The 66323-nt window shown below is 49.1% G+C and overlaps 2 protein-coding genes across 5 annotated transcripts; both read right to left on the bottom strand.

Annotated features, from left to right (window-relative positions):
* Positions 1-1161: 1161 nt before the first annotated feature.
* On the bottom strand, positions 1162-17421 carry LOC141990829 (2-hydroxyacylsphingosine 1-beta-galactosyltransferase-like). The gene is made up of 8 exons (XM_074958535.1): positions 17388-17421; positions 15422-15542; positions 10585-10651; positions 7779-8623; positions 3706-3845; positions 3517-3593; positions 2929-3148; positions 1162-1913 (listed from the first exon to the last, which is right to left on the bottom strand). The coding sequence occupies exons 4-8, from the start codon at positions 8613-8615 to the stop codon at positions 1598-1600; spliced, it is 1590 nt and encodes a 529-aa protein (XP_074814636.1). The 5' UTR covers positions 8616-8623; positions 10585-10651; positions 15422-15542; positions 17388-17421; the 3' UTR covers positions 1162-1597.
* Positions 17422-20399: 2978 nt separating this feature from the next.
* NOLC1 (nucleolar and coiled-body phosphoprotein 1) lies at positions 20400-45549 on the bottom strand. Of its 4 annotated transcripts, none has more exons than XM_074958539.1 (14): positions 45382-45549; positions 43839-43894; positions 41239-41369; positions 37245-37369; positions 35774-35930; positions 32834-32934; positions 31901-32054; positions 29704-29871; positions 28940-29029; positions 26634-26774; positions 24980-25573; positions 23958-24073; positions 23481-23561; positions 20400-23175 (listed from the first exon to the last, which is right to left on the bottom strand). In XM_074958539.1, exons 1-14 carry the CDS (start codon positions 45490-45492, stop codon positions 23017-23019), a joined length of 2184 nt encoding a protein of 727 aa, XP_074814640.1. In that variant the 5' UTR covers positions 45493-45549; the 3' UTR covers positions 20400-23016. The 4 variants fall into 4 exon arrangements, with proteins under 4 accessions (XP_074814640.1, XP_074814639.1, XP_074814637.1 ...); XM_074958538.1 differs by having other exon boundaries at positions 20403-23175; positions 32834-32931; positions 37245-37372; XM_074958536.1 differs by having other exon boundaries at positions 20403-23175; positions 37245-37372; positions 45382-45548.
* Positions 45550-66323: the final 20774 nt, after the last annotated feature.

Genomic DNA, 66323 nt, shown 5'->3' on the forward strand with positions numbered 1-66323 from the left:
TAAGGGAGGGGCTAGAATTTGGCCTGTTGAACACAGGGTGATTACTCATTCCTCATAGGAACATGAGCGACATCGGAAGAATGTGAAGCTTGACATTGGAGTCTGAGCCAGCTAAAATCCAAGCTAGCACCAAGTGCCCCTACCCATTCAGCAGCAGGGCCCTGTTCCAATACAGGACACTCAGGAGAGCAATCTAGGTGCTGTCCCACAAATATACTCAGATAAGGGCAGACTGGGAGATGGGCCCAGGAAACACAGTGGAACAACTGGCAGATGGTTTGCCATGGCTGGGGGATAACGAACCAGCTATTGCAAGAGCCGTGACAGCCTTGGCCAAGCTGCCAGCGCAGAAACATTCATGCTCGTTCCAAGGCATCGCCAAGTGCATTTTCCATACAGCTGCAGGTGGATTATAAAACTAGAGCACAGCCTGGGCTTGGCTCCCAATTTCACAGGCACTTGGTCCTTGGCGTCTTCTCCATACCACGCCCTCAGGGTGGGGAGCGGGCAGGCCCAGTCACATCTGAGGCTTGGTTTTCTTTATGAAGCGTATTGTTGCCTTTAAAGAGCGCTGGTTTTAAGGCCGCTGGGCTGGCCCTCGAGCCGTACTGAGCTAGCCGCTCTCTCTCACGATTCTCCTCTCCCCTGCAGACTGGAGCTCCTGCCTCCATCTCTCTGCTCTGCATTCTTCCTCAGTCATCCCCATGTGGAGGGTGCATGACTGTCCCCACAGACCATGAGGCCTCACAAATAGGGGAGGATGGGGGTGTTGCCTGAAAACCCAGCAGAGGAGTGTGTAGCATGGCAGGGAGGGAAGACTTGGCTGAGGAGTGCAGTAGCACGTACAGAGACGTGTGGGGAGGCGGCAGGGGCTTGTACAGCATCAGGCGAGAGCCCCAATCGAGCTGGCTTTGAGTAAGGCCCCACTAAAGCTACAGCTGCCTCTGCCTCGAAGGAGGCGCTCCTCACACAGACCAAACACCACTGCTCAGAGGAAAGAAGACAGTTTATTAAAAAATAAGTTAGCACAAACACAGCCTAGAGCACAGAGCACCAAGGGAAGCAGCCAGAACCTCTGCCCAAGAAATTTAAAACAAAGACTGATTTTTAAACAACCTTTAGGGTGCCCTCCCCTACCCCAAGTCGGCTGCCCCACTGTGCCCAAAGGAGTCCTGAGTTCCCAGGGCCTCGCTAATGGAGCAAGGGAGAAATGGTGACTGCCCCAGACAAAGCGCCACTCCTGCCCCCTATGCCTCACCGCAGACCCTAGCAAGCCAGAAGGGTAACACCAGCATCTAAACCATTGTGAATAAAAAAGGGAGCAACCCCATGTTCCTCCCCGGAAACCTACCCACTTATGCCCCGCCTCAATGCCCCCACAGTCCTGGCCAAATGCATCCACCCATGCCTCAATCCATGTCCCCACCCACGTGTGCTGTACACAGAGGCACACACGGGCCTTTGCACCGCTCTTTCCCCCTCTTCCCAGCCACGACAGCAGCAATCAGACTGACGGACAAGCTTGAGTCTCTGCGTGTGCCTGGGCGGTGTGCGTGCTCGCACTGGAGTCTGTTTCGCGCCCTGAGCACACCGTGCACTACTGCACTTTCTTCCCTTCTGTGAGATGGCCATTCAGACAGTTGCCATTCAGATGCACGGAACTGGCACTCTTTCCACGGTACCACACAATGGCTTTGGACAGAGCATAGGCAGTGCCAGCCAGACAGAGAAGGAAGAGAGCAAGGATATCCAGGCAGAAGTACTCGTAGAAGGAGAGGTCGTAGACGGCTGGGCGAAGGTACGGCGCCCCGTCGTGGCGGAGGATGTACTCCAGCCAGTACACCGTGCGGTTCAGAGCGTGCATAGGCGTGTCTCGGTGCAGGGCCGAGATCTGCTTGGCTGCTTTATTGTAGCTGCAAGACAGGAAGCAAAAAAAGTAAAAAAGGTCACCCACTGTTATTTCACAGTCACTTCTCTGGGTAGAACAGCCCCTTCTGACTCATGACGGGCCCGAAGCCTACAAGGAACCAAGCAGCCTCAATTCCCACCTCTCATGAGCAGGCTCTAGATCTGTTCCCCAGGTTCTTACAATCACCGTCACTGATAGTTTTACTCCTGTTAGCCCTGCAGAGCCGATGCAGCTAAGGCCATGCCAGCCAGAGTCTGTTCTGCCTCACACATCATGAGCGGGGTGAAAATTCTAGCTAAATTCTAGTGATGGGATCTTGGTAACAGGCATCACTGTCAGGGGCTCGAAGGACCCGGCTGGATTCTCACACCCTAGTGGGAGCAGGCAGGTGGCAGAGGCCCTTTTCTGACTCTGGGCCTGATCCCGCATAGTGCCAAGCACCCTGACGTCAACAGCAGTTGAGAGTACGTAGTAATTTAAGGGAGCGGGCCATGTGACAGCACTTCAAACACAGGATCCTGCCAGGTCCTCTCAGGAGCATTCTAGCCAGTATCACCCAGAAGTCACTCGCTGGCCCAAGGATCTTAAAAAGCAGGTGAAGAATTGTATCTTGTACATACAAGCCTTAGCACTGCCTGTGTTTACTGGTCTCTGCATAAAGATAGTTTGGGCATGACCAAGCAGATTGCAAGGTGAGGACTTCGGTGGACCCGATAACATGCTGCTATTGAAAGGGGAAGAGTTTTGACCAGCAGCATCTCAGGGACCATTCCAAGGGAAACCCAAACAAAACCAGATCAGTTTCCCCTTCACCGTAAAGACGGGCAGACCTGTGGTTTTGGCTGCTGCCAGCATCAGTCTTAAAGCTCAGAAGGCACTGGAGTGTCCAGGCAAGTGAGCGACGCACCTGGCGGAACCACTGCTTGAGCCAATTGTTATGGGATCCCAAAAGGAGGATGCATCCAACTGTTCATCTGCTCCCATTTAACCCAACAGCTCCATCACTCAGAGAGCCTCACCTGGGCTTAGAGAGAACGGTGACTATGGCCTGGTAAAGGTCCTCTTCACTTACTCGGCTCCAGTCCATGAGAATCCCCATCCCTTTTGCCTGAACTCTTGTCATGATGTCAAACTGGTCCCCATAGAAAGGGAACCCCACAACTGGCACTCCGTGATAAATTGCCTCAAATATGCCATTCATCCCACAGTGGCTGACGAAGGCTTTCACATTGGGGTGACCTACAGAGAAGCAAGAGATGGTGACCCCCCTGCAGATGCCCCAGTTTGCCCATACAACGGTGACCCCCCTGCAGATGCCCCAGTCTCTCCATACAAACACTTGCTGTACCCGTACAGGTTTGGGAGAAACAGGGCATATCTTTGGGATAGAAGGAGGGTGTGGAACCCTGAAGGACCCCACCATCTTCTGCCATGACAGTGAGCTGGTTAGAACCTGAAGGACCAGAAGTGGCGGAGGTTGGTTGCACTAGACAAGGAAGCGATTGCCTTCTGATCAGAGGTGCTCTGGATGACACACACTACAGTGGCATTTTCTTTGCTCTGGTTGTGAGCAAAACTCTGAATTATGGTATTTCTCTCCGTCTTACCTAGCAGGTCATTCTGGGGCAGCCACTCCATCATCAGCGTATTCTCACCCAGGTTATTTGGCTTCTGACCAAAGTATCTGCCAGAAAAAACAGAGAAGGGAAACCAAGAGAAAACAGACTGAGCTGGAATCACCCCTGGAAGCCCCAATCCCCACCAAACTATATCCTGAGAGAAAGATGCCCCCTCACCTCCACACAACCCTCTGTGGAAGGCGTGCAAATGCCCCAGCCATCTTCTCCACCAAGTTGCTCGGGAGTGCTCGGATCCCAATGCCAAAGGAGACAACGACAACACCGGCATCCGCAGCTTCCACCCAGAGGCGCAGGCCCTGCAGGTGAACATATACGGCTGTGCCTCACAGCCTATCCTCCAGAGGGCTCAGACACCTCACCACCACCATGGGAAAGCCCTCCCTTCAGAGGGGGAAGCGTCACCCATCAGTACCTGTAGAACTTCAGTTTTCATGGACACGATCTGGCTATAAAGAACGCCTTCCCCCACCGAACCCCGCACAAGGTGGTCTCACTGAGCCGGCAAACGGTTCTAGAAAACAGCTGTGTTTTCGGATCATAGCTTTGCCAGGCAAGAGCAAAGTTACCTGGGCTCTGGTCAGCCTCTCTGCCGGTGTTGGAAACTATCAAGAAAGCCAGTTTCATTATACTGCTTTGGAAAGCTCCGAGCAGCAGGAGCGGGGACTGGGGTCACTAACTGGTGAGGAGGACCCCAAAAATACAGGCCCAGGCCCGGATAGGAGTGGAGACGTGTCTTCTTCTAGAAACCAGGCAGGTCTGGAAGGGATGTGAGGTGAACTGGGCACCTTCTCCATCCCAGCATCAGAAAGGACTCACTAGCCAGATGCAGATATGAAAGGAGCCCCTGAAGCAGCATCTAGGGACAGCACCTGACAGAAATCCCAGCAACGCCTCTCTCCCAGCAGCTGGCAGTGGCTGCAGATCTCAAGGTCTCATTAGGATTTTGCGGATGGGAAGCGTCCAACCTTGTCTTTAGTACCTACCGCTGACTAATTGATTTAGTCCTTCAGGCCCAGATCCTCAAAAGCAGCGGCTCTCAAACTTTTGTATTGGCGACCCCTTTCAAATAGCAAGCCTCTGAGTGCGACCCCCCTTATAAATTGAAAACACTTTTAAATCTATTTAACACCATTATAAATGCTGGATGCAAAGTGGGGTTTGGGGTGGAGGCGGACAGCTTGCAACCCCCCATGTAATAACCTCGTGACCCCCTGAGGGGTCCCAACCCCCAGTTTGAGAACCCCAGCTTAAAAGGTATTTAGTCTCCTAGCCTCCACTGATTTTGAGGATCTGGGCCCCAGTTACTAAGTGCAGGCAGTGGGGCTGGAACTACAGGTGCTGCCGCACCCCTGGCTTGACGTTGTAATAACAAACACCAAATACATTATTTTCATCATTGGCACCCCCACTACAAAAATTGTCCCAGCACTCCTGGGTGTAGGTAGGTTTTCCAGGCTGCCAAAAGGCTCTGTGTGCAGACACATATGCACACACTCCTGACTCACTTTAACAAAGGGAATTTAGCCAGCTGGCTCATTATGAAGCTGCAGTAGCAAACATAGGGAACCATTTTTCCCTTATCAGACTGATTTGGACTGATCCCAATTCTTATCTCCACCTCCTTGCCTCCTCAGGTTTCCCATGGCTCTTCTCCTAAATTAGGAGGATTTCAGGGGAAGGTTTTCAAAACTACCTCAAGGTAGGGGATGTCCAATTCCCATCAAACACCTTTGAAAAATCTCACTCTAATCTCCAACGTCCTTAAAACAAATATTGACAAGGCCTTGCCTAAGATGTAAGGGGGAAATTCCCCCCCCTTCCAGTTTTCAAAAAAAAAAGGGGGGGGGTGAGGGAAGATTCGGGGGGGGGGGAACAGCTTCATCATTTGCCCTCAAAAAGGCCTACTGTCAGAGTATGATGTGTCAGCAGGTGAAAAGGTCTATTCCAGAATTGTTCTCATATAGTATCTGACCCTTTAAGACCCCTGACAAGTGCTGGTTGGGTTTTAACCCTTTCTTGACAGCGTGGGTCATTCTGTCAGCAAGAAGGTCAGAGATTAAATTAAATGATTGGAGATTCTCCTGAATGTCAGGAAAGGTTTTCTTCTGGAGGTGCAACTGTCTGTAAAACCTACATTTTTAAAGAAACAGGAAATTCTGGGTATTTAAGAAGTAGCTATAAGTCCTGTAAATAGATAAATTACCCACATTATTATAATAAAAACCCAACATCAGAAGTTCAGGAATTTCATCATTAAAGCTCTCTCTGGAAACGCAGCCAACCTTGTATCAATGCCACCCACTCACCAAGAATATCCTTTAACACAAATACTAATCCACATTTCCAGCACAGACCACAAACTCTCAGCTACCTTAAATACAATAAGGATATAAAGAACCGGAGCTACTGGGATTGCTTCCATACTGGGTCATCAGGGTTTGGGCCCCAGTTCAAAATGGAAATAGCTTAATCTACATGCAGATCTATAAATCATAGAATATCAGGATTGGAAGGGACCTCAGGAGATCATCTAGTCCAACCCCCTGCTCAAAGCAGGACCAATCCCCAATTTTTGCTCCAGATCCCTAAATGGTCCCCTCAAGGATTGAACTCACAACCCTGGGTTTAAGCAGGCCAATGCTCAAACCACTGAGCTATCCCTCCCACCAAATGACCTTCTCTCCCCAGCCCTAGCATCTTACAACCCAGATGCAAACAGCTGAACCAACCATCTCACCTCTTAACCCTTTGAGCACAGCATCTCACAGCCAGTATTCCACTACAGGTCAAGTCCTGCAAGATGCTGGGCATATGGCTGATCCAGAATAGGATGCTTAAGTACACCAGTAATCCCATGCAAGGCAACCGGACAACTCACATTTAAAGGTAAGCATGTGCTTTAGTGCTTTGCTGGATTTGGCTCAGCACCTCGCAGGATTGGCCCCAGGTCTCATCCACCCTCTGATATATACGTGGGGTGTTCCGAACTGTATCTGCAGCCTCCCTATGTTACTCAGGCACTATGAGGAAGGGTGATTACCCACAGGGGCAGAGTCAAGTGGAACCTTTATTCCAAAGTTCTCAATTTAAAAAGAGTGTTGCACCTAACATTCTACCACTCATAATTTCATGGATATTTATCCACAATCTTAACCAAGCCTGTCATCTGAGACTGGCATTTTGTCTCAGTTTCAATCCATTGACTGGGTGTGGGGACCCCCCTGGCAAGCCAGGCCACCTTAGCCTGTTCTCGCTGAACACTTCCAGCACTCCTCCAAGTAGCAGAGCTCCACCAGTGGTAGCAGCTATGGGAGCTCTAGTGTAGACAGGGCTCCTGACGCTCAATTCCAATTGCAGGGAAGTGTCACATCTGTACAACCCCACGGAAGAGAACAGGATTAGCACAGGGGAAACTGAGGAGCAAAGTCTGGCCTTCAGAATCTAGTACTGGTGATGCTACATAGGAACAGCCATACTGGGTCAGACCCATAGCCCACCTAGCCCAGCATCCTGTCTTCCGATGGTGGCTGGTGACAGATGCTTCAGAGGGAATGAACAGAACAGGGAAATTTTGAGTGATCCATCATCTGTCACTGCGTCCCCACTATTTGCGGGGCTGGCAGCTGTGGGAGGGGAGAAACTTCTTTTAACTTGTAAATGGAACAGATTCAATGTGGGATCAGAGCGAGAATGAGCAGGGAGCCTGTGCAATGTTTTTTTTTTTTTTTTTTAGAAAAAGGTCACTTATGGAGGCTGGGAGGATTGAGGGAAAAGGATTAAAAGGAAAACCTGGGGAGGCTTCAAAGACTGGTAAAGCAATAGGACAACAGAGAGGAGACTGCTCAGTTCAGAGCCCAGAAGAAGTCAATATTGGGCTTTTCCCAGGTCGGTATAGGTACTATCATTGCCAGTGCAGAACTCCCCAGCATTGTCGGATGGAGGCAGCATTACAGGTTCCCGACATGGGATGGGGGACCCAAAACTGCATCCCACCTCCCCCTCAACCCCAATACACACACTTGTGAACTGCATAGAGTTACCATACAGGTTTCATGGCCTGTTGCACAATTTGTGAAGCTCACCGGTGCTGATCAGGTTCCTCAAGGGAAGAGACACCTTGGACTGATCTCTGATCACAGCCCGTAGACGCCCTGGCCAGCACCAGAAAAGTTAACCTCAGAACTCTAAAGCCAGCAGCCCCTGTAAGCAGCCCCTCCTCCTGTACTTACCACGGGAAGGGGCTTTTCAGGCTCAGCGAGGATTCCCCCAGTGAAAATGACATGGGGGAGCGTGGGCCTGGGAAAGTCTAACACCACATCGTTGCACAGGAAGAAGAGGCTGGTCCCATAGACAAGCTCCAGCATGGACTTCTGCGGCTCCACCCCATGTTTCTGCATGAGGCGGTCGAACTTGGGCAGGATGACCAGCTTGGTGGCGATGCGAGTGATCATGTAGACTAGGAGATTCCAAGTCCGGCCCACCAGCCCCATCCTGTCCGTCATCAGGGAGTTGAACTCGGGGACATAGGCGACAGGGGAAGTGGCGCCGATCTCAGCTGGGTACCAGAAGCCAGTGGAGATCACCGCGTATTTGATGCCAAGGAGGTGGGCCAGAATGAAGCCACACATCTCGTTGGGGTCTACCAAGAACAAGTCAAAGCCCTCACCCCGGAGCTGCTGCAGGAGGGCTGCATCCCCCAGCACTAGATCACAGTTTTCTAAATACTTTTCCAGGAAGGAGAAGATCTCCAGGGAGGTTTTCTTCCCCTGGAAGACACGCTTTATCTTCTCCTGCACCCAGGCATCCGCACTCTCCATGCTGAAGATCCCCCTGTATGTTTGCACTCGGAGGCCTGGCAGGAAGGGCTCAGATTCCCGACCCTCATGGAGGAGAAGCGTGGCGTTGTGACCCCGGTCGTTCAGTGCCTCTGCCACCCGCATGAAGACCCGGAGGTGGCTGTCAAAGACGATGGTGGGCATCACCAGCACCTTGGCACCATGGCAACAGTCCAGACTGAAAGTGGCCACCATGAGGAGGACAGCAACAGGGTGCGGTGGCAGCCTCATCTCCGTTGCTGCAGAGAGAGAAATGGGCAGTTACTGACCGACTCGTGCTGTAGGTCCTAGACACTTCCTCTGTGGGCTGTGGAGAAGGGAAGGTGCCCTGTGTGGTCACCACCTACTGATGGAGACTTTCCACAGGTAGGGTCACATGTTTAATATGACTCAGGCTTCTCCATGCACTATTTCCCTCTCTTCCTCCTCATCTGTTTCTGTGTTCTGTAGTTTCCCCACAAAGAGGCCCTAAGTGGATTTCCCCTGCCTCTTCCCTCACGGCTACTTTTTAAAGCCTGGGGCTGCTCTGGAAAAGCAGCACTTTCCCTCACAGCAGACCAGCTCCCTGGGTGTGTCTGATAAGTCTTTACTGCAGTTTACACATGGGCAGAGCCAACGCAGCTCGGCGAGGAAGCTGGATTCTACCCCGGCTTATGTACCAACCAGCTTGTTTACAAAGCTCCAGTCCGCGACGTCTTGCTGAAAGGACAGAGGGCTCACAGAGGCTGTGCCGACAGCACAGTCTGGCCTGCAGTTCCTTTATTACCGGTGATGATGCACATGGGGGAAGCGCTCGGCTCGCCCCTCAGATCCCAGGCCGCTACGACTCAACTGAACAAGGCTGAGACCGAACATGCGTTCGGCCCGTTTCCCAGAGAGGAGCTGCACTCGAAGGAGAGAGCACTAAGCAGTGAGAGCCCTGACTGTAGAGAGCAGAGAGGGTGCAAGATTGTGGCCCGACCAGGCCTGCTCACAGGGCGACTGAGCCTTGGCACAGTTTGAATGTCTGAGGAGCCGCGTAGCAGCTTCTCCTGTGGCCCTTGGAACACCAAAAGAGGGGGAGATTGTACAGCTGGCTGGAGGAATGGGAAAGCCAGCTGTGGTAGGAGCAGCAGAAGGGGCCCACAGGGCTTGCCGGGGTGGGAGGACACACAAAGCCGTGGCTGCAATACAGCATTCCCAAGACACCCCCTCCCGCAGGGAACGCCTTCATATTGCTACATAATTCCCAACTGGAAGCAAAGTTCTGCAGAGCGCCACTGCACAGGGGCATCACCACATCACTGGAAACCAGTGTGCCTCAAGACATGGGGCCTTGGCCAAAGCTTACGTTCTGGGAGAGGGAACCCTATCTGGGAATGTTCACAAGCAAGTGACTGTCCTGAGGCAGATCCAGCGCAGAGGCTTGGGAGGAACGTGCCCTCAGACATGTTGCAAACACAATAGAAAAGATGGGATTTTTGATTGTTTAGATTCCTGCCCTCATTCACACCCACCAACCGCCATGGAAATCAGTGGAGCTGCAGGGTCGTGACAGAGCAGAAGTTGGCCGAAGATCTTACCCAGGTCTCACACACTAACTTGATCAACCCCCTCTCTCTCCCCCGCCACCCCAAAAAAAGAGGCAAACAAACAAGCCCCTGCTAAATGCAACCTTCATCCAACTCTGGTGCCACCTAATAAGGCTGCATGCTGAAAGGGGAATGCAGCCCAGAAAGGTGAAGGGGATGTGGGGATGGGAAATTCTCATGCCAATGTTCCCTGGCCAACTTCCGTCAGCAACACAGGACTACAACAGTCCATTTCAGAGAGCCTCAGCAGCTGCTTGCCAGGACCCTTCCCTGGCACCATGCCACACAGATGCAAGTGGTGGGGAATTATCACAACTCCACTCTGGAAAGTGCTTTGAGAGGGGAGGGGAGGGGAGGGGAGACAGCTGTGGTGACCGCACTGGGGAAAATTAAATGTTTGCTTCGAGGAGGGGGAAGGAAAAGGATTAGGTTGGGAATGGAGGAATTGCAGGAGTGGGGCTCCCACGAGGTCCACAGAGCGAGGAAGGTGCAGATACTAAAGGGGAGCTTGGACAGGCACACGGTAAAGCCAGAGGATGGGGGTTGCACCACGGAGCTGTGCAAGGGACTGAAAGGAGACGTTTAGAGAAGTTACAGATGCCCACACCACGTCCTGCTCCCTCGCTTACCTGTGCCTTACTGAACGAAAAGGGCTCTTCTCTCCTGGCAGAGGCCGCTGCAGACTCTGGGGTAGAGCTGCAGAAGAGAGGACAAATGACAGTCAGCAAAATGACAGGGCAGCATCCCCTCACCCAGGAAATGAAGCCACCTGATCCTCAACTCACTGGGCTACAGCATCCCATCCAGAGCCCCGATTTCCCTATGGAACACCAGGAGAAGGAGGATCAGTCAGCCAAGGAGTCATGTCAATTTTGCCAAGCCAGAGCAAGGCTCCTTCCAGCCTGCCACGCGAAAGCACTGGGGATACTTTCTGAGAAGACTCTGCAGACACTGGGGTTGGGGAGGGAGGTTTGGTTAGAGGGGAGGGTGTGTGAACGTGAGCTTGCGGAGCCTGGGCTGGACAAGCATCTTGGAGAACATGCAGGGAGGGCTGGGAGAGAGGGTGAGTTTTCTGAGGGCGTGTATGGGGAGAACAGGTCAGAGGGGGAGTATAACTTGAGGAGGGGACTAGAGCGACGTGAGTTGCCATTTAAATCAAGGAAATGCAAGACATGGTTTTTTAGACACACTGATACTCCTTTGTCTGTCTCGTCTCCTGAGATAGCTCTGTAAGGCAGGGACAAACAGCTTTGTACAGCCCCGAGTACAAGGGAGCCCTGATCTCTGGGGCGACCCAAATAAATAAGCTTTTGGTGCGAATGTCAGAGCAGGGGACTGTTGCTGACCCAGGGCCTTGCTGGTGGTGCTGGCATCCCCTCTTTGGGGGAATCAATCCCTAGCAATGGGGGGAGCAACATCCAGACCCAGGAATCTCCCATCTCTCCACAAGCCCTTCAGCGAGGCATGATGGGATCTACCAGAATCCTCTCCTTCTCCCTGAGTTGGCCCCATATGTTCCCACCTGACGGATACTCTTCCACCCCCCTCACAACTGCCTCAACTCTCCCCTCCCCATGTGCTCAGGATGGGCCTTGGGTTGGGAACTGGCTGCAGCCCACAGTGCGAGTGGGACTAGGCTTAGAGCACAAAACAAGAGGCACGTCTTAGGCCAGGCTTCCCACTAACTGCGTCTATGGAACCCCTTCTATCTGTACTATGCACATCACTGCAGCATCGGAGTGCCTGACAACCAGTCCCCGCAGCTGGGGTCATGGCTGCAGGTACCCACTCCTTAATCCTCACTCTGCAGGCTGGATGGTAAGATTTGACAAGTTCAGTGCTGGGAGCCTGGGGTAGGGGTGTCAGAGGGGAGGGGGGTCTGGTGGGAAAGGGAGCCCAGCCCTTTTTCTGACTGACGAGCTGGGATGCTCTATAGCAAAGGGCCAGGGGGAGGATATAGGAAAGGGTCACGTGCCACTTTCTCCCCAGTTCAGGTCTCTTCTCCCTGTCCAGTCGTGTTCACCCCACACACCCCATTATTTTCCCTCCACTCCTCTCTCCCTGCCCAGCCCTCTCCAGACCTGGATCCCACGCGCACCCGGCCCAGGCAATCCCCTCCCCTCTACAAGACTAAGACACCCCACCAGCTCAGTCCCATCCTTCCCCCTTCCAGCATCCCACTGGCCCTGGAGATGCAAGACTAGAGGGACCATAGCTTGTTCTGCTAATCCAGATTAACCCCACTCCGGCCTGGATTCCGAGCCCGCTGCCTGCAGGGACTTCTGATGGAGCAGCTGCCCGCCCCCTAGGGGCAGCCAGGTGTATCGCAGCCATTGGAGCTGCAAGGAGTCCCCTACTGGCAGTAGATGGTACTGCACTCTGCACACTAGAACCATTACAGTAGACCTGGAGGAGAGCTGTGTGGCTTGAAAGCTTGTCTCTATCACCAACGGAAGCTGCTCTAATAAAAAAATAGTACCTCACCCTCCTCGTCTTTCAGTCTATAGCGAGGCTAGCACCGGGGGCCCTATTGGGGGGGCCCAACGCATCAGTCCAGGTCTGTACTGCACATAGGCCAGTAGGAACAGATTCCAACAGGGAATGCAAGGAAAAAGGAGGAGATCACTGTGATTTCATGAGAGATTGCTTTCAATAAGGTAATTAAAACAAATCTATACAAGAAACAGAAAAAAAAACCCACCTAAAACACCCCGCTAACGCTTGCGGGGAAAAAAGAGCAACAAAAAGCAGCATGAGTTAGAGCGAGCCAAAATGGGTAATATGAAGGGCTCACCATTTATGGTAACTGGGACGAATTCTTTGGCCTATGTTACACAGGAGGTCAGTCTAGACAACCATCTTGGTCCCTTCTGGCCGTAAAATCTTTGAATCTATAATACTGTCAATGCCTGTCCTGCCTCCCTATATAAGGTTAAAGATGAAAGAGGAAGTCCCTTCTCAGTGTATAGGATAATAACCAAAACCCCATACCCTAAGATGACAAGCTGTGAAATCTGAGCCCCACAGATTGACAAATCCTCCCCTCCCCTCCCCCCCCCCAATGACACAGAGCCCATACATGACAGGTCACAATCTTTTTCTCTTCATGGAATTTTACCACTTCAAGACTAAGCCTTGTGGCATACCTGGGATGCCAGCAACATTCCAACACCAAATCAATTGGTTGCTCCAGGGACATGTAGAAAAATCTCTCTCATCATTCGCAAAAAGAAAAGGAGTACTTGTGGCACCTTAGAGACTAACCAACTAACCATAAGCTTTCGTGAGCTACAGCTCACTTCATCGGACGCATCCGATGAAGTGAGCTGTAGCTCACGAAAGCTTATGCTCAAATAAATTGGTTAGTCTCTAAGGTGCCACAAGTACTCCTTTTCTTTTTGCGAATACAGACTAACATGGCTGTTACTCTGAAATCTCTCATCATTGTTGTTTTACAGTCCTGATTGGAAGTGTCACTTGGAGCATACAGCATCGGTCTTGTATGAAGCACTGAAAGTGTACTTGACCATCAAGTTTATACTAGACAGCTCAGACAGAGTATCGGGGGTCCACAGCAGAGAGTAGAAGATTAAACCCAGCCGTGTCAAAGATAAAGGCAGCAGGAGAGGTTGCCCAGAGGTCAGATTTTTATTGGGCGTAGTAAACTATTACCTGGAGGTTTTGTTTACCTCTCTATTTTTCTATATTCATTACATCTCTGACCGTTAAGCTTTGTCTACACAGGAAAATTGTACCAATTTATCTTAATTCATTTAGAAACTGATGTCAGTCAGTGTGTCCATGAAAGGGGGCTGCACCCTCTTATTTCATTCTACTATTGGTTTAGCTAGAATCAATTAAAAAATTTAAAGGGACAAGGTAATCTAGACCAGGAGATATTATTACATTCGAGACACTTCCTCCCCCTACCTCTCCCAGTGCCAAAAAGTCCATAAAAATCATAGGACTGGAAGGGACCCCAATAGGTCATCTGGTCGAGTCCCCTGCACTGAGGCAGGACTAGGTGTTATCTATTCTAGACCATTTGTGACAGGTGTTTGTCTAACCTGTTCTTAAAAACCTCCATTGATGGAGATTCAACCACTTCCCTAGGTAATTTGTTCCAGTGCTTAACTATCCCGACAGGAAGCTTTTCCTAATGTCCAACCTAAATCTCCCTTGCTGCAATTTAAGTCCATTACTTCTTGTCCGGTCCTCAGTGGAAAAGGAGAACAATTTTTCTCCCTCCTCTTTATAACAACCTTTTCTGTACTTGCCCCCCCGCCCCCAGTCTTCTCTTCTCCAGACTGGACAAACCCAATTTTTTCAACCTTCCCTCATAGGTCATGTTTTCTAGACCTATAATAATTTTTATTGCTCTCCTCTGAACTTTCTCCAATTTGTCCCCATCTTTCCCAAAATGTGGTGCCCACAACTGAACACAGTACTGCAGCTAAAGCCTTATCAGTGCTTAGTAGAGCTGAAGAATTACTTCTCGTGTCTTTCTTTCTCACAAACACTCCCGCTGATACATGCCAGAATGATGATCAAATTGAGAACCTGTTTTGGTCAGCCTAGAAATTACTACACCTTTTAAAGTGCAGCTCTGAACCAGCAGAATGGAGGAAAGGAACAGCCTATCCAAGAATAAGCAGAAAAGTGAACTACAAAGCAAAATAAGGACCCTTTAGATTTTTGATACAGAACAAGTTTTTTTCCGGCTGGTTTCAAATCAGGTTTTGGCTTCTCTGTTTCAGTGCACAGATTCCGAGGAAGAATTTGGCCATGCCAGTTCTCACCAAGTGAGGGGGAGCGCATGGGCAGTCAGATTGCTTTGTTGGCATTGAAGCCTGTTGGCTGAGTTCACATTTCTGACACTTGGCTGTGAGGAGAGCTCTTAGAAGAAGATTCCCTACGCCCACCCCTCTAAAAGTACCACTGGGGAAAGAGCCTCTCCCAACTCTAGTTCTCCAGAGGGCTCCATAGCAAACAGAGGTAATTCCAGAGACTTTATATACCGGATCTGTCCGAGGTTTAACAAATATACCCAAAAGAATATTTCACCTACCAGATGTAGGCTTTCCTGCTCCTTCAAAAAGTTTCCCCCCAATGCATTTACCTATAAAGGCTTCAGAAGAGCAGAATTCCTAAATGCGGAAGGTGGGAGTTCATTCCTTTCTTTCTCCAGGGCGCCTGGGATGTAAATATTCCACCCGCCCACACACTTTAATGTCTAGTTCCTCAGCACCAAGAATCCCTTCTGTGCTCTGTGTGGATGAAAGGCATTGAAGCATTTCTCTCTGCTGCAGCCTGCTGTCTTTCCAACTCTTCCCCAGAGCAGGAAGGAATATCTCCCCTTTTGGTTTCCTTATTTAAATGATGGGCCGAGTGGTGCAGCACAGCTGTAGCTCATCTGAAGCCAGAAGGAAAGAGAGGACTTGTCTCAAGGATGCCAGAGGCTCTTACCTGGGTGGGAAATTAGCGTTCGCTTCTTCTCCCTAGTTTGATCCAGAAAGAGTGACTGCAGCTGCTTTCAGCAGCTTGCTAATAACAGGCTTCAGTTACTGGGCTGGTTGTGGTGTGGCAGCTACCTTAAGAAAGTCACAAGTGTGGTTATCATGAGTTTGCAGAAACTGAAGCAATATGGGTAATTCTGCTGTATAAACAGGTAATAGGCTAATATTTCACTTCAGACAGGCACTTCTAGAACTAAGAGGAAACTCTAGTAAAAAGCCTCCAGGACAAAATACCGTACAGAGCACATTCTCAGGCAGGAAAGTCTAACCCACGTTCACTTTTTGAACAAATATTTTTATATTTTGGTGGATTTCATCACCGCTGGGTCCAGGCCATCGTTTTACCAAGCTGGCTTAGTCACCCAGTCAGCGACACTACCTTTACGAGATTCTTAGGTGAGACTCGAACCCATGGTCCTGTAGCATTCTGCACAAACCACTCCAGCAAAGGTCTATAGCAAAGCCAGGCTAGATTTACCCTAGCAGCAGGGGGAGATTTTAAACACAAAACTGTCACGGATATGGTCATTTCCTTATGCAGAACAGAATATATATATTCTGTTCTGCATAAGGAAACTTTATGCCTGAGACTACTCCCAGGCATAAATCTTTGCAGGCTCAGGGTCGAGCTAAATTTCGGTCTGAATGTTAAAAGTATTTTTCTGGTTACTTTTTACTACTATTAATTTTCAGGATGTTAAATTTAGTGCACGGGTATTTGTCACAAGAAAGTCTCATTGGGACATTCATAAGCGATGCCAAAGGTCGTGAATTTTAGAATCAAATTCACAACTAAAATTTACACACAGCTAGTTAGGCAAGGAGTCCCTACAGACAAGAGAAACAACCCTGCCTAGTTTATCCATCTAGGATCTTAAACCACACCCTGCTCCACAGTACCTGAGTGCCTATTTATGTAACCAGCCAAGGGTGAGACCATTTTTAATCATATATTGGATTATAAACCTGGCACTTCACATCCAGAAGTATTGAAGAAATTGGTGATCATCTTGATTAGCCCATTAGAGAATTTCCCAACACCTCTGCAGAAAAACTTGCAAACTGAAAACGGGTTCAAGTTTAGCAAGTTATTCAGCAGGAATTTGCCCAGATTTATTTTAGCATCTTCAGTAAGACAGAGGAGGCAGTCAACATCAGGAGAGGAGACATTTGCAGATGAAAGGAAAGGCCAAATCCCCTTTCTGTGCACTAACAGGAAGGGGATGGGGCTGCGGAAGATGCGGACATGGAGCTGCCTCTGCCCCTCTGCAGCAGCAGGTAAGATTCCAGGCTAAGGCTTGTAAAACAGGACCAGCTACTGTACTGGTTGGTTCACTGCAGCAGCAAAAGAGCACAGCTTGCCAGCTAAGGGTAGCAGCACGCATGTGGAGGTCCCGTCATTCCCTGGGCAATGCTGCCAAAGGCACCCCTGCCAACACAGGGAACGCCACTGACTGAATTACTCTACATAGGCTCTAAGGAGCGTGAGCCGTTTGCAAATTCAGCTAGAGCAGACGGCAGCACCAAGCGGTAGCTCATCCAGCTCACACCTCGCCCACGTGCTCCGAGCTGGCTTCTACCCTCCAGCCCGCTCCAGGAGCTGGGCCTCTCCTCCAACACCTGGAGCGCTTTGAGGTCCCATCCAGAGCCGGGGCGATCCCAGCCCTGGGGCCGCGATTGGCCAGGCGGTCGGATCAGGGCCCCCACTTTGAGGGGCTGGGGGCACTCCCTTGCTGCGGCCGGGGTGGAGCCCACGAGCCTGTTCGGGCCCCCGGGAGACTAGCGCAGAGCCAGACAGAGGGCGATCGGGGCCCGCCGGGGGGGGGGACTAGAGGCGGAGGATCTGCCCCCCGCCACAGGCCCAGAGGGAGAACAGCCCCCCAACCCCACGCCAGTCCTCAGCGCCTCTCACCCACCTGTGCGCCTCCAAAGGCGGCCGCGGGGCTAGCTGGGTCGCGGCCGCCTCCCTCCGCCCGGCCCGGGCAGGTGCAGTAGCGGGGAGGCGCGCAGCGATGCGGCGGCTATTACTGGCATTGGCCTCCCACGCCGGCCCCTTTCAGCCCCGCCGGCCTGCACAGCCGGAGCCCGCCTCTCAGCCCACACGCCCGGCTCCCATTGGCAAGCGGAGCGGCCCGGCCTCGCCCGCGCCCCGGGACGCCCGCACACCGCCCTGCCGCGGGCCCCCCGCTGGGAGCCTCCAGCCCGCGGGCCTCGCTAGGGGGCGGTCATGGCCCCCGGGGATGCAGCACCAGCTGGGGCAGAGGTGGCGCCTGCCGTCCCCTGCCCCAGCGCCGCGGGCACTAGCTCGGCAGGCAGGGGGAGCCAGGCGCGGCCCTCAGGGGTGTATGTTACGGTCTCCCAGCGCCTGCACCCTTTGGAAGAGAAGGCGGCAGGTGTAGCTCGGCCCTGGGCCCGCCGGGGGGGAGAAAACGGCCGCGCTGGAGTTTAGGCGTTAAACGTGTGCTGGGAGATGAGTCTGGCGCTAGCTCTAGCCATGGGGCGGCTATTCGGGGTAGGGCACCACTAGGAGCCCCGCGCTAGTAGAGTTGATCCCTGCTCTCCTTAGGCCAGTCCTCCAGCCACGCACCCGCATAGCTCCAGAATTAGGGACAGCCCCTAAAGATTTTCAAATGGAACTGTTCTTTGCTCCCCAGGAAGCCAGGGACTAAATGCACTACACTGTACACAACTTAGTAGACAGGCTGCTGCCTTCCTTAAACCCTTGTACTCCTGAAAGGGGTATGGCTCCCTTCCTAGGTGGATTGAACAAGACTGATCACAACATACATATATGAGTGGCTAAATTCTGCAGCCTTTACAACAGGGCAGTCTTCGAGCCAGCCACACATCCAAGTGGGTGGAGTTTTTCCCCCAGTGATGGCTTTTTGATCATCAAAAAGCATTGAGTCTAAATGTGCCTCAAAGGTGTGGGCAAAAATCTCCAGCCAAGGATATTGGCATAGTTCAGGGCAACTGCACCTGCATTCCCTCTGGACTCCAGTCAAGGCACCCACTCAGGCTTCTGGCTCTCCATCCATCACCGCTCTTGGGTGAAGACCTACATTTCTTCCCCTCTTGATCAGGGTATTTTCAGGTTGCACAGCTCCCTGCCGCTACAGTGAGCTCCCCAACAAAGTCACACTACCTAAGCAGGCCTGCTTTATTTCCCAGAGACAGCAAATGGTGTCATTGCCACAGTTAAATTACCACACAGTTTTCTAGTTATGAGTTTATTCTTAAGGTAAAAGCATTACAGAGAAAACAATCAAAACCTACCCATATGCTAAGAAGTTCACCAGAGATCACCCCAACAAGAGCTGTGGCCAGTGAATGTCTTTCAAACCCCACCCAGCGTCTTCCTGTCACTACAAATTTGTAACTTTTTGCTCAGAACAAAACCTCATGAAGCGGAGAGTTACTCCTCTGTAGAGTTTGGGCCTCTTGATCCTGGGAGTAGATAATTCCTAGACCAAGGTCCCATCCCCAGAGCGAAGCTTTAGAAGATCATGCCCTCCTCCAGACCTTTATGTTCCCCTCTTCCCAAGTATTTCCTAACAGTTCCTTTTTTAGCCCATCGTTTAAGAGAGTCCTTTGCAGCCCATAGCACTGCCCAAGGTTTACATTAATCATGGCTCCTAGGCAAGTTAACACAACCTTAAACAAACAAACATTTGCCATTTTAATGCAATGAACTCCTAGGATACTGAAACTTAGTTCAATAAGGTTTGTCCAAGATATTGCAAGAAATTGCCATACCTGTCACAGATGCATTAGAGGGAAGTCCTTCCAAGCAGTATGCTCTTCCCCTCTGCATCAAGGCTGTCTTGCATGTGTTCAGCTTGACCTGGTACTGATCTCCAGGCACTGCAGTACATGACATGTACAGCAGGCAGCACTTCAGCTGGTGTTATTGGACCAGCTCCCCTAATAACTTTACACCAAAATTATATGAGATGTGAGGACTGAACCTTGTAGAACTGCAGAGGTAAAGGGCTCTAGAAGTGTGTTACCCCAAAATAGCTTACCAATTCCCTTAACCTCACCACCCAATGTGTTCTTACACAGGACTCACCCACTGCGGTGTGGCTACAAGTGAGAAGAAAACATCTGTAGTTATACTATCGCACACTACAAGTGCAAAGGTGACCAGACAAAAAGTGGATACGATGTTGTGCATGCAGTTTACAGGGAACTTTGGACCCAGGGCATGTACCATAGGAAGACTGGTGTCCAGGCCCCCATCCATCCATTTCTGGACTGTGGACAGAGGGAGGGGGTCACTGAGGGGGCTCACTGGCTGCCCGGCTCTCACCACCTGCGTTGGTCCCCTGCCCCAGATGGGACTGAGTATGGCCAGCTTAGCCCCAGACGGAAGGCACAGACAGGTGCCCCCCACCAACACTTCCACCACAGGGAGCTGCTAAGTGATGCAGCCACCATGCCGCCAGGACTGAGCCTGTGCTCAATGGGAGAGTTCAGGGCAGCAGGGGTGAAGTCAGGCTGGCTGTTCTGAACGGGGAGTACAGGGAGGCTGGAGCAGAGGGGATGGAGGGGGTGGCTGCACTGCAATGGGGAGCAGGGGGCAGTTGGGGTGTCAGACATAAGAGGGGGAGCAAGGAGAGGTACTGAGACTTGGCAGTGGGGGTGGCTGGGAAGGTAGGTCCTGGTGGCTCATGACTCTCAGCATGGGTCACTACTCCTGGCCCCAACCTGACCACCCTGGTTCCTACATACTCCCCAAGAGCTGCTTCAGCCCCTTCAGATCCTGCTCTTGCCTCTGCCCCCAGCAGCCGCAGAGCCCCACTCTGCCTAAGTCACCACCCAGCCCTTGCCGCCCCTGCCCTGGGAACAGATTAAGTTGCGAGCAGCATGTTTGTGACATGCCCAGTATATTGAAAATTGCTGCTTTATGGGGAGTGTTGCCACCACCACCACCCTGGCAGCACTTCCTGTACTGCAGGAAAAAAGCAACACAACAAACCCACAGTATGTAAGACCTTGGTCAGTCCCTTGAGTTAATGCGGGCATAAGAACTTGATTCCCCTGCATGTGTGTTCAGATAGCAGGTGAAGCACATCGACAACTTCTTTACATGGGTATTTACCTAAGGATTTTTCCCCCATTATGTTCTTTGCACACAGGAAGCCAGATTTAGCTAGCAGAGAGACGTCACTGCTGCATAAAAGGTTAGCTAGAACCAGCATCTGACCAGATCCGTTGACATAACCTGCATTACTTAGACTGTAAACCCCTGGGGGCAGGGGCTGCCTTTTTGTTCTTTGTACAGCACCATAGGCTCCAGGAACACGAATGGGGGTCCCCACACTACAGTAAGACAAATAGTACAGGGGCTCCTCACTCCACTCACCAGAGCCCAGGCTAGCTTCTTGTCCACTCTCGTTACACCTGTTCATATTTCCACACAAAGCACACTCCTACATATCCTTCTGTTCTTGATAAAGGCAAGTGTTTATCCTCTGCTCACCTATTTTTCTTAGCTCCCAGCCGCATGGACCATCCCTTATCTCACATTGCCCAATGCCACCTTCAGGTAAGAACACTGCTATTAGAGGCTGACTAACCACTACCTAATCCAGATAAATGCAGTTAGACCTATTGACCACACCTCAGACATCGTGGTGCACCTTGTCCCAGCTAAATAGCTTCCCCCTCCTTTTCCCGCCTCCATTCCGAGTGTCAAAACCCATCAGTGAAATGCACACAACCTACAAACACAGGCTTCTTTATTATAGGAGACATTTGTGTGCTCACACATCAACACCCCCCCCCAAACTTAAAACTCTTTAAAATGTTGACAGTTCAGTCATTCATGTGCCAGGTGAGGACGACAGACGAGGTTATTTGACAGGTCACAGCTGGGACTCTGCTCCAAAAGCCTGCCCAGGAAGGCAGAGGGTATTCTCTTCCCACCTTCCAACTCTACATAATAGCCCTGGTTTCCTGAGCATTTGCATCACTGCATGGAAAGAAACCAGTGATGAGGCTTATTTTGCAAGCATGAAGGCGCGGTACTGAGATGTTCCTTCCAACAAGTTGCAGTCAGTTAATGTGCATGGGGGTGGCTTGTTAGTCACCTCCAACCCTCAATTATCTGGCACTGCTTCTCACGCAGACCTGGCCTCCTGTAACAGCAGGGCCCTTCACTGGGGGCAGAGCTGTCCTTAAGATCTGTGGGGCGCCATCCTGCTGGGAGGGAAAGGGAGGATGGAAATGAAGCCCTGGGTTACCTGCCCCTCTGGCTCTCAACCGTGCTGGAGATCAGGCTACGTTGCAATAGAGAGCAGGGCTCCAGGGAGCAACTTGCCTGTCTTGTACTTGAAGCCAGGACTAGCTTCTGCTTGCTGTCTCCATTTTGGCGCCGCATCTTTCAGACACCAAAGCACGGAGAGCAACAGACATTTTACCTCTGCAAAGGGACTCCACAGACAGGAAAAGGGCAACTGATCCAGCCAAGGGGAGAAGTTTAAGGCAAATCGTGTTACATTCATTTCAACCTCCCACCAGCTGCATTGCACATGGCTAGGACAAAGCATGTGTTGGTGAGTTGGATTCCTAAGGAGGACCTGGGGCAATCACTGCTGTCAGAACATCCCAAATAAAACAGAGTTAAGGGAGTGGAGAGCTAGGTGAGGAAGGGGCTGGGCGCCAAGGCTTTAAACTTCTCTCTTTAAACCTTTCCATTGGGCCAAAGGATTCTCCAAACCCCAAAGCGTCCAAGCAGCCAGGAGTGTCCCCACTTCTCCCATAGCCTGTGCCTTCCCTATGAAAGGACAGCACATCTGAAATTCCCCCAGAGTTGCAGGGCTTTGAGCTTTTGGCATCAGTGCCAAAGCTGCAGGACGGAGAGGGAATCCTACCAACCTGAACCCTGAGCTTCCCATGCTGGTGGCAACATGCCCTGGGCTGAAAGGCACTTTGCTTCTCTAGCTACCCTGCCTAATGGCAGCAGCAGGTCTGACCTGGGTGAAGAGAAGGTCGCTGCAGGAGGAGGCCTTAAAGAGAGAGGGAAGTAGAAGAAACTGCCCCTCTGGAGCTGTGCTTTGTACAGTTGGAGGTGCACAGCGAGGGAGCTGTAACCGCAGGTCACTCAGGCCTAGCCACAAACAAGCTACAGTACTTTAAATTTCACAGGTCTCAACAGTTAAACTGGCTGGAAAAGAAAAACAGATTCATGGAAAATATAAATTTTCTTTGCTTTACAAGGTGGGCGGGAAACCTGAACTCCAGGGCACCACCAACCTTTTAAAATAAAACTGTACAAAATTAGGACACCTGCGTTGGATCTGGTGTCGCCAACTCTAAGAAGGCTCTTACCAGGTGCGATGCCAGAATTAGTCAGAAATAATGTGGGAGCATCCAGCCGCTCTCCCATATCCTATGGCAAGGGCTACCGTCCTCCCACAAGAGAGCGGGGAGGAATAAGTTCCAGGCAGGATTGGGGTCTACCATGTCTATTCTGTTCACATGCCCATCCAGCTGGCTTTAGGGGACGGGTGGGGTATGGACTCCCAAGCCAACTGCAGCTCAGTCACTTTCAAACTTGATGGAATTGACCTGGGTAGAAATAGCACCTCCGCAGTAACTGCCTCTTTTCTTCTTCGTCTTCTCATGGCGGAAGGATTTGCCTTTGGTGAATTTCAGTACGTTGTGGGCCTTTTCTCCCCAGTCGCCTGCAGCTCCTTTCTGTGAGATAAGGAAGAGGGGGGCCAGGTCAGTACTCAACAGCCAACATGGCAAACACTAGGTCCTGCTTTGTATACTGCCCAGTAACGACTTCCAAGGGCTAAAGGAGTTTTCACCCAGCTCCTCTGCTGGAGGGGCTGGGAGCTCCCCTCAGCCAGTGCCCATGTACCTCCCAGTTGAGCCTCCTGGTGGGAGAGGCTCAGATTGGAGAGCTCCCCACAAGCACCATGAAAACCCTTTCCCAGATGACCTGTGTTCTTGGGGCAAAACGTGTCAGTTTGTCACTCTGGCTGAACTTGTCCTACCTTTGCATCAAATGAGTTGTTAGCTACGCGGGAATCCACCTCGATCTCTTCCTCTCTTACTCTTCGGAAAGGAACAGCTGGCTGTTAGAGAAAAACATAGGTCACCCTAAGTCAATACCTGCACATGGCCTTCTCTTGGCTGGCCCACACAGCAATGCAGGACACTAAACTGGGGGAAATCCTATTTGCTCCCTGGTCCAGTTTTCCAGGCCACATGAACTTGTGATCCTCCCCTTCAACAGTAAGAGCAGTACAGAGGAGCTCCAGAGGTAGTCTACACAGTCATCCTCAGCCAGAAAGATGCTGGGGCCACAATGAGCATCTTCTCTGGGCTCCACGTAAGGGGCACTTAGTCTCCCCCTCCTCAGCCAGCCTATCTCCTGCAGCCTCGACCACCAAGGAAAGCAGTGCAGATTGCTGGGACTGAGAGACAAGAAAAAGCCCCGCTCTGATTCAGCACGTTTTCCCGTCACTCACCTGCTTCACCTTGGGAAACGAGTGTGGCGTTCTGGTCTTGGTCTTAATCTTCTTGCTGTCCGGTGTCCCCAATTCCTGGTCATCTTCGCTCTTCCGCTTCTTCTTATTCGAGCCTGCTAAAAACAATAGTAGTTAGACTTCAATGGGACCACCCTCCACCTGGGGAAGGGGAGCAGCGTCTCTCTCCACTGGGACACAAGTCAGACTGATGTATGCTGGGAACGTGAGCATGTGCACTCTGGAGTAGGGTGGTACAGGAACAATGACAGACACTCCATTAATGGCCAGTCTAGAGCACCAGCACTAGATAAGGAACTCCTGGGCAGCCATCCTCTAGTGCAAGGGTGAGGAAACTTTTTGGTCCAAGGGTCACATCTGGGGATGGAATTTGTATGCAGGCCATGAATGCTCACAAAATTGGGGGCTGGGTTACATGAGGGGGTGAGGGCTCTGGCTGGAGATGTGGGCTCTGGGGTGGGGCTGGGAATGAGGGGTTGGGGTGCAGGAGGTTGCTCCGGAGGGTGGGAGGAGGATCAGGGCAGCGCTTACCTCAAGCGGCATGTATCTCTCCCCCTGGCTCCTACATGGAGGCGCGGCCAGGCGGCCCTGCATACTGCCCTGTCTGCAGACGCCTCCCTGCAGCTCCCATTGGCCACGGTTCCCAGACAATGGGAGCTGCGGGGGCACAATTTGGGGTGGGGGTAGTGTGTAGAGCCCCCTGGCTGCCCCTACATGTAGGAACTGGAGGGGGGACATGCTGCTGCTTCCAGGACTGCGTGGAGCAGGGCAAGCCTCCAACCTCGCTCCCTGGCAGGATCTTGAGCACCAGATTAAAACGTCTGGAGGGCCAGATGCGGCCCCCAGGCCATAGTTTGCCCACCCCTGCTCCAGCGTGTGGAGGTGGCTGCTGGTTACATGCAGAGTTTTGTTTAGGAAACCGCTTCTGGAAGACGGCTCCACATATGCTCTGCCCTGCAACACCCACTGCCTGACAGATGCCCTTCCTGGCTGGCACAGATTACCTCCATTTGCTTTTCCCTTCTCATTGCAGGAGCTCTCAGAGCTACTCTCACTGCCACCAGCTGGCTTGGGCTCTGGCTTCTTTGTGGCTGGTGATTTGGCTGCTGGTGTGGATGAAGCCTTTGGTTTCTCTTTCACCAAGCTGGAGTTGTTCTGTCCCCCTTTCCCTGGCTTTAACCTGGCGACTGGAGTCCCTGCCGTTCTGGACTTCTTGTCATCATCACTGGAACTGTCAGATGAGCTGCTGCTACTGCTAGCAGCAGCTGCTTTCTTCCCTGCACAAGCTTTACTGCCCCCTGGTGATTTGCTGGCTGGTTTCACTGCTGGTTTGCTCTGCTCCTCCTCACTGCTTGAGCTGTCAGAATCTGAGCTGCTGGCTTTGGGGACCAGGGTGCAGGGTTTGGACGCTGGCTTAGCTGTCTTGCTGGCTGGCTTAGCTGGAGGGGCTCTCTTCTCTTCCTCAGAGCTGCTGGAGCTGCTATCTGAGTCAGAGCTGCTCTGGGCTTTCTTTGCCACAGCAGGAGGCTTCTTGGCTGCAGGTGGAGCTGGTTTGACTGCAGGCTTTGCAGGGGTCTCATCCTCAGAGCTGTCAGAATCTGGGAGGGAAGTTTCCAATACAAGAAGATTCAAGTGAGAATAGCCAAGTACTGAACAGACTTGTTCAGCCAGACCAAACTAGACAAGCAGGAGCAATAACTGGAGTCCCTTCCAAACTAGGACCTAAGCAAAACCTGCTTGGTTTGGGACTCGGTGAAAGGTGCAGAACAACAGCCTTAGAGATTTATGGGCTCTGCTTAGAGCAGGTGTAGCATGGGCAGCTGCCATCTCCTCCCCCCACAAGCACATCTCAACTCTGACCCTCAGAAGTGGCTCTTCTAAGTCAACAGGGAGCTCAGTCTCCATGTTCCAAGTGCTGCTTTACCTCTGCTGAGACTGCCACAGGGGGACAAGCAGTTGTGTCAGACACCTGCCCACTAGGAACTGGACTGAACCACAGATACTGCCAAACAAGAACAACTTTTGGGCCCTAGCAACATGGCTGAAGAGCCCTGGGAACTTGCCGTTAGCACAGAATCAAACAGCACTAACAATCAGAGCTGAAAAGTTGGGGCCATTCCTGTTCCCCTGCTCAGAAGGGTGGTTTACAGATTCAAGGCAGCACACTGCACTAGCTGCTCTTAAACAGTGCTGCAGCTCTTTAGTGTGGTTTACAAGCGCTATCATGGACAGTGGCTATTGGGGAAATGGGTTTGGGATGGGACTGTCCTCCTCCTTCCCCTGTATTCTTCTCATTGGAGAATAAAGTTCATCCCCCAAGTGGCTTTTCCTCCAATAAACAAACGTGCCGAACAGGTCCCCAGTACCCTGTATTTCAGCTATGCGGCAGAGATGTAGGAGTTTGAGTGATGAAACATTAGCGGGTGGGTAAATGTTTCCCCACACTTCATGCCCAAGAGAACTGGCACTTTGCATGGGGTTGGTTCTGCATGCTTAGGAATTGGTCAGCAAATATCAAGTCAGTTCGATTAGACAGTGTCCCTGTGCCTCTGTATTCTTGGTACCACAGCTGAGAACACAGACTGGGGAGGTAGGCACAGCACTCACACCTGCTCAGTATGGTGGTGGTGAGATCACCACCCCTTTCTGTCCTGATACCTGAGCTGTCTGAGGAGGAGCTGGAGCCTTTCTTTGCTTGTCCTGACTTGGCAGGAGCCTTCGCCGGTTTGGCAGGACCCTTTGCTGCAAGTGATTTGGCAGTGAGCTTGGTCACTACCTTCTCTTCCTCAGAGCTGGAATCTAGACGAGAGAAGCACATCTGCAAATGTCAGTGTTTTTCAGGGGCATATAACCCAAGTGAGTCCACCAGGGACCCCAGTCAGTGGTCGTTTTAGGCAAAGCTGTGGCCTTGAGCCTCACACTTTAGGGAGGCACCATTGCCACTGGATTTTTGGAACTCACCAGACTACGATCATCAGGTGAGGCGAGGCAAGGCGCAGAGCCAGAGAAGGAGCAGGGTGGGCAGAGAAGTCCAATAAGCACTCTCTGAATGGCCAGTGGAGAGCCCTACAGCATGTAGCCCTGCCTATGTTCCTGCTCCTGTCCCAGGGAATGGAGGCAACAGGAGCTGGAGGACCTAGGGCTGGGAATGTGCCCTCAAGATCTCCATGTTTCTTCTTTGCTAGGAGAATGAGGAACAGCAGTAGGAGCTTGGCCTAACCCTTCATAACAGTGTGTGTAGTGAGAGGGCGCGGTGTAGAAACTAGGGGATTGAAGAGGGAGTGTTGGCCTCACTAAAGAAAGAGCAAAGAGGGAGAAGAGAGTGAGGAAAGAAATGGAGAGAAAAGGAAAGTGTGTAGTGGAGGTGAAAGAACAGAATGAAACAGAGAAGGGAATCAATGACAAAAAAGAAAAGAGGAACAGACTGGAGTGATTTGGGAAAGAAGGAAAGGACACCATTTGACTTTGTTATTCTACACTCCAGACTATTTTAGCAGTGGTCCAAATGGAATTGAAGATTTGTTTAAAAAAAAGTTCCCCTTTCTCCCCACCTTGGACCTGGCACAAGGGGGATATTTTTCACATAGGGAATTTACACCTGATGCCAGCCATGACTCTTATGGAGGATCTGAAGAGCTCAGAAATGGATCCAAAAAAAGAACTCCTAATCCTACCATAGGTACTTGTTAGGGAATACCCTTTACCACCCTGCAATCTGCAGACCTTCCTGGACTAGTCACTGTTCTTGTCTGTGCCACTCACTCATGCTTCCCACCACATCTGTTGGATCATATTAAAGAAGTTCTGTATTAAAATCACAAATGAGTTTGATTCCCCATAGTTTAAATTCCAGGGTATTACTAATTAAGAGGTCTCTTGGGTTTTGGTACTGTTTCTCTCCCTCTATGTGTGAAACTTGCAAGCTGCTAATTGTGTTAGTACATTCTAAGACAGAATCTGTTCTCAAAGCAATTCACAGAGACTCAAAGCAATACTCTAACAACAGAAACAGCACCCAGAGACTCCCCGCCCTTTTGTTGTATTAACAATTGTGATTAAAATAGAGATAGAGGATGTATGTGGACGGATGCTTGGTGTGGATAACAACTGAATGATCAGGGAGGTGCCAGCCTAAGAATCCAGTGTCCATCGGCTGAAGAAGGCGTCAAGTGGAAATAACCAGAGGACCCCCGGAGGGCAGACTGGAATCCACCCAACAGCCTCAAGAATGGGAGAACCAAAGAACAAGATAACTTCTTGGAGCCGTCAGGAATGTGCTATCTGCTGATTGATTCAGCAACAGCATGATGAAGCAATTCCCATAGACTGGCATAGGAAGAAATTCCTATAAAAATGGACTCTAGAAAGTGAGAACTTTGGGGTCTGATTCTGCAAACCAACTTCCAGGAGCATCAGATGAGCATCTGACAAGGCCCTGCTCCCTCCTCATGTCCAGGCCACCTGGCCAGTGGCTTGGCATGAGCAACTCTAAGGCTGGTAACTATGATGACAACCTTGCAGAACGTACGTGTGTGTGTGTGTGTGTGTGTGTGTGTGTGTGTGTGTGTGTGTGTGTGTGTGTGTGTGTGTGTGTGTGTGTGTGTGTGTGTGTGTGTGTGTGTGTGTGTGTGTGTGTGTGTGTGTGATTAAATAGAATGTTATAGCTATAACTAACTGCTTACTATGATTCTTTCTGTATTCACAATAAATGTGGTATTTTGCCTTTTTCCCTTTAATAAGATCCTGCTGGTTTTTAATTTATTGGTACAACACATCGATACAGGAGGCTTCAGTTTTCAGAGGCATCCCTTTACCTTGCCATGGACACTGCAGGGAGCTCAGACTCACTCTAAGGGCCCTGGCAAAGAGGAGGTTGGGTCCCTGCTGAGTGACACCAAGGGCTGAAAGGGGGCATGTGCAGAGTCACTGCATCAGAAAGGTCAAATCCCTGCTCCCTCACTCACCGGAATCACTGTCTGAACTGGATCCACCTTTCTTGATAGTCACAACGGTGGGTGTTGGGGTAGGTTTTTTTTTAGCCAGACTTGCTTTGGCTGCAAGAGAAACAATTATAATGAATCTCACACTCTCACAGCACTTTTCATCCAGGGATCTCCAAGAGCTTTACAAAGGAGGGCGGGTTATTAGCCTCTTGGACAGAAGAGGCAGGCAATTCATCCCTGGGCAGCATTGCAAAGAACTCAGGACTCCAGATTCTCAGCCCCTGGGATTCCTAACCACCTGGAGCAGGCAGATGTCAGGGCTCCTTGTCCCCTCGCATGGCACAAGTCATGGGCTGTGAATGCAGCATCGCACATGAGCACATGCTCCCCTACTCAACACACGCAGGGGGTCAGATAGAGAAGGGATTTTCATTCACATAATACAGTAACCCAACGCAAGGCCTCTGCCAACTTCAAGAATGGGCCAGATTCATCCCATCCACTGAACTAAATGGAAATCCAGTAGGATTTATTTGACCTCTTGTGACCAAATTAGAGATGGGACTGAGCACAGTATGGAACTCAGGCTCAGCTCCTGGGGCCTGTTTTGGGACAGATACTAGCTGCTCTGAGACCTTTAAAAAGGCAAAAATAGCAGCATAATCCACAATTGTCAGGTAATTTCAGAAGCCACTATGCGGCCAGGAACCAACCGCACCCCACAAAGGCACTTCCTGAACAGTCTAACACAACCACTTCCTAGCCTCCCTCTCCCCACAGTCCACCTGTTGTTCCCTTCTTGGGCGTCTGCTCCATTTCATCACTGCTGTCCGAGCTGCTGTCTGAGGAGTCACTGCTCTCGGCTTTTTTCCCAGGAGCCTTTGCAACAGAGGGCTTTGCTTTGCCCTTTCTTGGCTCTGTAACCTGGGGGGGTGGCACCGCACTGTATGGACCTACAAAGAGACAGGATCAGCAGTGGCACCAGTGCAGACCCACCAGCCCTGCACGCTGGCAAATACGGCACACGTCATGCTGGACTTCCCTGTTTTAGCCAGGCGATGATATAAAACAAGCCAGGGTGTGAAAAATGACCCCCCTGAGCGCAGCAAGTCTGAGCGCTTTAAAGCACTAGTGTAAACAGGCACCGAGCGCTGGGAGCCATGCTCCCAGTGCTCGGAGCTAATCCCCTCGTGGAGGTGGAGTACCAGGAGCGCTGGGAGAGCTCTCTCCCAGCGCTCGCACACGATCACACTCGCACTTCAAAGCGCTGCCGTGGGAGCGCTCCCGCAACAGCGCTTTGAAGTTTCCAGTGTAGCCATGCCCTTAGATTTGGATGGCCTAATCCACAGTTTCTCAAATGCAGGCACCATGGCCACATGTGGCCACTAGGGCATTTCCCTGCAGCCACAGCAGTTTCCTGGGCAGTGGAAGGGAGGGAAAAGCATCAGCCCCTCCCCTTCCTCCCTGTTGCTCCTGCATGTGCCAGCTCTCTGGAGATACAGGTGGAACACACAACACTTAAGGAGCAAGGTGAGGCAAGGAAGCCAGTGGGGTATGTGTGAGGAGGCGAGCAGCGGGGGCAAGGGGGTGTGTGAGAGGAAGTGAGCGGCGAGGGGAGGCCTGGTGGCGGAGTAAGGAGGCGAGCGGCAAGCCAGCAGCAGGGTGAGGAGGTGGGCAGGGGGCTCTGGCGGAGAGTGGGAGAGTGAGGACTGAGCAGTGAGCCACTCAGCGAGCAGGGGTTCTCGTGGTGGGCAGGGGGATGTCTGTGGCAGGGGAGTGGAGGCGTGCAGCGGGGGGGGGGGGGGGGGCGGCAAGAAGAAGGAAGGAATATGAGGAGAGCAGCGGGTGGGGGACTGAGGAGGGATGCAGGAGGTGAGCAGCAGGTACATGGGCAGCAGGTGGAGCCTCCCTATGGGGAGGCTAGCCCCTGCCCCCCCCCCCAGCAGCTGGAGCCCTGAGACCCCCCCCGCCTCCCTTGTGGCTGCAGCCACAAGCCCCCCACCCCGAGCGCCTCCCACCCACCCTGGCCGGAGGATCCCCAGGCTGGCCAGCGCCCCGAGCAGCCACAGCCATGCCTCCCCTCCCCAGACACATTTTTCATTATTATTTGGACTTCTGAAGTAAATTTTAAAATGCTCTGACATAATAGAATTGTTGTACAGATAACCACTTTTACCAAAAAAGCAAAAGAAACAATAATGAAAAAAGACAAGAATGTGCAGAACACCTTATTGTGTTTCTATTCTGTTAGGTCCAGTGAAGGGTAGAGATAACCGTGCATTATATTTATTACTGAGTCTGCAAACAAACAAACCACCCCAAAACCTTACATAAATCAATTATGATGATTTGGATGTATATATGTGCATATTACTTGTTGGGTGCCGCACTCCAAGACCTCCAAAAAATTTGTTGCGGGACTTACACTGCTGCTCTTGTTCATTTACTACTCTGCGCCTCAACTACGCCCCCGGGTAAAGAAACCCATCTATATTTCACGCTTGCTTCTCTCAGTTTATTGGAGTCATAGGAACTGTTATACTAGATCAGGGCACAGGGTCCACTTAGTTCATTACCCAGCCTAATACTGGCCAGCACCACATCCTTCAGAGTAAGGTGCATGAAGGCCTGTAAAGCACAATTATGGACTGATTTACCCACAGGGAATTTTCTTCCCAACTCCAGTCAGGCTGGGAATCATGCATGAGAATAGCCTCTAATAGCTCTCTGAAGAGCAGGATGCTCAGAGACAATGACCACATAAGGGATGCAAGCAGCACAGAAGGTCTGGGTTTGAGGTTTAAGCCATGTCTCACCTGGACGTAGCTAGAACAAAGACCCTGCAGTTCCATGATTGCTGCCATCACCACCACACAGCCTTCTGGGCCACACCAAGCGGAGATGGGCAGCTAAACTTCTCTAGGGCTAGTAGTGGCAGAAAGCCTCCTCTCCACAGTACCAGCAATGGTTTTTGGTACTCACCGGGCTTCGGCTTTGATTTTGAGGCTGGCTTTTCATCCTCCGAACTGTCAGAAGAGTCCTCGCTGCTGGAGCTCTCTTTGGCAGGGGCTCTGGCTTTACCTGAGGGCACCTGGATGGCTGCAGGTTTGGGCAGTGGTGTTTTCTTGGGAACAGCCTTATTGCAAAGAAGACAGACAAATACCTTTCCTCATCAAGGAAGCTGAACTTTGAGAGACAGGTGCTGCCCAGAAACCACCCCTACTCCGTGTTGGAGAGTCCTCTCTTCCCTATTCACTGGATATCAGATTTCCAGGATAGAGCCAAGAACTAGGGAAATTTCTCAAATGCCAGGAAGCACATTACAGGCTTTAACATCAGAATTTCTTACCTCCCATTAAATTCCTACATGGAATACTCTCTGGCTGAGAAGGAGACAGAACATTAGTAGCTAGAGAGCAGGAGAGATGGGGCACCACGACTCACTGTCAGGGGAGCTGAGACATTAGCCGTGAGATATCTGGGAGAAGTAAGAGCTCTCTGGGAAAGGTTTCTAAGAGCTCCCACAGCTGGGGTCCAGCTCTCTTTCACGGAAGTTGCTCTAACACTCCCCAGTGGGACTGCAGAAGCAGTGCAGGAACGTGTAAGGCTGGTAGAGTAGCACATCTGGCAACAGGAAAGCAAGCCATACAGAGGGTGCAACATGCAGAAGTTATAAAGGGATTCCTGGCTCAGGAAAGAGGAATGGATCACTCAGCAGCAGAGAAGACTGTTGGTGGGGTTCCTAAGACACAAAGCCTCACTAAGATGTTGCAAAAAGCTACAATGACTGCATGGGCACGCACTCAGCTGCTGTGCAGTTCTGGGTTACTTTACACAACCCTTAGATCAAGGGCAGAGAGACTCTTAGATTTCTCTCACACCAATGGAGTCATCCATGCTTGTGTCACTGTTCACCTTTGCAGATGCAGCCTTTTCCTTGTCAGAATCCTCACTACTGCTGCTGCTGCTGCTTTCTACCTTGCCATTGGCCGCGTTGCAGGCAGCTTTACTTCCTGCTGGAGATAAGGCAAAGAAAGGGATGAGAAAACATGAGGGGTAGGGAATGGTAATCACATTCAATGCAAAAAAATGTTGTGGACAGCATCAGCTCCCCTAACTGCACGAGGCAAGAGTCTCCAGCCCTTTCCTGGGAACCCATTCATTCTCCTCCTGTTTATCAGGGCAGCTCTAAACAGTCTCTCTGCAGACAGCTTTTCTCATTATAGACAAAATGGAAATCTCAGACTCAATCCTCTAATGAGGTTTAGAGGCATTGTTATAAATTGGCAGCACCTTTTTCTAACATAATTTGAACCTGCTGGTTTCAGAAATGGGTTACTAAACTGAATTTTGACATTTAGACCCGCACACTTGATTGCCACCAAAATTCATCAGAAATGTTTGCTATACCAACATCACGTGTATGAACTTGTGAGCAAAAAAAAATCAGTTTGGCATAATTCCTTTTCAGCTGACCAAGTACAGAAATGAGTAGACATACATTGTGGTTTTAACACCTACTGCTCCCTAATATTCAATTTTGTAGAGTATTTAGTCATCACTGTATCATATTAAAAATAAGTTGTGTGCAGTCTAGTTGTAGACACGTTGGTCCCAGGGTATGAGAGACAAGGAGGGTGAGGTAATCTTGGTCTAATAAAAGATATTACCTCACCCATCTTGTCTAATATTAGAAATAAGTTAATCGTAACAAAAGTTACTTTTCCTGTAACATGAAATAATTCTAATTTTCTTGCAATGCTTAGTACTTGTTGCTCTGAAGTTAGAGTTAACAGAGATGGTGTATATATGTGTATTTATTTATTTTTTACAAATAAAGAGAGCAACACTAGTTAGATGAGGTGCTGGTTTATGACACTCGTGTTGGTTACAGTTGAAGGAATGCTCCATGCCAGTCTCCTACAATCTCTGCATTATTTGCCAAGAATCAAGTAAAGAAGACGTGCATGAAGCAGGTGAACAAGGATTGCACAGAATAAGGGAGGCAACAGCCATTACAGAGAAAAAACAAGATAGCAAACAGAGAGGCCATTGACAGAATTGAGTGCATCTTTCATTCAGAACGGAGTATCAGTCGTGTGACAGAGAAATTGCTATGCCCATTGCACTGAAAAAGGCAAAATCGAGAGGTTATAGAAAACAAGAACATCTGCAACTGATATGATCACATGTGGCAAACTGCAGTGATCCCAATAAATACAAGACAGTCCCGTGCTGTGAAACTCATGGACTGGAGATGCTGTATGCTTTGTCAAGAAGTGCACTCTAAACAGAGACTCATTTCTGTTACTACACTCAAGATGAGTGAACAAATAATGAAGACAGCTGTATTTGACCACAGATGAGTGTTTGTTTAGCTGAAGTAAGTGACCTCACAGCTCCTGAAGACAAGTACTACCTGACTTGTTACATCCCATTTATGAAGTCTGTGATGAAAAAGAGTGAGGGCATCAAAATTACTGACACAGCAATGCTTTGGCTTCAAAATGAGCTTTAGCATGCAGCCAATCAAGGCCATGGGTTGGCAATATTACTGCAAGATTGCGGTGAAAACTGGCGTGGAAATTCCACACTCCTACATCTGCTGTAGATCATCATACACTGGAAAACACCAAGCTCCTATTGGGGATTTATTTCATTTTATTGCCTGATCAATCGGCTGCTGAGAAACTCTTAGTTCCAATCAAGTATAAATATGTACCCATCTCACAAATGATGGATTCTTGCCAAGATGATGAGATGGCCACCCCCAAGATGACATATTTCTGTCACAGGTACATGTTGCACTGAATATTCAGGGAGATGCTTTGTCACACGGTGGCCACAAAGATTTCAGTGTCAGCAAGGATGATGCAGCTGCTTGCATTCTAGATCGCCTGTACAACATTCACATCTGTGCCTAATTTGTGTGAATTAAAATGTTTATTTCTAATGTTTTGTCATGAAAATATTTTCACTTGTTTTAAAAACAGGTGTTTTGAAATTATGTGTTGTATTTGTACACTTTTCTTTTAAGGTGCCAATGCTCAAGTTATAAGAGCCATGTAAACAAGCTTTTTCATGGTTGTATACTGTATTAAAATACGTCCAGTACCTCTTGGAAATAAACTGAAATTCAATAGCTTTATAAAAAGGTTGTGCATATTTAATCACTTGTTACATCCTACAATATGTTGATCCTAAACTAAAAGTAAATAAAGATCACTTAAGTGATTTCCACATGTTATTTTGTTCTCTTTATAGAGGCCTTTATATACAACATACAGCTTGGGAACAATTTGGATTCTGCACAACCTAATTATCTTAAAAAGACTTCCTGCCAACTTTTAACAAAAAATGCCTCTTATTAACTTTTTTGACAACCTGACTCGTCTAATACCAGTTGGGGGAAGTTATCGTGACACCACTGATTCCAAGTCCCATAACTATAGGCTGAGGGTTAAGTTTAACTTAAGTTAGTGCTGGCTCAAATAGTGGAAAGCATTAGCAAGAAGCACATGGCCCATGCAATTACTCAGGGATTGGTGACAACCATTGGATCTAGTTAGGCCCTGAGATTTAACTATCCATTTAGGATCAAATTCAATTAACCTGTGATCAGATTTATATCTGGATTTCCAGAAATTAAAGCCTAATATATGCTACAAGTGCAGCCCCAGGTCCCCATCACCAGTGATCCTAGCCAAACAGCAAGTTGGACTGGATCACCCAAGTGGCCTTGCTAGGATGGTATCTTCTCTACCGGGGCATTTGGTCACCTAGACCCCAGATTCTTCCCCGGGGTTTCCTGTTCACACACATCTGCTCACAGTGCAGTGCAGCGCAGCCAGGTACCTGATTTAGCTGCTGTTTTAGCTGCCACTGGCTTCAGCGGCTGTTTCTTTGGTCTTTCATCCTCTGAGCTGCTGGAGTCCGAGCTGGAGGAGCTCTTAGCCTTCTTCTGGGGCTGGGTTTTGGTGGCAGCTGGCTTGGCCTGGGCTTTGGTTACCTTCTAATGAGAGAGGAAAAACTAATCAGAGACTATTCTAGTCAACAAGGCCTAAAGGGACTGAGGAGTGAGAGACAGGACAACAGTCCAGCTGGCACACCCATTCTATACAGATTATCTGTACGGACTGCCAGTCAAATGTTAGACAACCTTGAGTTGGGGGTTCTTATTCTGGAGAGCTGATGCTCTATTTTAGGCATATAACCCCAAATATACAGGAAATTCCCTAAGCTTTGACAGCAGGAGAGACTTTTCCCTGCACCCTGACACTTCCAAGCTGGAATGATCTCTCCCACTTAACAGGAAAGGGAGCAGAAGTACCAACAGAGACTTGACGGTGAGGAGAGCAAAGAGTCGGGGTGCCCAAACAGGGCACTAAGCCCTCAGACTAGTGACTATCCCAGAGGGAGGAAGAACACCAGAAAGGGATGGCTCCAAGTTGGGGTCTGAAAATCTCAACACATGGATGATTATCCTAGATGGCCCATTGGAATCCATGCAGGGTCTCTTCCATGCACATGAATTTTCAGAACTCAACCCAGAGCCATGAAACAGGGATCGATTTGGGGTTGGTAGCTGCCTGGTGGTCCCCTTCCCTATGAGAAAGCACTAGTCTAAGGGCTCAACAGCGCTGGCTGGGCACCTTGGCCTCAACCGTAATTGGGTACTGGTACCTCAGCTCCATGTCTTGCTCATGAAGAGCACAGCTCCAGATATTAATTCTCAGCTTGATGGCACCAGCACACAGGGAAAAGGGAGGAAATACTACTACTCTTCCCCCACACTAGCTACATGCTACTATTTTGTTTACAGATGGTGATCAGGGATAACACCCCTTTATCCTGAGCATTTTATACACTGGTTACTCTGGTGGCAGTGTAAACAAATGCAGACTTCCCCTCAGGTTAAAAGGAGCAGGCCACAGCAGTCTCTCTCAGTCTCATGGGAGAGAAGCAGATTCCAATACTAGATGGGAAATGCATCCTAGAGATCTGCCTCTACTTTCATTAGAACCAGTCCAAAAGGCAGACTGCACGTTACAGGACTAACTTATTCATAAAGCTCTAGTCGCATGCCGAGTGCTTTACAGAGAGCTAAGAACACATGTCCTCTACCTCAAAGAGTTTAGTGTGTAAGTAAAATTCCCCTGAGTCTGGATTAATGCCTGATAAATAGAATAAGCGATCCAGGACCCATGCTCTGTAGCCCACCTCCAGCCCCAAGAGTAGTTCCAGTCCCCCACACAGTGCTGGTCACATTTAATACTCTCCATTACTATGGAACGTGCTTTGGAAAGGACCGAAAGGAAAAGCTGACCTGTGCTGGCTTCTTTTCTTCCTCCTCAGAGTCCGAATCATCGCTGGAGTCCTCGCTGCTGCTCTCTGCTTTTTTGGCAGGAGCTGCTGCCTTTGCTATCACCTTCGGCACAGGCGCTGACTTAGCTGCTGTGTTGGGAAGAGCAGACACTGAGGACAAATTCATTCCCAGCCTCCCATGTATAGTGCAAGAAAAGAGAAATGTATCAAACTGCAGCTGTCATGTCCTGTTCAGAGGTTCAGGCTTATATCTCAGCTTCCCACAGAGTGCAGCAGAGGCCTTCACAATGACTAGCCAAGGCACAGAAACCGCTCCTTTCTTGCCATGCACAAGCTGTGCCACTGAAAAGGACATACTCCCTGCACTGAGTGTTTGTTAAAAGATCCAGGTATTTTATCATATCATTTAAAACCAAAAAAGCTGCTTTTTGATGATGGGTTTCCAAAGAAAACTGCGTCACTGCATTGCTGGGCCCTATGGAGCTGCCAGGCCCATTGACTTAACCTGCTGTAGCCAAATCCACTCCTTCCTGGCCAGTTCTTTCTTCCTCTGCTGGATACTGTGTGTAAATGGTCTAGCTAGAGATCACGTTCCTAACATTCTTTAGAAGATCAAGAGCAAAGTCTTGTTCAAATTCAGGACTGGGAAGGGCCAAATTAAATTTTAACTCAGTTTCCTGTTGCCTCATTCCTTCCTCCCCAATCCCAGTTTGCGGTCTGCTCCTCATCTCCTGTGAATCTGTTCATGGCAGCAACCAATATGAGCATCCTGTGAGCTGGACAATATATGGGCGCAACACTAGGCAAAGCTGAAAAGAGAAGCACTCTACACGTTACAAGTGAGGAGCCTAATCCATGGGGGCACTGGAGGGGACACAGGACCTTGAGAGAGGGGGAAGTCTCACATCCTTGGCAGAATACACATCAGACACCAGTGTTTTCAATTTCCCTATCTGACCCCCAGCTGTCCTCCATCCACCAGGAGATCAGGAGGCAGATCAATACAAAGAGAAGCCTGATCAATGGAAGCTAAAGCAGGAACTTTAACTAAGTGCTTCCTGACTGGCAGCTCTGTGGCCCAATCCTCCTCTTTTGAGAGTTTTTTCCTATTTTCTGACCATTTAATCCCTCCACTAAGGGCCCTCACTGCAGTCACTAAGGCCATGTCTACATTTACAAGCTTACAGAGGCACAGCTGTACCGAGACAACTAAGATTGCTTGCGTAGGCACATTATGCTGACGGGAGAGAGCTCTCCCATTGACATAATAAAACTAGTTTAACGAGCAGTGGTACCTATGTTGGTGGGAGAGCATCTCCTGCCGACATAATGCTGTGCACACAAGCGCTCATGTTTGCAAACCTTACGTTGCTCAGGGGTATGTTTTTTTCACACCCATGAGCAACATAAGGTTTGCCGACAAAAGTGCTAGTGTAGACATGGCCTAAATCCAGCTCAGCCCTAGCATAAGCAGGCACATTTCTCTTCACTTCAATTAACCTGCTACAACTTAAGCCAGGGCTGAATTGGACCCGCTATATAGCAGCAGAACAAGACAGCATACTTTAAGCACTAGGGGAGTTCTCCCTCTCGTGTCATAAACCTGGTAAGTTAGACATGAAAAGGAGTTGAGGGAAGCACACCTAGGAGCACTGGGGCACTGGCTAGGGATGGAGAAGACTGATGGGAAATAGCATGTTAAAACACAATGAGGTTCAGGATAGCGAAGAACTGGTACTCCAGCACCAGCAAGCTGGATAACAAAACTTAAAATAAAAAAAATTCTTAATTATGATTTTAATTTAAATCAGAGTTTATTTATAGAACACTAGTTCTTCACTTTCTTCCCATTTTATGATCCTATTTCTGAAGCTGACATTGTGTTTATTCCTTTAGTTAGTTTCCTAATTGTTAATAACATTTCAGATTTTACACTAGGAGCATGAGCATGTAAAGTGAAAAGTGCAAACGTTGGTGGATGGCACAGATCCTACCAGAACCGAGACCCAAACACCAACTGCAAAGCACCAGCTCCGAATCCAGCCTAAGAACTTTTCCCAAGTTAATTTGTGTGTCACTTGTCCAACCCAAAGGTTTTCTGCTAAGAAGTTTCACAGTGGATGCTCATCTATGCTGAAAAAGACAAGCCCAGGGCCTCATTAATATCTGTGAGAACACCAACTCAAAATTGATAAGCAATTTTAATAAGTAAGGTGGTGCAAACCACACCACCTTCCCACACATTAAACTTCCCCAAGTGAAATCCTTTGCTATTCACCTCTATCAGGGTTTGAAATCAACAGGACTTGTGTTCCCATGTCATTTAGGTGCCTAAATATGAGCACAGGAGCCTAAATAAGCTATTTTTGAAAATTCTGGACTGTGGATAAGTTCAAAGTAACTTTGTTAGTATACTGGAAATCTAAACTTTTCATTAACAATAAAGCAATTCTGTTTTAAAGTGACAGACTTCAGACCACTAAGGGTTACAGTTTTAATCTCTAATGGCTGCAAATACTCATGCACATTTAACTTTGAGCAGCGGTTCTCAAACTGTTGGTTGTGACCCCAAAGTGGGTCATGACCCTGTTTTAATGGGGTCGCCAGGGCTGGCTCAGACTTGCCAGGGTTAGGGGCCAAAGCCCCACTGTCTGGGGCTGAAACCTGAGGTCTTCTGTCCTGGGCAGTGGGCTGATATTACAGGCCCCCTGCCTGGGGCTGAAGTCCTTGGGCTTTGGCCCCCCACTCGGGGTGGCAGGGATCAGGTGGGCCCTCAGGTTTCAGTCCCTCCCCCCGGGGTCATTTAGTAATTTTTTTTTTTTTTTTGTCAGAAGGGGGTTGTGGTGCAATGAAGTTTGAGACCCTCTGACTTAGAGCATAAGTAGTCCTGGTTAAGTGAATGGGACCCTTCATATGGGGAAGTTAGTACCTGCCTAAGTGTTTGCAAGATCAAGGTTTTTATTTTCAGTATTTTGTGTTTTGCCTACAGCAGTTCATATAAGATACCCTTTTAAAAAGGCATTTAAAAGCATTTATAATTTAGTTCAGTGGTTCTCAACCAGGGGTCCAGGTCCCCCTAGGGGGCTACGAGCAGGTTTCAGGCGGGCCACCAAGCAGGGCCAACATTAGACTTGCTGAGGCCCAGGGTAGAAAGCCAAAGCCCCACTGCATGGGGAGGAAGCCCGGGGCCCTGAGCCCTGCCACCCGGGGCTGAAGCCTGAGCAACGTAGCTTCGTGGGGGCCCCTGTGGCATGGGATCCCAGGCAACTGCCTTGTTTGCTACCCCCTAATGCCGGCCCTGGCTTTTCTATGCAGAAAACTAGTTATTGTGGCACAGGTGGGCCATGGAGTATTTATAGCATGTTGGAGGGGCCTCAAAGAAAAAGGCTGAGAACCCCTGATTTAGTTCATTATACATTTTTGACTAAAATTGCAATAGCACAAATTTCCCCATTAGTTTTACAAAGTCTTGACCTGATTTATACAAATTTTCAAAAATCCAGTGATTTAAATCATGATTTAGATCGCTCTTCCTGGTGCTTGGTCATGGTAGAACTCATTGGATTAGTCACGAGTCTAATTCTACCTAAATATTACAGTGATGAGTGCTAGAGAAAGCTCCAAGATAGGTAATCAGTTCTGGTATCTGGCAGCTCACAGGACAACAACAGTCAAAGCACCCATCCAGCCTCAGCCAATGTGCAGATACAATATGCCTCCAGCTACTACAAAGCCTGATTTATACTCATAGCAAGCTTAGTACTTTACTTATAATTAAACTGGAAAAAAAAAAAATCATCAAGGATGAGTAACTAAAGTGAAAAGTGCAAGTGATTGTGGGTAGGTACAGATCTTACCAGAACTGAGATCATGCAGTTCGTGACTGCTGTTCAAAGCCCTAAACACAAGCTGCAAAGCTGTGAATCCAGCCTCAGAACTTTTCCCAAGTTAATCATGCCCACTTGCTCAGCCCAAAGGCCTTTTGCAAACCCCACCTGGCTTCTTGGCTGTGGTTTTCTCATCTTCTTCACTGGAGCTCTCATCACTGCTCGAGGAAGATTCTTTCTTGGACTTCTTTGCAGGGGGTCCATTGGGAACAGCCTTCCGTTTCTTAGCATCAGGGGATCTGGGGAGGAGAAAGACTTAGTTCGAAACAGTTTCTCCCAGCTCCAGAGAGCTTCCTAGCATTTCACCTGTTCTACTACAAGCAAAGCAGCTTATCCCTAGAGAACACTGGACCCTCCCACATTCCTGTCCATTACTTGTATTACAATAGCACCTGAAGGCCCCAACCAGAACTGGGGCCTCCCTGTGCTGGGCATTGTACAGCAGAAGAGACAGTCCTGATGGGCTTACTGTCTGAATGCAACAATCTACAAAGTGGTTAGAGCCACTCAGTGAGGATTCAAGACCCGATCTGTCTGCAGTAATAAGAGTTCTCTTTAAACAACAGATAGCTTTAAATAACTAAGTTATGATAAGATGCTAATTAAGAGGTCCTCCAGTTAAAGTAACCGGACAAAGATTTTACATACAGTATGTTAAAGGATTTTATTAACTTATATGGCTTATTACAGATTGTTGTCATCAAGTCTATTATTTTACAGTAGTACCTTTAATGCTCATTAAAAATGCAATTGAAGATGCTGATGATGATTATACCAAAGGCTAATAAATTGAAGCCATAGGTTATACTTTGCATTTTTGAGAGTATAAATGCAATCACTGAATTATGCATACTTTTCCTGAGTCTTCATTTCCCTATTTTCTGATAGTTACCTTAATTTTAAGTTTTAATTTAAGTTTTATACGTGCAATTAATTTTCAACTTTGCTTTTCAGTTCCTCTTTTGAAGGCATTAGCTAGACTAGATAATAAAAATAGGGGATTCTTACAATGGAGAAGTACATAATGCCAGAACTGCCAGGTTCAAGCCATTTGCATACCAGTCTCCTCTATATCAGGGTGAACCTGCCAACTAAACAGATTTATTCGACACAAAATAAGGGATCTCTTTGTTCAAGAGACCCTGAATCTGGAAATACGTGTCTTGGGTTTTAAAAACACATGAGGAAGCCAGGTAGAGAAAAACAACAGAACATCTGAGAAAATGAGAAAAGCAGAATGCATATCTCCTCAGGAGTTTATCAGGGTATTTCCTCTCCATGCACTGAGGGGTAAGAGATTCAAGTGCTGCCTGACCTCGTTTCTCCCAGCATCTTTGAGGTATGAATAGTTTGTTTTAAACAAGAGACTCATTCTGGGGTTCATGTGAGAGACCAGATGAGGGTTCCTAGGCTCACAACACATAGCCCTCTGAAGCACTGGCAGTTGCCTTGAGCATAACCACCACCCTCTGTATTCCTTCCTGAACGCACCATTGGGATCACGGCCCTGCAGACCTTTCCAGCTCGCAGCAACACGTTTCTGCTTCAAATTTCCCTTGGTCCCCCATGCTTCTTTCCAGCTCTTTCATCAGTTGTTCAGCCCCTAATAACCTCACCTTACGCTCACTGAATAAATTCTTGTCTAAGACAGCAGTGAGCTCTGGTGTGGAATAAACAGACTCAGAGAGCAGTACAGCACTATGGTGTGAGGATTTGGGGTCATAGCGTAATTACCAGACTTGGACTCTAGACCAACCAACCTGGCTTATGTAGTACTTTTACACCAATGTATCATAGCTGGGTGTGGATCAGCAGGTTGCAGGCACGTGCCTCAGCTATGCCATGAGGCTGAAGACATAGGGTCTAACTACCTAAGAAGTTCACCAATAGCTTCTTAACGGCCACAGCTGGATTAGTTTGCAGCATGGCTCATTTTACAATTCCCAAAAACAAGTAGTTTTGTGGGGTTCATGCATATCTAATAAAGTAAAACCTAATAAAGAAAGAGGGAAAACATTATAATACCTTATTTTTACGGTTTCTCTAATCCTTTTAAGGCTTCCTGGACTATTTGGCTTATTTTCCGTACTCCCTAGCCTCTTATCCTGAGATCAGCTGCCCTTTCAACAGCTGTTTGGTTGCCCAGCAGCCAACTTTAATGCACGTTATTTTACGAAAACTAAGGATTCACTGCACAGTTAACATGGATTCTTACCTGGGTGTGAGCCTTACCACCTCTACCTACACAGAAAAACCTGTGACCCAGATTTGGAGTTCTTTAAGCCCAAGGTTGCTTATCCAGCTGGGGGTAACTGCCCAGTGAAGTCATACCCTAAGTATGGAATACCAAACAACTCACATTTTAGCTTTTCACTTGAAATAGAGTTAAAAGGGGCTGAAAGGGCCATAAGCTGCTGCTGAAACAGCAGCCTGGAACTTTCTGGGCAGAAGGCAGATTAGAAGTGCACTGCAGATATTTTAAAAATATTAGGATGGATAAAGATGGCTGGGAACTTATTCTTTATATCTTTACTGCAGAAATACCAGAAGCTTGGTTTCCCTGGGTTTTGCTGGAGCACCTTTGGGAAGTCTCAGGGATTCTATTGGGAGCTTTGTCAGTTTGCAATAGAAAGTAACCAAAAGAAATGTACCAGATATGGACAGGCTAAGCCCATCTCAACAGATTTTCCAGGAAGGGAGACACTTACTTCAGCCAGTAGTTGAAGACATCCAAGAGAGAAGCAGCATTAGGATCCTGGTCTGTCTGTAAACCAGAAACATACAGGAATATTAGCACTGACAAACCACACAGACTTCTCTAAGGAGTGCCTCCTATACTGTCAGTGGAATGGAAAACTCTGCACCATAGGCAACTGCTTCTGCATTGATGTATAACAGGTGGAGAGGTCTGGTAGACTTAGCAAGTGGAGCATGTTGCTCATAAAACACCTTCATAAACATTAGAAGCTAAAGTTAAGAAGCCTCTGCGCTATGTTAAAAATGAGACAACTTGACTAATTTAGGACAAAACATTCCACCGCCTATAGATTTATTAAAATCTAAGGTCAAGATTCTGCAGATATTTTGGCTACATCTGCACTAGGAGCTCTTTAACTGGTATACCATCCCAGCAAAGTGCTCCTAGTGTGGACACAGCTTATACTGACAAAGCTGTGCTTTGTACAAACATAGTAAATCCACCCCCCAGAAGCAAAACAAGCGACACCTGTAAGAGTGCAGCTTTGCTAGAATAGCTGTGTCTACAGCAGCAACTTCTGCAGACAGCTGTCAATCAGGGACTACTCCTCTTCAGGCCCCTGACCAAATGGACAAAGCTGTACTGGCAGAAGTTTGTAGTATAGATGTAGCCTTATCCTTAACTTTGCACACTGAGTAGTTTCATTAATGTTAATGTGACAACTCAGTATGCACAGTTAAGCATATGCTAAACCCTTGCAATAATATAGTCTAATGGGAGGGAGAAATATCTACTTAACATATAGATTAGATAATAAAAAATATTCCAGAAGAGTTATCACTATTAGTATCAAATTATGAAGAGACAGGAAAAAGTGGGGAGAGAGCAGGGAGATCTGTAGAAAGCTAGGAGGGAGTCCTCCCAATTTTGCAATGACTTTCCACCACTTCTGTTGGAATTTCAGTGAGGTTCTATGCATTATACAGAGACTCTGTCTCTCTCCAATACAACATGCAGCTGCCAGAAGAGGAAGGTAAATGTGAAAGTACAGCATATGGACAGAGGCAACTTGCCCCAGGACTCCCAATTCATGACGACATGACATAAGTCGTTTGACTCCTCAAACGCTCCAGTTGAATGCACATCTCCCTCCTCCCCCCAGGGAACGGCCCCCCCACCCCACAAACAGAACCCCTCTTTCCAGGTCCTTCCCTGTACAGGTACCCCCCAATGCAACCTCCCCTCTCCTCAGGGCCCCCCTGGCACAGTTCCCCCTCCCCACCAGGACCCCATACCTTTAGGGTCCCCTCCCAGTACAGCCCCCTCCCCCCCCCAAGACCTCTCTCCCATACAGCTCCCAAAGGTCCCCCCAGGACAGCTCCCCCCCCCAGGGTCCTCTCCCCAGGACAGCCCCCCTCCCTCACAACCCCACCAAGGTCCCCCCAACACAGCTCCCCACCAGGGTCCCCTCACTTCAGCCCCCCCAGTACAGCCCCCCCCGTCCCCTCCCTCAGGGTCCCCCCCGGGTCCCCACACTTCAGGGCCCCCCTCACCACTCCGGCCGCCCTGCCGAAGGCCCGCGCCGCCCCCTCGAAGTGGTTGTCGCGCAGGAAGGCGAACACGAGCGGGAAGAGGTCGCTCGGCACCACGCGCGTCTCGGCCATGCTTCCACGCCGTCAGCCGGCCGCCCGTACCACGTGTGCCGGGCGGGGGGACGTACTGCGTCGTGAGGTCATAGGTCAAACGGGGCCTCGGAGAGGGGAATGGGGGTGTATGATCCGCCATCTTGTTATAGGCAGGAGCACGGCCCCCTCCCTCGCGGAGACCTCCTGAGCGCCACCTGGCGGGCCAGCGGCTGCAGTGCAGCCGGCCGCGCAAAGCACGCAGAGGAGGTCTCGAGTGAGAGGGAAGAAGGTACCATGGGTAGGGGCTAACAGTGATGGAAGAGCAGGGAGGTGAAGAGTAATGTCCCTTCCTCCTCCAGCGTCCGCTAGAGCCTGGCTTTGGGCTACCCCCCATCTGAGCACGCTGCAGCTCACCCGTCCCACCCCAGGAACATGCCAGCTGGGAAAGGGGAGCCAAGGGTTTGGAGCAGCGGGGTGGCTGCACTGGGGCCTTTTGGAAGCCTCCATTGTCACCGACAACATGCCTGAAGTTTTGGCCCACGTGTCTGAATTGTTGGGGTTCATCTGGGTCTCGCCAAGACTAAGATCAGGGGATCTGAGTTCTGGTCCCGGTTCTGCCACAGGCGTCCTGCGAGCTAGCGCAGCTCGGGGATATTTAGCAACATCCCACCAGCTATGTGTGTCCAAGAGATTCTTGGATCGAAAGCAGTAGAAAAAGTCCAGTGGACTACTCTGCGGAGGATTCTTTTGGTGCAGAGGTTAATTAAACGACTTTGAAGCATTCCAGACTTAACAGCTGAATGAACTAACTGTAAGCTTACCCCACCAAAAACCATATCAAAAGAACATTAAGGTTGCAAAGTTAAGCACCCAAATTTAGGCATTGCCAGAATTAAGGTTGTCTGTGCAACTTTAATTTGGCCCTTTTGTCCATACACTAATTTGGGGTGCCCAATCTGAGACAACTAGGAGTTGATTGTTCAGAGTACTTTTCTATAGGGTAGCAGTTAACAGTCTTAATCAAGAGATTATCGTTTCTTTTCCTACAGTCCCATCCCTTATTCATTACACAAGTTCCAGTTCTGCAAAGCAAGTCTCCTTCATTACACAGCCGTGATTCATTTCCAGATTAGGTCCATCTTGTACACTGAATGAGGCAAGGGTCCTATGGAAAAATAGTATGTGATAGGCTGTAATTAAAAATGATCACAACACATAAACACCAGGGGGCTGAAATAAGGTTGCACAGGCACACTTATTTTGGGGATTTTCCTAACTTCTGGGTGCTTGATGTTGTAACCTTAATGTTCTTTTAACTCAGTTCATGTTTGTGATTTCCTAGATTTAAAAAATAAAAAACAAACGGAGTCCAAATTTCCCCCACACCCAGGCTTGTCTTCTTATCCAGCCTGTCCCAGCCTCCCAACCTTCCCCAGCTCCTCCGCCAACCTCAGTGTTTCCCTCCAGCCAGCTGGCTCACAGTCCCCACCACTTTCCCTCATCAGTTTCTGTTGTTGGATCATATTAAAGAAGTTCTGTATTAAAATCACAAATGAGTTTGATTCCCCATAGTTTAAATTCCAGGGTATTACTAATTAAGAGGTCTCTTGGTTTTTGGTACTGTTTCTCTCCCTCTCTGTGTGAAACTTCAAAGCTGCTAATTGTGTTAGTACATTGTAAGACAGAGTCTGTTCTCAAAGCAATTCTTTGTAACAACAACTACACACAGAGAGAGAGACTCAAAGCAATACTCTGTAACAACAGAAACAGCACCCAGAGACTCCCCGCCCTTTTGTTGTAGTCATCTCGCTTTGTTAACAATTGTGATTAAAATAGAGATAGAGGATGTATGTGGATGGATGCTTGGTGTGGATAATAACTGAATGAGCAGGGAGGTGCCAGCCTAAGAATCCAGTGTCCATCGGCTGAAGAAGGCGTCAAGTGGCAATAACCAGAGGACCCCCGGAGGGCAGACTGGAATCCACCCAACAGCCTCAAGAATGGGAGAACCGAAGAACAAGATAACATCTGGCAGCACGGAGCCGTCAGGAATATGCCATCTGCTGATTGATTCAGCAACAGCATGATGAAGCAATTCCCATAGACTGGCATAGGAAGAAATTCCTATAAAAATGGACTCTAGAAAGTGAGAACTTTGGGGTCTGATTCTGCAAACCAACTTCCAGGAGCGTCAGATGAGCATCTGACAAGGCCCTGCTCCCTCCTCTTGTCCAGGCCACCTGGCCAGTGGCTTGGCATGAGCAACTCTAAGGCTGGTAACTATGATAACAACCTTGCAGAACCTGTGTGTGTGTGTGTGTATGAATGAATGTGTGAATAAATATGAAATTGAATGGAATGTTATAGCTATAACTAACTGCTTACTATGATTCTTTCTGTATTCACAATAAATGTGGCATTTTGCCTTTTCCCCTTTAATAAGATCCTGCTGGTTTTTATTTTATTGGTATAACACTGTCCCCCTGCTTTTGTTCTGCACACAGATCACTGCTTACCTGAAGATAGTTAAGTCCCAAGCAGGCTGCGAAGAGCTACAAAAGGATCTCACAAAACTGGGTGACGGGGCAACAAAATGGCAGATGACATTTAATGTTGATAAATGCAAAGTAATGCACATTGGAAAACATAATCCCAACTCTACATATAGAATGATGGGGTCCAAATTAGCTGTTATCACTCCAGAAAGAGATCTTGGAGTCATTGTGGATAGTTCTCTGAAAATATCTGCTCAATGTGCAGCAGCAGTCAAAAAAGCAAACAGAATGTTGGGAATCATTAAGAAAGGGACAGATAATAAGACAGAAAATATCACATTGCCTCTATATAAATCCATGGTACGCCCACATCTTGAATACTGTGTGCAGATATGGTTGCCCCATCTCAAAAAAGATATATTGGAATTGGAAAAGGTTCAGAAAAGGGCAACAAAAATGACTAGGGGTATGGAATGGCTTCCATATGAGGAGAGATTAATACGATTGGGACTTTTCAGCCTGGAAAAGAGATGACTAAGGGGGGATATGATAGAGGTCTATAAAATCATAACTGGTGTGGAGAAAGTAAACAAGGAAGTGTTATTTACTCCTTCTCATAGGCGCCAACTTCCCCTCTGCCTGGTGGGTGCTCGAACCCCCCCCCCTTCACCGCCCTCACCCCACACCCATTCCTCCCCCAAGTCCCCACCCCTGCCTTGCCTCTTCTCTGCCTTCTCCCCAGAGCGTGTTGCATCCCCACTTCTTCCCCTTCCTCCCAGAAAGTCCTAAACACCACCAAACAGCTGTTAGGCAGCGGGGGAGGGGGGGGCGGGAAGTGCTGGGAGGGAGGGGGAGGAGCAGGGATGCAGCACACTCAGGGGAAGAGAAGGTGAAGAGGGGGTGGAGGTGGAGGTGGGAGCCGGGGGATCTTGGCTGCTGGTGGGTGCGGAATACCCGCTAATTTTTCCCCATAGGTGCTCCAGCCCTGGAGCACCCATGGAGTCAGGGCCAATGCTCCTTTTCACACAAGAACTTGGGAGAAGAACCAAATGAAATTAATAGGGAGCAAGTTTAAAACAAACAAAAGGAAGTATTTTTTCACACAACGCATAGTCAACCTGTGGAACTCCTAGCCAGAGGATGTTGTGAAGGCCAAGACTATAACAGGATTCAAAAAAGAACTAGGCAAGTTCATGGAGGATAGGTCCATCAATGGCCATTAGCCAAGATGGGCAGGGATGGTGTCCCTAGCCTCTGTTTGCCAGAAGCTGGGAATGGGCGACAGGGGATGGATCACTTGATGATTACCTGTTCTGTTCATTCCCTCTGGGGCACCTGGCATTGGCCACCGTCAGAAGACAGGATACTGGGCTAGATGGACCTTTGGTCTGACCCAGTACGGCCGTTCTTATGTTCTTATGCTTCCTCCTTCATACTGCCTGAGTGCCCTGCGGCAGAAAGTGGTGAGAACACAGGAGCGACGGGTTCCCTGCTCTCAGTGCTGCTGCCCCACCCCAATCCTAGTTTGGAGTAACCGTTGGAAGGAAGGCCCAGCTTTGTCCTGTAGCCATGGGGTGCAGCATGCCCAGTTGCCCTTTGGGAATGACACATGCAGTCTGGTCAACTCTAAGAGGTGGGAGAGGCTTGGGGAGCATGCTCAGTAGGGGAGGGTGAGCTGGAAATGGTGGTGGGGGGAGGCGACATGTTGTGGAAGATCGTGGAGAAGGTGGGGCAAGAGAGACACACACCACTTTTCTCACACGCTTAAAGTTCCTGTAAGAGCCATGTAATAAAATAGTCAAGTTCTGTGACATAGGCCATACTTGATATTTCTCTCACCGGCCCTGTTAGCAACTACTCATGCCAAATATTTCCAAGCATAAGCATTATCTTCATTCTGCTATAACAGACTGTACGGGGGAGGGAGGGACTTAGGAATCCCAAAGCAACTGTGAGGCCTAGTGGAGAAAGCGGAGATTCAGTAAACCTGGGCTATATTTACTGAATATAGCTCTGCCACTGGCATGTTGGGTGACTTTGGCCAGTTCACATCACCTCTTTGTGCCTCAGTTTCCCCATCTATACAAGGGGAATAATGATGTTTCCCTCCTTTGAGCTCTACTGATGAAAAGCGCTATGAAGGAGCTAGGTATTATTGTCATAACCTCTTCACAGAAGTGTCTGATCTGAACATCTACATCATAACAGCAACTGCCTAAATCCTTGGTGCCCACCCTTATTACACAGGAGGGCCACATGAACCTAAGCAAAACCTCGTGTAGGCCAAACAGACCCTACATATTTTAATAAGATTTAAAATCACCTGTATTGATTTATATTTTAAGTTCAGCTTGTTTTGTATGCATTTAGATATGTTGTTTCTAGGGCTGTCAAGCGATTAAAAAAATGAATCACAATTAATCACGAGATTAATCACGCTGTTAAACAATAATAGAATACTATTTATATAAATATTTTGGATGTTTTCTACATTTTCAAATATATTGATTTCAATTACAACACAGAATACAGTGCTTACTTTTCTTTTTACAGTGCAAATATTTATAATAAAAATATAAAGATAGTATTTTTCAATTCACTTAATACAAGTACTGTAGTGCAATCTCTTTATCATGAAAGTTGAACTTACAAATGTAGAATCATGTACAAAAAATAACTGCATTCAAATATAAAACAATGTAAAACTTTAGAGCCTACAAGTCCAGTCAGTCCTACTTCTTGTTCAGCCAATCGCTCAGACAAACAAGCTTGTTTATGTTTGCAGGAGATAATGCTACCCGCTTCTTGTTTACAATGTCACCTGAAAGTGACAACAGGTATTTGCATGGCACTGTTGTAGCCGGCGTTGCAAGATATTTACGTGCCAGATGCGCTAATGATTCATATGTCCCTTCATGCTTCAATCACCATTCCAGAAGACGTGTCCATGCTGATGATGGATTCTGTGTGATAATGATCCAAAGCAGTGCAGATCAATGCATGTTCATTTTCATCATCTGAGTCAGGTTCAGGTTCTGTAGTTTCTGCATTGGAGTGTTGCTCTTTTAAGACTTCTGAAAGTGTGCTCCATACCCCGTTCCTCTCAGATTTTGGAAGGCACTTCAGATTCTTAAATCTTGGGTTGAGTGCTATAGCTATTTTTAGAAATCTCACATTGGTACCTTCTTTGCATTTTGTCAAATCTACAGTGAAAGTGTTCTTAAAACGAACAACCTGCTGGACCACCATCTGAGACTGCTATAACATGACATATATGGCAGAATGTGGGTAAGACACGGAGCAGGAGACATACAATTCTCCCCCAAGGAGTTCAGTCACAAATTTAATTAATGCATGATTTTTTTAACGAGCGTCATCAGCATGGAAGCATGAAGGGGCATATGAATGTTTAGCATATCTGGCACATAAATACCTTGCAATGCTGTTATACCAATAAAATAAAAACCAGCAGGATCTTCTTAAAGGGAAAAAGGCAAAATACCACATTTATTGTGAATACAGAAAGAATCATAGTAAGCAGTTAGTTATAGCTATAACATTCCATTCAATCTCATATTTATTCACACATTCATTCATACACACACACACAGGTTCTGCAAGGTTGTTATCATAGTTACCAGCCTTAGAGTTGCTCATGCCAAGCCACTGGCCAGGTGGCCTGGACAAGAGGAGGGAGCAGGGCCTTGTCAGATGCTCATCTGACGCTCCTGGAAGTTGGTTTGCAGAATCAGACCCCAAAGTTCTCACTTTCTAGAGTCCATTTTTATAGGAATTTCTTCCTATGCCAGTCTATGGGAATTGCTTCATCATGCTGTTGCTGAATCAATCAGCAGATGGCATATTCCTGACGGCTCCGTGCTGCCAGATGTTATCTTGTTCTTCGGTTCTCCCATTCTTGAGGCTGTTGGGTGGATTCCAGTCTGCCCTCCGGGGGTCCTCTGGTTATTGCCACTTGACGCCTTCTTCAGCCGATGGACACTGGATTCTTAGGCTGGCACCTCCCTGATCATTCAGTTATTATCCACACCAAGCATCCATCCACATACATCCTCTATCTCTATTTTAATCACAATTGTTAACAAACTGAGATGAATACAACAAAAGGGCGGGGAGTCTCTAGGTGCTGTTTCTGTTGTTACAGAGTATTGCTTTGAGTCTCTCTCTGTGTGAGTAGTTGTTACAAAGAATTGCTTTGAGAACAGACTCTGTCTTAGAATGTACTTTAACACAATTAGCAGATTTGAAGTTTCACACAGAGAGGGAGAGAAACAGTACCAAAAACCAAGAGACCTCTTAATTAGTAATACCCTGGAATTTAAACTATGGGGAATCAAACTCATTTGTGATTTTAGAACTTCTTTAATAAGATCCTGCTGGTTTTTATTTTTTTGGTATAACAATGCCAGCTACAACAGTGCCATGTGAACATCTGTTCTCACTTTCAGGTGACATTATAAATAAAAAGCGGTCAGCATTATCTGCCGTAAATGTAAAAAAACTTGTTTCTCTTAACAATTGGCTGAACAAGAAGTAGGACTGAGTGGACATGTAGGCTCAAAGTTTTACATTGTTTTGTTTTTGAGTGCAGTTATATAACCAAAAAAAATTCTACATTTGTAAGTTGCGCTTTCGCGATAAAGAGATTGCACTACAGTACTTGTAGGAGGTGAATAGAAAAATACTATTTCTTTTGTTTTTCATTTTTACAGTGCAAATATTTTTAATAAAAATAATATAAAGTGAGTACTGTATACTTTGTATTCTGTCTTGTAATTGAAATCAATATATTTGAAAATGTAGAAAAACATCCAACATATTTCATAAATTTCAATTGACATTCTATTGTTTAATAGTGCGATTAAAACTGTTTAATTTTTTTGAGTTAATCGCGTGAGTTAATTTCGATTAATCGACAGCCCTAGTTGTTTCTATGTACGGAAGTGTCTATATACACATTTGTGTAAACTAAAACGATGGAAACATTGTCAACAAAACGCTAGTGAATCAGCCATTAATATATTGTGTTGTAGCAGGCCGTGGGCCTTATGAAATGCATGGGCTGTGTACAACCAACAGGCACTAGGCTGGGCACCCCTGGCCTAAAAGATTGCTAACTCTACTAGCAACATTTCTCAAAGCCCGTCATTAACCCAGAGTTAGCTTGTGCCCCTCCAGAACATCAAGTTCAGCAACACTTGACCTTGTGAAAAAGGAAAGTTAAGGCAAATGCCCACACAACCTTAACTCTCCACTTTGTGAGCGATGCCCCAACTCATACGCTCACTCGCTTTGCCTCATATAGAGCAGGAGCTACCTACCCCTACCCTGCACTCATACACTTAGCCTATGCCACAGAAAGGCCACCACACCAGCAGTGGCTCTCAAACTTTTGTACTGGTGACTCCTTTCATGTAGCAAGCCTCTGAGTGCGACCCCCCTTATCAATTAAAAACACTTTTTAATATATAAAATGCTGGAGTCAAAGCGTGGTTTGGGGTGGAGGTTGACAGCTTGTGACCCCCCATGTAATAACCTCGTGACCCCCTGAAGGGTCCTGACCCCCCAGTGTGAGAACCCCTGAGCTATATGTTACGGCTCCTTCACCCCCTTTGACAACCCTGATGTATTCACGTACATGATGCCACCTAACGCTACACTTTCACTTACCTTTCATTGAACTCATCTCCCAGCTCACTGCTGACAATCCCCATGGCAAGAAGACCCCTGTGCCCTGCTCATGACACAACCTACACAATGCAGCCATGAAATGAGGCATACTGGATCTCCCAGGGTACACATACCCCTCTTTTCTTTGATCACACTCATAAGGCAGAGAGAGGGGCTTATACCTTGCCCAGAGGGCCAGAAATCCCCAGATTACCACTTCTTGCAATCACAGCTCTTCCAAACTGCTTCAATTTATTTCTCTACTATTCAAGTCAGCTTCACGTAACACAATTAATACAGCTCAAGGTTCTGGAAGGCCACAAGGTAGCATCTAGAAACCTTAACTCTGCACTGATGAATTTTTTTGCCATTCAATTTAACTGAATCACAAACATCTGGGTGTGCGGGGGGAGGTGTGGGGGGGCTCACACTGACTAAACTGAAATTAAATGGGAGGTGGAGCACAGCTCTGACCCATGATACTCTGGGTTCTGGTGAGAGGATTTAACACTGCACCCCTGTGTGGGTTCTTGGTGGTGGGGATCAAACTTAGTGCCACACGATCTTAAGGCATAAACCCAGCACTGCCAATCTCAAGAACTCAGAAATCATGAGTCAGACCTCCCCCCAGTCATGAGATTTGGCCCCCAAATCATTCATTCTTTTAAAGAAAGATTCTCTTCTGTTCTTGGCCTGTCTCCAGATTGTTGAACTCCCCCCGCCTGACCCCAGCACGGCTGCAGCAATCAGTGTTGCTGTCCACACAGGCACTCACTTTTATTTTCTCTGGGAGGTGCTCCACCCCCGCTCTGCCCCGAGGCCCTGCCCCTACTCAGCCCCTTCCCCTGAGGCCTCCCTTGATCCACCTCTTCCCTTGCCTGCTTCCCCAAGGCCACTACCTCACTCCGTCTCTTCCCACCCCTGCTTCACCCCCCAAGACTCCCACCCGCCTGCCACTTGCTACTCTCCGCTCTCCCTCAAGCCCCTCCCACAATGCCAAACACCTGATCAATGGGGCCCCGCCAAACAGCTGTGGCTGGTGGGTTCTGAGCACCCACTACTTTTTTCCATGGGTGCTCCAGCCCCGGAGCATACACGTAATGAGCGCCATCCCCCCACCTCCGAAACATGTACGGGGTGAGGTGGTTCTGGCCCCTGCTGCTTGAGCTGTCATGGGATCTCGTGCCCTTCCAGAACCTTGAGTTCAACAAAACTCCAACTTACAAGAACCAGGCAATGCAGAGTTAAGGTACTGCCCACAACCCTTAACTCTGCTCCCTTTCCTAAAGTGGCAGTAAGCACTGGGAATTATTTTCTGCCCTCCTCTGCCTGTCCCCTACCCAGCAATTAATTCTACCCTCCCTCTCCTCCAAGTCAGTTCAGTCCTCCCAGTTCCCACACCCATTCTGCCCATGCATTGGCCTGTCACATCCATTCTGTTTGTCCCCCAGTCCCCTCATCAGTTCTGCACCCATACCAGTGCTGCACCCAGCTGCTACATCTGTCCAGGCCCCCTCCAGCCCCACATCTGCCCCAGTCCCACATCTGCCCAGCTCCCAGCCTCCCATTAGTTCTGCTTCTGTCCCTCCATTCTCACCTTTGCTCCTCCTCCTCTAGCTCCTGCAGTTCTTCACAGAGCTGCAGCAGGACCCCCTTTCCAAGCGAGGTGTTGCAATGAGGGGAGAAGCAGAGATGCCATCCCATTGCTCTGTGGGTGGAGAAGGGAGGGAGCTGCCCTGAGCTGCTGGGCAGTTTAGCTCTCTCCTGTGAGGACGGGAAGCAGAGGGGAGAGACTCTGCCTGCTTCTTGCAGGGCTGAATTTTGCAAACAGGCTGGAGCTTCTCAAGCCATGGTGGGATGAGCTCCAGGCCCAGCCTTGTCCCCTTCCCCTCACTCGTGAAACAAATCCCAAGAGTTGGCAACACCACAGCCAGAGCTAAAAAGACCCAGCTGTCAGCCAAGGCAGTAGCAGAGCCACCAACCTCTGTGGCCAAGCCACTGCTGGAGAGGACGAAGCACTGTGCTGAGTCAGTGTTATGTGCTGGCAAAGTGGGGCTCTAAAACTCTGCTGAGCCTGGCAACCTCCCTGGGAAGATGGCATTTCACCCCCTCTTATGAAGGGGAGAACTGAGTCAGAGAGGTCAAGGCCAAGATTTTCAGCAGTGACACCAGATTGTGGGTGCCCGACTTGACACTTCAAAGAGGCCTGGTCTTAAGGAAGTGCTGGGCGACTGCTCCCTGAATCAGCTCCACCAAAGGAGGCCGCTTGGGCCTCCCAAGTTGCTAATCACTCTGGAAAATGTTAACGAGGCCGGGCTGTGCTATTAGGGCTTGTAAGGGCTCAAGTCAGGACCTTCTGATTTCTGCCTACTTGTGAAGTTTTGCCCTTTGCCAAAATGGCTGCCACTGCCATTAACATCAGTAGGGGTGGAGCCACAGGCTGGCCTCAGCAAGATGGCTACTGCTTTCACAGGAGTGAGTGAGCCCCGCAGAACAAAGACCCCCAGCCAGAACTGTGAGGAGGAGGAGGAGGATGAACCTCCAGGCCTGGCCATGGGAGAGGCCACTGTGCTGCTGAATTGTTCCTGTCCTCTCAGTTGTCCAAACTTGGGCTGCCTATAGCACTTGCCTTTGAGTTCAGTTCAGATCATGCTGTGGTTGTTTCATCTCAAAGACCATGGAGGTGTTGCCAGCACCCAGTGCCGAGAGGCTGAACAACAGCTTGAGTTGGTTCGTTACCCGGTGTGCTACACCCAATAATCACAACGGGGTGGAGAAGCAGAAAAGTTTATTTGAAGCTTTAAAAAGGTACAGGGAGATTTGAATCTCAAATCCTGTACACAGAGCAGGAAGTTACACAGGCTTTTATACATCCTTTTTCCCAGCATACTTATCCAATAGCAAGCTGTCCTAAGTATCCATATAGCCAGCCAATCCAGTTCCCAGCTAGTTCCCTGGTTCTCTGTATCATTTGTTAAACTATACATAAAGCTGCTTTATTCAGCATTGTTCTTCCATATCTCCCCTGTTTGGCCTTGCTTAGTTTCAGGCAGTTTGACTCTGCAACATAGTGTTGCAGATTCTCAGCATAACTGCTGTGTGTGCCTCCAGGCGGGAGTGGGGGGGCCAAGGACACCTGGGCCTAGTGCGAGGGGGCTTCATCGACACTCGTGGTCTTCCATCCCCTTGAGTTACCTAGTGGCCATGCCCCAGTGTCCCCAACAACTCCCCCCTTTGAGAACACTCAACAACCTTGGCTCTGAGTTTTCTCATTTGGGCTACTTATTTCTTTACAATAGGACTTTGCATAAGCACTTTGTGATAGCCCTGAAGAGAATGACTTATTAACTTCTGCAAAAGGGCCCTAACACATGATACTGCACAGCATAATACCAGTAATACAAGCAATACAGGAAAGAGAAGTTTCAATAGCAGGCTAAATAAACCACCAAGCCAAGACGACAAACCCCAGGCTAAAAACAAGGTTTGCAACCAATCGCTCTCGGGGCAGTATAGGCAACCCGTGGTCCAGCTCGGGCATGGGCCTCAGCCTGTACCACCTTTTCATAGATCTCATAACTGCTATCATTTACATATACACAACATCGGGGCCCGACGAGGGCACAAACCCCTCCTTGGGATGCCAAGAGATAGTCCAAAGCCAGCCTGTTTTGGAGGGAAAACGTCCTGAGCTGCTGTACCTCTTTATTTAATGTTTTTACTGCCGATCCTAAATCAATAACCGAGTCCTCTAACTCTAAGGCCACTTTCTCAAGTACCATTTGCAGCCTTACAGTATAGCGGCCTGTGCATGCCATGGCTGGCCCGGAAAACAGTGGCGCTATTCCCAGTACAGAGCACCCTACAAGCTTCTCGGTTGTGAGGGAATTCTTCATATTGCCCTCCAATGCCGCAGTCAGTCGCCGCAGGGTCTTTTCTCGTGACTCAACAGAGGTGTCTCGGGCATTTCTAATCTTTCCTTTGGGCAGTGTGGCAGTTATTGACAGATGAGGAACTCCATGAGCTATATAACAGCTACCTGTCCAGTTGGCTGGCAGCACCTTGTAAGCTTTTCGGCCACATACAAAATAGTGACCCTGTAGGGCCCAGTAAGGACTGTTTCTTAAGGGGATTCCTGGGATATTTAAGGCTGCTTTTCCAAACAGTTCATATGCCCCTAAGGGAGCATCCCATCCTCCTGATTGGGTACAAGTGGGGGCGTTTCTAATTGTGCCGTTCAAATTACACTCGCCATAGGGACCACTACAAACCCACCATTGGCTTGCTACATTGGAGATATTAACTGGACAGCAAATTATATTTCCAAACCCCTCTTTTGTGGTAAGATTATTTGTAAGAGTTTCCCTAAAAGGGGAGGAACCATTACACCCACACAGTTGGCCTCCCCTGTTGGTCTTTATCCAATACCCATCAGCCCACTGTGTAATAACACAGGAGCTTTTTCCCACAGGACGCCCATAGTGATCAGATTGGTTCTGGGTAAAACATAACACTCAGTGAGTACTGCAACTGAATACTCCTGGTCCTGATAGGTGGCTTGCTGTAAAGAGGTCTTATTCCAGAACGGCGAGTCTGTTCTTTCCTGCTCTTTGGTGGTGGCTAATTCTGCTAGGGTCAAGGGCAGCATGTCAAGGGGCATTCCCGTTTTGGGGGACAGTGGAGTTGGAGCACATACCCAGCAGTCAGTCTGGTTTGTTAAAGTAGCAACATGGTGTGCAGGCGAAACAAAGGAGTTATGCTTCCGATATGCACAATTTGGAAATACCAATACAGAGAATAACAATGTTACCCAATTAATTATCACCAGAGTCTTTCCAACCCAGGGTCTCCAGTACCTGGGTGGGCCCATTTTAGCATTAAGGTGCCCACTATTTGTGTCTTTTAAACAGTAGCTTTAGCCCGAGATCGTCACTAGATGAGGAGTCAGCAGGTTGGACGGTCCACTATTCTGCTGATGAGGGGGCAGGTACTGCCTTCAGACGACAGTGCTGGATCCAGTTCTTGTGTCCCTCGATCTTTGCCGTTGTATGGGAGATCAGCAGGACAGTATAGGGTCCTTTCCACTTTTCCTGGAGAGGCTCGTCTTTCCAGGTACGAACAAGCACAGAGTCACCGGGCTGTAAGGAGTGGACGGGAGTGTCCAAGGGGAGAGGCTGGGAATCCTTGGTATACCTGTGAAGAGACAAGAGAACAGCAGACAGGGAACACATATACTTTGACAAAAAACCATTACTCAACTCCCATTCCCCTGACAGAACCTGGGTGCCATTCATAGGCCACGCCCTTCCAAACATAATTTTAAAGGAACTGAGCCCTAATCTACCCTTTGGGAGAACACGGATACGGAGTAGGACGAGGGGCAAAGCATCAGGCCATCGCAGTGAGGCTTCTTGGCACACTTTTGAGAGATGCCGTTTAAAGGTCTGATTGATACGCTCCACTACACCACTGGCTTGCGGTCTCCAGGGCGTATGGAGTTTCCAGGGGATCTGTAAGGCATGTGAGATGCTTTGAATGACTTTTGATGTGAAGTGTGTCCCGTTGTCAGATTCCATCCACAGGGGGAGTCCAAAGCGAGGAATGATCTCCTTAACAAACTTGAGGGCCACTGTTCTGGCAGTGCAGTTACGGCATGGGAAGGCTTCTGGCCATCCGCTGAACCGATCCACTATAACAAGGAGATATTTGAACCCTTGGGCCCGGGGAAACTCAGTAAAGTCTATTTGCCACACTTGTCCAGGGCCTGGAGTGGGTTCTAGGGCAGTTGGTGGCACACGATGTCCCGGTTGGGAGTTATTCTTTTGGCAGACTAAGTAGTCCGCTTGTACCTGGGAAGCCAGGGGTCGGAGTCCGGAAGTGATAAAGTATTTTCCCATTAGTTGTATAAGTGCTTCCCTGCCAGCATGAGTGGTTTGATGTAGTTTCTGCAGCACTGGCCGGATTAGGCCCTTTGGTAAGAGGACCTTCCCTTCTGGGGATTGGAGCCATCCCTCCTTTTCCCGGAGACCGAGTTTGTCAGTTAGCTGTCTCTCCTCCCCAGAGTACTGAGGGGTTGGAAGCTCCCCTACTGATGGGATAAGGGCATGCATATGGGCGTTCTCAGTCTGAGGGGATGGCAGGGTGGCAGCATGCTTAGCCTCTCTATCTGCCCGGGCGTTACCTCTGGCCACATCTTGATCCTCCCTTTGATGGGCTTTACAGTGTACCACCGCCACTTCTGAGGGAAGTTGTATGGCTTCTAGGAGCTGGAGGATTTGGGGCCCGTACTTGACTGGGGAGCCTTGGGCTGTCAGCATTCCCCTTTGCTTCCATAGGCCAGCATGAGCATGCAGCACACCAAAAGCATACTTTGAATCAGTAAAAATGTTGACCAGCTTTCCTTTTGACAGTTTAAGTGCACGGTCAGGGCTATTAGTTCGGCAAGCTGGGCAGAGGTCCCAGCAGGCAAACCTTCAGCTTCCACAGTGTCATGGAGGGTCACAACAGCATAACCCGCCCTCCTTTGTCCATCTATTACAGTACTGCTACCATCAGTGTACCACTCATAATCTGCATTTGGGAGGGGTACATCCTTTAAATCCGGACGGCTGGAGTACTGGACATCTATGATCTCTAAACAGTCATGTTTCTGTTCCTCTGTTTCTGGCAAGAGAGTGGCTGGGTTAAGGGAGGGGCAAGGCTGTACGGTGACTTCAGAGTTCTCTAACAGCTTAGCCTGGTACCGAGCAATCCGAGCCTGGGTGAGCCAAAGCCCTCCCTTTGCATCCAATAAGGCTCGGACCATATGGGGAGTATAGATTTGCATAACCCCTCCCAATGTTAGCTTCTCTGCTTCCTCAAGCACCAGGGCAGTAGCTGTGACCGCCTGTAAACATGCCGGCCAACCCTTTGCAACCTGATCCAATTGCTTAGAAAAATAAGCCAAGGGACGTCTCCATGCTCCTAACAGCTGTGTAAGCACTCCTAGGGCCACCCCCCTTCGTTCATGTACATACAACTGAAACGGCTTAGAGAGATCCGGCAGGCCCAGAGCCGGGGCTTTCATCAATTTTCTTTTCAGGATTTTAAATGCCCTGTCAGCCTCTGGGGTCCAATAGAAGGGGTCATGATCTGCTCCTTTTACATAGTCGTACAGGGGTTTAACCCACAGTCCAAACTCTGGGATCCATATCCTGCAAAAGCCTGCCATACCCAGAAATGCCCTGAGCCGCTTAAGAGTGCTTGGGGTAGGAATTTGACAGATAGCTTCCTTTCCTTTTTTTTTTTTTTTTTTCGCTTGAACGCTGACGCTCCCCTTGCCTTAGCTGTAACCTGATTCCTTTACCTCAGACAACAGAGTTCTTAGGAGGATATTACAGTCATCTCAATCCGGCTTGTGACTACTGAGGCACCCCTCAAAGACTGATATAAACCTGCTTGGGTTCATTGAGAATTCCCCAGCCTGTGTTTTAAAAGCTGCTAAGTCTATTGGATTGAATGGCACATGGGTGTAAACTTGCATAGTGGTAGCCTGACGTCCGTCTGCCCTGGGCAAGCCACAACAGTCTCGGTAAGCAAAGGATAGAGTCCCACCGAGGGGGCAATCTCTGTAACCCGAGGCATCCTACCCTTATAAGGTGGGGGTGTGGGGGCCGAAGGAGACACCGGCTCTGCCATTACAGTGGGGGTGGGGGTCTGGGGACTAACATTAGCTACTACCGAACCAGTCGGAGTCAAATTACAGTGCTGTAAAATATCTGGTCGAGTACATAAAGTCAGAAACAAATGTGCATACATATGTTCATTCCATTTCCTTGTTCTCTGACAGAACAGGAGTAACTGAAGGATCGTGTTGTAATTAATTGACCCTCCTGGTAGCCACCACTCCTGGTCCTCTAGTTGATATTGAGGCCAGTCAACTGTACAGAATCGTTTTAATTGGCTCTTAGTCATCGGATCCTCACCAAATACCTTTCAGTTTGCTAGAATGCACTCTAGGGGCGTACACCGTGCCCTAACCCCTGAGCTCTGTCCCTCTCCCATACCTACAGGGTAACTCTGGGCGTCCCCAGGTTCCAACAGAGCATACAATCCGGATTTCAAAAGGTTCCTACCTTATCCAAGGGACCAGTTCTTCACCATCGTCCACAACTGCAAGGGACCAGTTCTTCACCGTCGTCCACCACAACTGCTTCTCCACTATATGAGTGCGTTGCACCGTTGTGCCCTCCGGGGTCGATCAAATCGCGTCTCCTCCGAGGCCCCCGATGAACTCACTGGTGCGCACTGGGCGTCGGTTCTCGCCGCAATCCTCGACCTCCAGGAGGGGTCTGGGCAAGGCTAAATTGCAGCCTCCGCCCACCCAGGGACGCCAAAAGCTGTTGCCGGCACCCAGTGCCGAGAGGCTGAACAACAGTTTGAGTTGGTTCGTTACCCGGTGTGCTACACCCAATAATCACAATGGGGTGGAGAAGCAGAAAAGTTTATTTGAAGCTTCGAAAAGGTACAGGGAGATTTGAATCTCAAATCCTGTACACAGAGCAGGAAGTTGCACAGGCTTTTATACATCCTTTTTCCCAGCATACTTATCCAATAGCAAGCTGCCCTAAGTATCCATATAGCCAGCCAATCCAGTTCCCAGCTAGTTCCCTGGTTCTCTGTATCATTTGTTAAACTATACATAAAGCTGCTTTATTCAGCATTGTTCTTCCATATCTCCCCTGTTTGGCCTTGCTTAGTTTCAGGCAGTCTGACTCTGCAACATAGTGTTGCAGATTCTCAGCATAACTGCTGTGTGTGCCTCCAGGCGGGAGCTGGGGGGCCAAGGACACCTGGGCCTAGTGCGAGGGGGCTTCATCGACACTCGTGGTCTTCCATCCCCTCGAGTTACCTAGTGGCCATGCCCCAGTGTCCCCAACAGAGGGGAGATGCCTTGCTGCTGATCTGTACTTCCCCTTACGAGTAGCTACTCAGCAGTGACTAACTGTGGGTGAAGCGCCAGGAGTATGTGATACACACAACACTCACAGTGCAAACATCTCTAGTCACTGTCCTTCTATCATTCTTTCCCCCTGGCTTAGTGAGTGTTTCCTTCTCTCATGCTTCGTTGGTTCTGCTCCATTTGCAGCCTCTGCCCAACTTAGCTTCCTTCTCAGGTGTTGTCAGCCAGCACAGGGAGTGCCAGGCCATCAAAGCTTGTGCCACTTCTATATTGCACCAGTACTGCTCCCAACACTGCAATGGGAGACACAGATCTCTGAAACAAGACAAAAATATGGAACATTTTCTGCCAGTCCTCTGAACTTCTCCCATTGCCCTAGTGTCCTTTCTTCTCAGTCCCTCTTCTCTTCCCTTCTCTGGGCTGGAGCGTGCTTCTCCCCTGCTAAAGTTGCTGAAAGAAGGAACTTCTGGTTCCACACCGCTTGCTGCTGGTAGGTACCGGGGATTTCTTGCTTTTCTCTTGTCTCTATGAGATGCGGAAGAGAAGGAGCAAGGATCCCCATTCCCTAGCTGGGCAGGCTGAGAGGCTGAGGAAGATGGTATAGCTGCGCTAATGCCCGCTGGATCCCCACTCTGGCAATGTGTAGCAATGCTCTGAGTCTGGGCAATGCCAGTGGGGTATGATCCAGAGAAGTCCAAACCATGCTGCAGAAACTTTTGCCTCAGCAGCCCAGTTGTGGTTTGGGTCAGTTCTGAAAATTGGGGGCAGGGGCAAAATCCACTTTCCCTGGTCTTAAAACTAGCCAGGCTGAGCAGGTGCTGGAAAAAACTCGAGGCTGTATGAGGACTAAGGGATGAAGTTTGTAAATATTTTAGGGGTTATTCCCTCGTCCCAGATCAGAATTAAAGATCCGTATTTTTCACCCTTCAGACCTCCCATGACAGCAGCTTGATAAAAGCTCCAGGTTGCTCTGCTGAGGTGGGGTAAGCCATGGTCTGGTGTATAACAAATGCACTTGTTAAAATCAGGGCTCAGATTGGGCCTGTATGCAGCAGAATGGCGTTTTGCCACTTCTTTCATCAGGCTGTTCTGTTGGCCAGAATCTAAGTGTTCATTGAAAGTCTCTGGTTGTCATGGTTGTGAGATCCCAGCTCAGGCTCTAGAGCAGGGATGGGCAAACTTTTTGGCCCGAGGGCCACATCTGGGAATAGAAATTGTATGGCAAGCTCACAAAATTGGGATTGGAGTGAGGGAGGGGGTGAGGGCTCTGGTTGGGGGCACGGGCTCCGGGGTGGGGCCAGAAATGAGGAATTCAGGGTGTGGGAGGGGGCTCTGGGCTGGGACTGAGGGGTTCGGAGTCTGGGAGGGGGATCAGGAGTGGGGCAGGTGTGCGGGAAGAGGTGCAGGTTCTGGCTGGGGGAGCGGGGTCTGCAGTGGGGCTGGGGATGAGGAGTTTGGGGTGCAGGAGGGTGCTCCGGGCTGGGGCAGGGGGTTGGGGCATGGGGAGAGGCTCAAAGGTGCAGGCTCCGAGCAGCGCTTACCTCAAGCGGCTCCCAGAAGCAGTGGCATGTCCATTCTCTGGCTCCTAAGTGGAGGTGCAGCCAGGTGGCTCTGCACACTGCCCCGTCCACAGGCACTGCCCCTGCAGCTCCCATTGGAGCGCTGGAGGGAGCCATTGGAGCGCGTAGGAGCTGGAGGGAGGCCATGCCACTACTTCTGGGAGCTGTATGGAGTGGCCCCCAACCCTGCTCCCTGGCTGGAGCACCAGAGTGCCAGAGTGGGGCAAACCCCAGACCCCGCTCCCCAGCGGGAGCTTGAGGGCCAGCTTAAAACGACTCGCAGGCCAGATCTGGGCCGTGGGCCGTAGTTTGCCCACCCCTGTTAGAGGCTAATGATTGCAGTGACATTGGCCTAAGTTTGCAGAACTTGACACAGTGGCTCTGAAAGGTGCAGCTGCCCCATTGATTCCAATGCGGGTGTCATGGTTACAGGACAAATTACACCTAGACCCCTTTTACTCCCTCTCAAGTGCACCCCTCAGGTGCCAGGCCTGGTTTCCTGCCCCTCGCTCTGGGTGGAACCACATGGTCCAACCACTCTGGGACTGGATCTCTAGGCTGCACCCCCCAGGTTCCCAATCATGTTAACCTGACAGGACCAACTGTGTTTGGTGTCTGTGAGCCCATGTCACGCCAGGGATCTATGAACAGCGGCTGACTAAAGCGACTCAAAAACAGCAGCGTCAGAACAAAGCATTGTGTATTCGTTTCCCCAAAGATACAAAGTGCATACAGCAAAGCCTTAGACACATGGGTCTCCCACATTAATCATTGCTCATCAGCTTTTGTAAGCTCCCCCTCAGCCCAGGTAAGTCCCATCTCTGGCTGAGAGCAGCAGACTGCCCTGCTCGCCGTGTGCCCCCTGGCCAGCATGACAGCTCTCAGTGATGCTTCCTGACCAGCCTCTGACCAGCCACTCTACCCCCACCCTTTCCAGCCCCTGGAGGTCTTTGTGTCACCAACCAGACCAGCTGCTGGCCTACTCCTTGACTAACTCCATTGTTAGGCAACCAACGAGCCTCTCTGCACTGCCTTGGAACTGACAAAGCGGTCACAGCCCCTGATTGCCTGCTGGTGTAGAAGCCCTGCTTATCAGCCTGGCCCCCACAGCAGAGCAGTGGCTGCTCAACATGGTGCAGCTGTGCTGTCCCTTGTTCCAGTCCCTGCTCCTGCTCTGCTCCCCAGCACCTTCAGACTTCTGCCTTCACTCCCTGGCTCTGCCTCTGGCTTATGACTCCGCTTCACCCCTCAGCTCTGCATTTGGCTTCTGTCCCTCTGGTACTGACTTTCAGCTAGTTTCCTGGACTCCGCCCACCTTGCGCCCATCCCTAACCAGTAGGCCGAACTCTTGCTTCTACCACCAGGCCTGACTGCCCTTGGCCCAGACGGCTAGCATGTAATAGCTCAGTGTTCCCTTTGATATCTCTTCTCAGTCTGGGCAAAAAAGGCTCTGTCCCCAGAGTTGGGGCTGAGTTCCCACCAGGCTATAAACGTGGCTATTGTGTTTGTGGGAATGCTTTGTCTCTACGCTGTGGTTTTACCTTCCCCGCTTGATTCCTTTAACAATCCCATTGGCTCCAGCTCACCAGGAAATAACTCATCATCAAACAACCACAAAGGCACGCACTGTATTCATAAAAAATACAGAGATTTCCCAGTTCATTGCAGGGGGTGACTCAGAAGCCCAAGACTAATATTTTAAATGTAAACACTGTTATGTGTCACTGCCTCTCAGAGTTCATAAGAAACAAGAGGGAGGATCATGAAGATGTGCACAATCAATTGTGAGCAGTGTCCATGTGGATGGAGCTTGAAAGAGCACCATGCCCAGAGCCCTCCCTTGGCTAGGGCGAATCGAGGCAACTGCTCCGGGCCCTGCACTTTGGGGGGCCCTGTGGGCTGGTGCAATTGGCTGCCACGGTTGGTCCTGGAAGAGATGAATCCATCACTTCTGCCCCAGACCCTGCACCCCCCTAGGGACGGCCCTGACCATGCCTCTCCCAGTTTGGCCCCTGGGGAAAACTGAATAACCCTAGAGGGGCACCATAAAAGAGGATGTAATGAGGCTGTGGCCTCTAGTCTGTGAAGCCCTTTCGGGTTTTCCTGGGTTAGAGCACCACATAAAATGCAAGTCATTATTTTGGGGGTGAAGATGTGGATTTGGATACTCAGCTGAGACACATAAAG

The sequence above is a fragment of the Natator depressus genome, chromosome 7 (genome assembly GCF_965152275.1).
Source record: "Natator depressus isolate rNatDep1 chromosome 7, rNatDep2.hap1, whole genome shotgun sequence".
Classification (NCBI taxonomy): Eukaryota; Metazoa; Chordata; order Testudines; family Cheloniidae; genus Natator; species Natator depressus.

What these genes read in the sequence shown, in the direction of transcription:
- LOC141990829 (XM_074958535.1), bottom strand. Translation starts at nt 8,615, where the DNA reads ATGAGGCTGCCACCGCACCCTGTTGCTGTCCTCCTCATGGTGGCCACT. An exon ending in CTGAAAAGCCCCTTCCCGTG is followed by an intron (nt 3,846 to 7,778) that starts GTAAGTACAGGA and finishes GTTCACCTGCAG; the next exon opens with GGCCTGCGCCTCTGGGTGGA. An exon ending in CCACAGAGGGTTGTGTGGAG is followed by an intron (nt 3,594 to 3,705) that starts GTGAGGGGGCAT and finishes TTTTTCTGGCAG; the next exon opens with ATACTTTGGTCAGAAGCCAA.
- NOLC1 (XM_074958536.1), bottom strand. Translation starts at nt 45,492, where the DNA reads ATGGCCGAGACGCGCGTGGTGCCGAGCGACCTCTTCCCGCTCGTGTTC. An exon ending in AAAATCAAAGCCGAAGCCCG is followed by an intron (nt 29,872 to 31,900) that starts GTGAGTACCAAA and finishes GTCTCTTTGTAG; the next exon opens with GTCCATACAGTGCGGTGCCA. An exon ending in CTCCTCCTCAGACAGCTCAG is followed by an intron (nt 25,574 to 26,633) that starts GTATCAGGACAG and finishes CTTCCCTCCCAG; the next exon opens with ATTCTGACAGCTCTGAGGAT.